The sequence below is a fragment of the Calypte anna genome, chromosome 4A (assembly GCF_003957555.1).
Source record: "Calypte anna isolate BGI_N300 chromosome 4A, bCalAnn1_v1.p, whole genome shotgun sequence".
Taxonomy (NCBI): domain Eukaryota; kingdom Metazoa; phylum Chordata; class Aves; order Apodiformes; family Trochilidae; genus Calypte; species Calypte anna.
The window spans coordinates 26770881-26842969 of record NC_044248.1 but is presented as its reverse complement, the minus strand read 5'-3'; the positions used below and the strand labels follow the sequence as shown (position 1 = coordinate 26842969).

Sequence of the window (72089 nt, the reverse complement as noted above, 5' to 3'; positions counted from 1 at the left end):
TATAATATCAACATTCCAGCTCAATCTGACAAAAATATTAGGAAACTGAAGTAGGAATATGACACTTCACACCTTTTTAACATTAAATAAGTTTTTGCCTGCAATTACAGAAGAGTACAATCCCTGAAAAAAAATATTCATTATTCTCTAAAGCCAAGCAAGCTATTTGATAGACTTGAGAGTGTCTTGTGGGTCACAGCAGAGCCCCTAGAGATGTCCTACAAATGATTCATTATTTAGGGCCCAAATAACTTTGCTCGATTCATTCCAGTTCATGCAGTTGTCCCATTACCTGAATCAGTAGAAAGTATTATTGCAACAAGAGAGTTAAACCTCCAAGTATTGCTTCGGTCGGTTCTAATTCTCTATAGCCAAACTGATATAAAACCAACAAATCTAAGTTGAAGTTGGAAAGCATAGTTTCTGCTATTAAATATATTACCATGAATCTGATATTTAAACATTGGAAAACTAAGAATTGGCAGTGCAGCCACTTTTGGTGAATTTGCCCTGTTGCTCTAGTTTTCCAGGATGTCAATTTTCCTTCTAGTGCCTAGGAGCTCCACATCCAGGATATCTGGCTTTAGCATGTATAGAACAATATTGCCATTTTATTCTTTAAAGTGTGAAATGAGTCTACTAACATCAGCAAATGAGTGATGAGACAGAGGACTGCATTACATAGAATGGAGTACTTCCATCTGCAGTTAAGTTGATAAAATAGTTTAATGTTTAAGAAAGGCAGTGATAATTATGTATAATGCATGGTCATCTACAGATCAGATGATCTTTATCCTAATAAATGTTGGTAATTTGTGTTAGTATGTCCCCTGGTGTGACACCCATATAATGGTTTCTGCATTATTGTTGAGTTATACATACTCTCTGAGCCAGGGAGATCTAACAGTAAAAGCAGTTATTGCACTGGGAAAGAGAGGACAATAATTTGATTTCCTGATATGTAAGGAGGAAAAGCTTGCCTTCATTTAGAATCAGTTTTCATGAGAAGTGATTAAGTGCAGCTCTCAGGGACTTCACATGTAATTAGACATATAGAAGTGTATTCTTATGGTCTTCTGCAGTATATTAACTAGATTTTAACTGCAGAGTCTGTAATTTGCCTAACAAAAAACAAAAAACCACCAGAGAACTGGGTTTTTTAATTGTTGTTTTTGTCTGTTTGTTTGAGGGATTTTGTTGTTGTTGTTGTTGGTTTTTAGTTAGGCATGTGAAGTACCTCCAATATTTTGTGCATGGATTTAAATTTCTGCCTGTCCTTAAAGTCTGAAAGATTCCAGTAATATGCTTCCTATCAAATACATTAAGAAGCATATGTATTTATATATATAGCATATGATGAATTCTGAAGTTTTTCAAACATGCCTGAGCTAAATTAATTTTAGAATTTCTTTGGGTTTTACTGAGTTTTGACAACAGTTTTTATTTTTGCGTAGTTTTCTTTGCAACACTTCACAGTAGCATTATGTACTTCTGATTCATGTTCAGCCCTGTTGGTGAGGTCCAGTTGATACTTGGTCTGCTGTCAGGATATGCCAGGTGGTGATTTTCTTGCAATGTTTTGCCATCAACACACTGAATTCTTCCAAAATATTTCTGTATATTCACCATCACTGGAAAAAAAAAACACCAAATGTCCCCAAAGCATGTGAAACTGGCTAATACCTCTTCACAAAGTCAGACATCCATTACTCTGTTTATGCATGTCTGTTGGTCCTGAGAACTAATATGAAAGGTTTGGCAAGAATATTAATTTTTTACATATATTATGTATATTATCTCTCTGTTATCACTACAGTAATAAGCAACATATGTGCACAGGCATATTTGACTCTGTTAAAGTAGTCACATCTTATAAAGAAAATTAATTCAAAGACTAAGTCACCTAGTACAAATAATTAAATGTAAATATTTCTGTTACCAGTTTAGTTTTATGGAGAATTGAGTTAATTCCCTTCCAGATTTATTAAAATTTATGCATTTTATGTTTAGCTTATTTGTCCTCAGATTTAACCTTAGAGAATCTTGGTTTTCTGAGCACTTTAATGTAGTAATTTCTCCCATGGTAGATACCTGTTCTTCTAAAAACTGGAACTGTGATAAAAATATTAGCATGATATTTCATAATTCTATCATAAATTTTTGGAGCAGCCTTAAAGTGTCATTTATTTTGTGATGACACAAGAAAGTAACACATATGACAACATACATTTACTTTATATCATAGAATTAAAATTAGCTCATGACAACATTTTGCCACCACCTGAAGTGTCCTTGTTTGTCCATACAGACATGATGTGCTTGCTAGAGATTTTAACAGGCAAGTATCTAATCTATGTTACATTTCACCCAGGTAACAGAAGTGCTTAGTTATTTGACAACTTTACTTATATTGTACCAAGTTCTGTATTTAACGGAGAAATTATTTTCTGCAGGTTTATTTATGTATACTGTTAGAGCATGTTATGTGTTGGTCAAGACAGATACAGGGATACCTGACATATTAAGGTACAGGGTGGATATGTGGTTTTAGACCTGACACTTTTAATCTCTGCATATACATTTTTGTGTATACATGTTTGAAAAGAATAAATGTTTCTGCTAAGTAGGTATTTTTATTTTTTGTTCACTGAAATTTAATAAACAGGTGTTTTCATGGTTTCTTATACTTTTACCTGGATATATTAATTTGAAACTCCCCTGAACTCTATTTCCCCTTTTTCCTGCCTTGCACCAAAACCCCCTGTGTAGGCTGTGAAAGAAATTAATGCACTGATGTTCCCTATCCAAATAGCCACGTGTAGTGGAATATCACCTGTTTTGGGGGAGGAGGTTGTTTTGGGTTTTTTCAATACATGATTGCAATAAAAAATAGCTGGATTTTGTGATTTCAAAATGAACCCCTCCCCAGGCTTGTGATTTTAGGTGTCATGAGAATGATAGCAACTGTAGTTAACATAAGTTAAACTCTGACTGTAAAAGCCTTCACATTTTGTGGTTCTAGTTCCAGTTAGAAAATTTGTTGTTGCTTGTCTGATTCTGAATTTTGTCACACTGGGCTGATATTTTATTAATATTTCAAGGGGGTTAGAAATATATTTTGGAAAATACTATATCATGGCAGCTAAGTTATGCTACTTACTTGAATTCTCAGATTGTCAACATCTAGTTTCTCCTTTTCTTTCAGTGATAACTGGTATTTATGTTCTTGAGCAGACATAGTGGTTGTCACTCTTTCTCTGTAGTTCTTCATATCTTAGGTGGTTCTTGTTTGTTGCAGTTTTCACTGAAGTAAAACATGTTGCATCTTACTGTTGGTGTCCCACTCCCCCTTTGCCCAGTAATCTCCTGTGGCCTGTACATAATGAGCTAAGGTTGAAGTTTTTGTGTTTTGGGGGCAAAGAATTCCCAACTGGCCTATTTTGTGGCATTCAGGATCTCAGAATTTAGTGTTCTTCCTGCTGGGGACAATAAAGAAATGCTATCTTTAAAAGATGCTGTGCAATCTTAATCTTAACTACTTCAAGAATGCTAAAGTATTTTCTCAAAGCTGTTTGAGGAATAGAGTGTACACCAAGATATATTTATACTTGCAATGGCCTCTGAAAGGGTGGTGGAGAGGGATCAGGGAGAGTAATTAGGGGGCTTAATGTGAAGATAGCCTAGGTCCAGGTCAAAATGTGGCAGATATCGTTAAATATATCAAACTGATAGCCTATAAAAGAGGTGTCAGAGCACATCTGCAAATCTCCAGACTTGATCCAGTGTTTTGCTGCAGCTGTAGTTAATGCTGTGAAGTTTTGTACTGGAGTTGGGGTATTTTGCTTTTTTAACTTTTATGATTTCTTCATTCAACATTATCACCCTCGATATAATGAAATTCTGATGAATAGAAAATTAGACAAATTCTTATAGTTTTGCTGAGTCTACCTGGTATAACACTAATTGTAAATGAAAAATGGTTTCTTACCAGCCCTGAGTGAAAAATGCATACACTGTGGGGAGCAAGTGTGTTTTAACCTGTACAGGGTGGTGGAGAGCTTCTTCTAAAACAGGTGCTTCCTTCATATGCATTGCAGAGGTGGTTCCAGTCTGGACATGAATTCTGCTCGGTGACAGATCTCCTGAAGGTGAGAAATGTTGTACAGGTGTTACTGGGGCCTTGTTGGAGGTGCTGAACATGTAAAAGTTAAATTGTAAGGGAGAGGATGTATTTGAAAGGGAGATTTTACAAAGCCTTTTCTCAAAAATGAGAACAATGAAGCTGGTCACTGAGATGCATTCAGTGTGATACCTTTTTTCCTCTCACTGGTTTTAGCTGAGTTGCACTTTAAACTTCAAGTTTGGTGCAGGAGCTATCTCATCCTTTTTATGTTACAGAGTAGGAAAATGAGTTCAGGTCAAATTGATAATGCCTATTACAAAAAGTTTGCATGTCTGATAGGTAGGAGTAGTGTAATAAAAGAAAAGGAAATTTCCTTTTGAAATAGTGTTTGATCCAGCGAAATCCAATCAATGAAAAATGGGTGCTTTCCACAAGATGGCAGTGTAGATGCATTTTTAATTTTCAAATTTCTTTTCTGAGCTAAAATAAATTGTTCTGCAAAAAAAACCAAAAAAATGTTGTGATAACCTAGCTATGTATAACTCTGCAATAGTTACCTAGTGTTTTATTTCAGTGAGTCAAATCTTGAGTGATAGAGAATTTCATTAAGTTCTATTAACAGTGGGTTTTGGTATCATTTATTTAAAACATATATAATTAATTTCTTGCCCCTTGCTTTGTGGTTAGAAGCCATAAGCAGTGTGAGCAATGAGGTGTCCGTTTTGATAATGTAAAGTGGAGGAACACCAAAGATAATGTGAAACTTCACAACTTTTGCTAAGGTTTGTCATAAAGTGTACAAAATAGCAAGTTTATACGAGGAAAAAATATTCTGGAGTGGTGTTAAGAAAGAAAAGGATCCGTACCCTAATATTATTGGCTTTTAATTGTCCTACATTTTTTCAAGATGAACCTGATCGTTTTTGGGGGTGGGTTCCCCCATTTAGAAGTCAACTGAAAGTTTTAACTAACAAAATCATTCTTTCTGACCTCTCAGGGAGTGGAATTTGATGTGGACATGCAAAACCAAGTTCTGATTTTTAGAACTCCTTAAGCATGGAGATATAATAAAAATCTCAGAAGGAAATACTAGAAAGCCCATTGTTCATATAATGTGTCTTGAAGAATACCAAAATGCATTTTGACAAAAACACTGCTTTTTGCATATGTTGTTTCAGAGTCTGCAGCAGGCGTCCCTTAAGAACTTCACATTTTATACTGGAGCAACTGCTGGATCTGCAAAGAACTAGAAAATGTAGGTAGGAGGCTTTCTGGAGATGATTCTTGACACTGCTTTCTAGAAGGAGCTGGACAGAATGTCTGCTAGATTCTTCAATCTAGGATTTCCCAAAAGGGGCTTTCACAATGCTGAGAGGCATCCAGAGTATTTATTTTTCATACCTATTTGCCTTTGTTGATATTATAAAATGTTAATATATGTTCTGCCAGAATGCTTTTTTGAGACTGCCCAGAGGAAATACTAGGAATAGCCCTTTAAAAAAAAAAAAAAAAAAAAAGCCTACAGTTTTTTTATTTAACACTGTATTCTTCTCTTACACTGAATCATCAGACTTTCAAAAATGTATATAAATAATGTAGAAATTATTATTTGCACCTTTGAATGTGGAAGAGTTTTATCTGCCTTTAATGCAACATGGAATTCAAATACAACTCTGTGAGGTTGTGAAACAAAAAAGCTATCTGAAGCTTTTAAGAGAAGAGAAGGCATTATGGAATTGAAAAAGTAAGTGAATTCAGCTATGAGAGAACTGGCCATATCAAAACAGATTCTGCATTAACTTTACTCCTCTCTTTTTTTCTTTTTTCTTTCTTCCCTGACTCTTGATTCTTTCCTAGGAGAGAAAATTTACAATATTCCCTTCTGAGCAAAACTCCTTGCCATTGCTCATTTCTTTTTTTCATTAGCTTGTTGAAGATGGATCAGTGATCAACCCATTTCTGCATGAGCATTTTAGATGTGCATTATGTTGAGGCAATAAGGATCAGTATATTGCTGTCCTTTATATGGGTATATGACTGCTCAACTGATAGATTTTTCTATTAAATAAGACATTTTTAGGTCAAGAAATAACCTTTGCATCCTTTCTGTTCTTTTGAGTCATTTTTGTGTGTGCGTGATTTCCTGTGGCCGAAGAAAAGTATTCTGTGTGCTTGTTACTTTAGGAGCTCTGAGTGTTTTCATCTGTATAAAACCGGTGCAAACATTGCAAAGAAAATCGAGGACTCTGAAACCACTTGTATTTAGAATATTTTGAAGTCTTAGAAATAACCAATTGAGATGTAGATCTCTAGCAATAGAATATTTTTGGCTGGAAAAGCCCCTTGTATGATGAAGTCCAACCATTAACACAGCACTGCCAAGTCCACGATGTCCCTAAGCACCACATCTGCACATCTTCTAAATACTTGCAAGGATGGTGACTCAAGCAGCTCTCTGGGCAGCTTTTCCAGTGTTTCAAATCCTTTCAGTGAAGAAAGCGACACCTCAATGTTCTTGTCTCAATGGGCCCAAAATTGAACACAGGGTTTGAGTACAAGGGGACAATCACTTCCCTAGTCCTGCTGGCCATACGATTTCTGATACAAGCCAGGATGTTGTTGGCCTTCATGGCCACCTAGACATGCTGCTGGCTTATGTTCAGTTGGCTTTTGAGCAATACCCTCAGGTCCTTTTTTTCCAGGCAGCTTTCCAGCCACTCTTCCCCAAGCCTCTAATCTGAGGAAGGATTATGCTCTTAAATAACAGAAACTAGGATTTACAACATTCCATGCATGTTGTTTGGTTTTTCTACTAGATTTCTGGAATCAACTTCTTGTGCCTATACTTATGGTGTAATTGTAAGAGAAATTCTCACAGCACTTTGAAACAAATGCAGAAATGCAAAGAGACAGGAGGTTACACATGTCAGGCAGTATATGTGACTATAGAGTGTGTTTTGGAAGTATAAAACTAAATGGTCTTCTTTACATGTCAGGAATCAACTTCAGGAAAAGTTTCCAAAGTTAAACTGGATTTGCTAATTTTACTCTTTCTCCCAAAAAGAAGGAAAAGGCTGCTGTAGTGGAACAAAACAATCAGATGCCTCTGATTACCGAGAAGTGGGTGTGAGCTGGTATCAAATCCACCTGTGCCCAATCAGGGCAGGCCCCCTATTGAGCATGTGCAAGACCAGGGGGCCAATAAAAGGTGAGGCTCACACCCACCGAGTAGCTCACTCTTGGGCTAGTCACAAGAGAGGCTGGTAGCTCATCGAGCCATGGTCTGATCTTGCTAGTTCCACTATGTGAGTGATAGACTTAGAGCACAACTCTCAAGTCTATACTGCTACACCTACTCAGACCTTGAGGCACTGATCCCTGAAGAAAGATTCGTCCTGCTACAGGCTGCTACCTTACAGCAATGATCTCTTCTGATAGCTAAGATCTTCTGCGTACTACATCCAGTGATATCTCTTTAATCAGTATAAATAACCTGGTCAGTGTAAGAAAAATTGTCTACTGATATAAGTTCTAGCTGGGTTTTGCATGCAATGCCTGAGAATTTTCAGTTAAGGTAAGAAATGTTTTTGTAAAATGTGAGTTATTTAATTTTCCTGCTATTGATTAAAATACACTCTCCCCCTTGTGTTCCCAAGTTCCTGATAAGGCAAACATACAGCTAGGAAAGAAGAAAGGTCAAACTCTGGTTAGTGAGCCTTGCCCAGCTAGGGCATTAAGAGCATATTGAATCTCTAGGGTGTTGTTTCTGTTGGTTTCAGTTTGTAGAATTATCGTAGAAGTAGAAATGATAGAAAGTTTCTTGATCTTTTGTATTTTTGTTTGTTTATTTTTTGAGGAGTTAGTAGGAAATAGATGATTGCTACAGAATGCAATGTAACAGAAACTCAACTGTGCTTTAAAATCCCACTTATTTTCCACAAGCTGTTTTCACCAAATTCAGTGTAGTGTAATGAAAAGCCAGAATGTGAAAACCTAGGCTTCCTGCAACTTGACTGCATTCATGGGAAAGTGGAAAAAAATGGAGGGGAAGCACCATCTGTCATCACCATGTAAAACCTAATGGTGCTCATCTGTAGTGAATACCTTGCCATGTTGTAGCAATGAAAAAAAACTGCTACAGTCCTGGAGGACTAACAAGTTTATCTTCATCCTTTTGGCCTGTGTCCTATCTGGTTGGCACAGCCAAATCTGTATGGGTTTCAGGGAAGTGTTGAGGCTTTTATTCCTTTACAAAGGTACATTACTGATTAGAGATACAGATGTTTTGTGTGTTGGTTGTCTCTATAAGCTATTGAGATATAATGGAAAGATCATCTTGCCAGTGTATGGAAGATAGCCAGCAAAGAATATATTTGGTTAATCCTAACAACCCATGATTTGGTGCAAATATGTTTACTGTTTTGGTGTCCAGCAGGATTTGTGTTGTGTTGTCTAGGCTATCGAACAGCTTCAGTATGCTGCTTAGTTATATCAGCTTCTGAAGCTGATACAATGTTCAGGAACTTCCCTCCTTGGCAGGCAAATACTGTAGTGAAAAGTGTTTGGCAATCAGTGAAGTCATGGAAATTTACTGTGCAGGTTAACTACTGATGTTTGTTTAGTAGATTTCAATACCTTGTTGAGGTCTTAGTCACTGCCCTGAGGAATTTACAATCAAAGATACATAAAGATAACAAACCCGCATTGAGTTTACTTGGCTGAAAATTGTTAGCCAAGCCAAGCATGACACATCAGGCATGACAGATATCATATGCCTTGCATTCCACTATTACTGAGCCAGTGAAAATAATTGAAGTATTTAAATTAAATACCTGAGGAATTAAATTGGAATTAGGAGTGGAGGAGTTTGGTGGATTATTAAGTAACTTTTATTGTCAAATGAAAGCTTTAAAAAGGTTGGATTTTTATGTTCAAATTTATATGGACGATAAAAATATGAGCTTTTGTGTGAGAAATTTTATCTGACTGTGTTGAGAATAAGTTCTTTTTTTCTTGAAATCAATTAGTCTCATTTGATCTGTTGGGTCAGTGGCAGCCCAGTCTTGAAGTTGAATCACAAAGTGTGTCAATGACTTGGCAAGCCCAGTGCCAGTCTGCTCTATTTGCAGTTCGCTCTATTTCAAAACACACCACTTCATCAAGGCTGTGTCAGTACTTCATGGAGCATTCAAGTGCAAGTCCCACATATTTGTGTGCTAAAATAGGCCACTGGGTTTTGATCAACCTAAAGCTGTCCTTTCTTATCTCATCTAACAGTGATAGTAATGTGTTTTATCACTTACAAGAGAATTGCTGTACGTGAATTAAATGTCTTGTCAGTAAAACCATAGTTATTTGCATAACACAGTTGTTACAGATGCGTTGTCAAGGTCATCACAGACTTATCTTGGCTTTGTGCAGTTAGATGGAAAAAGAAACAAAACATGAGAAGTAATTTGTTTCTTTAATTTCAAATTTCAAGATAGATGAGGTAGGTGGATTGAATAAACCCTGATTTGTTTTTTCATTCAGTTTCTGTGTTTTGCATGCTCACATCTTTTTTACATCAGTTTTGAGTCTCCTTACTTAATTTTTCTAAATTAACTGGATTCACATTTATGTGCTATGTTATTGCATGACTTAGATGACTTACCACTACAATTGCTGGTTTATTTCATTCAGCCTTTTCATTTTTATTCTACAGTGTTGTATATGTTCTCATTTCTTCACATGGCTTCATTAGAAGCTTCATCAGAAAATAAGAGTCTTGAAATAAGTAAAATTAAACTTGAAGGGGGAAGCCATATGCTGCAAGGAGAGAAACAATAATCTTCCCAGTCACCAGACCTTGTTAAAAGGAATATTTCAAGTAAAAAACACAGAAGAATGGTGTTATTGAGAGCTTTGAAGATGTGCCCACAAAAGGGCAAAACGAAACAACTTAAAAACTGTCTTATAGAAGAAAGACCCATCAAAATATCTAAGAAAAGAAGGTGCTGGAACAAAATGAAGAGAAGGAAGGTTTACAAAGCATTTTCTGAAAAAAGCAGCTATGGTGTATGGAGGTGGGGAAGGTGAAGATAAGAGGCATGTTAGAACTGTCAGAGAGGCAGAAACATTATGGAGAAATTTTGAGAACCAAAAAGGGTTTAAAAAGAATAGTGAAAAAAGTTCTGAGATTTTGTGAGTAACACTTCTTTGGATGATGCAAATATTCTCTGCTTTGAACAGGATTTTACCTTAGTTAATTATTGTGTAGATTACTAATTTACAAAGTAATTTAAATTTTCCTATATTTTAGTATCTTTTTGACATGCTCTCTAAAATGAAATTTTCTATGCAAAAAAGTTCTCCTGCATAAACAGTTCTCCTGTCTGGATTAACCTTTGACATACTATAAAACCCATTGAATTTAAATGACTGTTGAGTGATCCAGAGCATGGGAGAGCATGAATATGATCCTTGCATAGACTCAATGAAGGTTGTTTCTTACAATAAATTCAAATTAAGTCTTGGTCTGATTGTGTGAGAGAAGGTGGATGATTACTAATAATTACATTTGTCCTTTATGATAACTGTGCTTCTGAATAATGAGAGCAATAATGCAGTTTAACCATCCTGTCTAGTAACCCCACTTTGTTAAATTCAATAGCAAATTTTTGACATTTCATTTTCTTATGGGAGGTATGAGAAGCAGGGAAAAGTATCTTCTTGTAATTAAGAGTTAGAAGCTAATTCTTCCCTCTGTCTTATCCTTCCCCACTCCATGTAAAATAAAAATAGAATGAGGTTGTTTTGGCTTCTTTTGTTATTTTTAACATTTGGATAATTTCAATTAGACACTTCCAAAGATTCTGTGCATTACAGTCTAAGCAAGCTCAGGAGTATTTTTTATTCACGTGACCTGCACAGCTTGTGTATTGATGAACCTGTGGATTAATCTCCTTTTCAGTTTCCTAGTGCGAGGAACAGAAAACAGAAAAGTCACTTGAACTAAAAACAAAAAAACCAAACAAACCCAAAAAACAACTCCACAGGGAGGTTGCTTGAGAGTAGAGGCAGTAGACCACACAATCAATTTTCTGTAGAGTTGGGTAGGAGTTGTGGCTGTACTCTACCTGTGACCTGAATAGAATCTTTGTACTGAGGGAGTGTCAGCAGGATACTTGTCATCTGAAATAGTCCATTACGGGATCATGATAATGCTTTGTTGGTTCTACTGATAGGTTTAAGAAATACTGCCTTTTATTCTACCTGTTTCTCATAAGGTAGTTCTGGCATTGTTCTGGCATATCAGTGGAGCACTGATAATCCTGACTTACTCTGGATCTTCTTATAGGCACCTGTCATGTGGTAGCAGCATTCTTATACACGGTCACAATAGGTTCTTCAAGATTCTGGAAAAACCTGAATGATGAAAATGATCCCTAGGGGTCAGAGTGCATTTTTCCTTTTTATCTTGAGGCAAGAGAATGAATGAGGAAACTCCTCATTCCCTCCTTCCCTGCCTGCAAGTGAATTATTTCCTTCTCTTTTTCCTTAGGGCTTTGTACTTTTGTACTTTCTGATTCAATCTAATTCACTCAAACAGCAGTGTGTTGTTGAGAGCTGTCAAGTGCCTCATCCAGTTGCTAATCCTTTAACAAAAATATTTCAGATTTCTAATTTTATATTTCCATTGTCCCATATCTCCTGGGATCATACCGTGCTCACTGGCAAGGTGCTGGAATGAATCAGACGTATGTTATGGCACTAATACTATGGACAAGAGTGTCTCACTGGAGTCCCCATAATAACAATAGTGAGTATGAGTCAGTGCAGGAGTGGCTAAGATTAACTCAGAGTTTCAGGGAGCCAAGAGATGATTCATCCTTTGAAATAAAAAGAAGCTGCAAATAAACATTAATAGACATTCTCATTTTTGTTTCCAGCATTCCAGCACTTGCTGTAGATATTTGGGAAGCAAAACAAGGAACTGAGAATATCATACCAACAGGAGATTTGGAAGCAATGACTTAGTAGATACACGTTGATTTATTGTTGCTGGGGATGTTGGCACTCTCTAGTGCCAAGATAGAGCAACAAACTTCACTGGGTTTGCTACTGCAGCAGCTGACTTTTTTCCAGCCCTTAGCACTGTTGTTTTAAACTTGAGATTTTCTGGGCATTTCCTTGAGTTAATGTATGTTAAGTGAATTTTGTCAATGGCAAGTATTTTTTATTTATAACGTTTATAGTGGCAAGTGACAGATTATGGGAAAGACACTGTGAGGTAGATTCACTGGACAGGGGAAAGAATTTGCTCTCCATAGAGCACACGTGTTTGTAGACTGTAGACCTACAGTAGTTTTTGCATATCTGCCAAATGATATTTTAACTGGGACCTCATGGTATTCTGCCTGTCACTCTGAACCTTCTTTGCCCTAACAATCCAGTTCTGAACTGTACCCTGCTGTTTTCCCACATGCTTCCAGCTCCTGGAGAACTTGCTTCAGATGAACAACAGTTTAACACTTACTTTATTTAGCTGTAAGAGAGTGTCTTGGACTTCCTTGCTGCTGTGTCCACTGGCATGAGAGCTTTTATGCTTTCTAGTCACTGCAAATGTTTGGGTTTTTTTTTTAAATCTGGTCATAGGACTGAGAGGGCAGAACCAGACTTCAGAGTATCATGATAAACTCCTACTGCTGTCCAGTGGGATACAGAGCTTTCTGCCCTTGGAGATTTTATTCCTTCCTACACATTACTCAAAGTGGAAGCTAGCCTGCTGTGTCACAGACTGCCATTTTTTGTGGTACATTTAATGAACAGACAACTGCTGTTTTTGTTGCCTGTGTAGTACTCAGACCCTGGTGGCCACTGCTTATTCTTTGTCCAGCAAAAATAGTTTAATTATGTAAACTAATAACTTATCTTTCTTTTAGAAGCAGATATGGGAAAGAAAGCACCAAGGATACTGGATATGTCTGCGTCCTTGATTTTTTAAAAACTCTTTGGTAAATTTTTTCAGTATCTGGTGTTTAGATGGGCCATGACTAACCCTGTACATGTTGGAAGGAGACAGGACTGGGGACAGCCCTGAGGAGAAGGACTTGGGGGTGCTGGTGAACCAGAAGCTTAACATGAGCCCTCAGTGTGCACTTACAGCCCAGAAAGCCAACCAGGCCCTGGGCTGCATCAGAAGCAGCACAGAGAGCCCATTGAGGGAGGTGATTCTCCCCCCCTGCTCTGCTCTTGTGAGACCCCACCTAGAGTACTGTGTCCAGTTCTGGAGTCCCCAGGATAAGAAGGACACAGAACTCCTGGAACATGTCCAGAGGAGAGACATTAAAATGATCAGAGGGCTGGAGCACCTCCCCTATGAAGACAGGCTAAAGAAGTTGGGGTTGTTCAGCCTGGAGAAGAGAAGGCTCTGAGGTGACCTTACAGTTACTTTCCGATTTCTGAAGGGGGGAGGGGCTTTTTACACAAGTGTGTAGTGAGAGGAAAAGGGGCAATGGTTTAAAACTTGAAGAGGGGAGATTTAGGTTACACATTAGGAAAAAATAATTTCCTGTGGGGGTGGTGAGACACAGGAACAGGTTGCCCAAGGCTGTTGTGGCAGCCCCCTCCCAGGAAGTGTTCCAAGCCAGGCTGGATGGGGCCTTGAGCATCCTGGTCTGGTGAAAGGTGTCCCTGCCCATGCAGGGGGTTGGAACTAGATTTTTAAGGTCCCTTCCAACCCAAACCATCTACAATTCTATGATTCTATGACCCACTTCACAAACATTTCTAGAAAAAAGCTGCCAGGTGCTTTTCTTAACACATATACACTCCTCTCTTTGTCATCTTTGAAAATGAATGTTTCAATACATGCGCTTAATTTGTGTTTTTCATTCTCTTTCATTAAGAAGAAAAGATGCTGTAATTTTCATTAAAATTCATCTTCTGCATTATTGTTTTTTCACTTATCTTGTACTTTGAGGTCACTGTTCACAGAGATGCCCAGCAGTTTTCTCAGCTTTCCTATTTGTCATTTTGAACAGAATTATGCTGTACCATGGGGATACCCCTTTCTATCTGTGAACTCAGATACTTTGCAATTCATCATCTCTTTCAGTGCTCAGATATCTCAAATTCAACATGTGCACTGTTAAGTGTTTTCTATATTCCTCCTCTCAAAAAACTGATTTGTTTCACACCTTGAGAGAGCTGTTGGATTTGTATCTGTATATTTCTACTCTCACAGGAAAAATTAATTTCAAAAAAAGACTGTAAAGTACGCACCTGGCCTTAGTATTTGATCATGTTTTACTTTCCTCAAGTGGAAAATGCTGAGCAGATAGTGATTTCAGAAGGACTGCATCCATCCCTCCATTTTGAGCTTTTTCTCTTTTCATGACTTGTAACAACATGACTTGTTTATAAATTGGTCTGAGCTGAGTCTGATTGCACAGTTGACCTATATTTTGTTAAAGTATTTTGTTCTGACTACTTTTGTTTGTGTGTGAGTGTACTGGTTTGGCCTGGAATAGAGATCGTCTGCTTCATAGGGGCTTGTGTAGGGTTTATAACACAGGGATGTTATTGTTACTCTGAGCATTGCTTACACAGAGGCAAGGCCTTTTCTGCCTCTCACACCACCCCACAGCCAGCAGCCTGGCAGTGCCCAAGAATCTAGGAGGGGACAGAGCCGTGACAGCTGAACCCAACCAACCAAAGGCATGACCCATACTGTATGATACTGTATGATGTTCAAGCTCAGCAATAAAATCTGGGTGAAGAATGAGGAAGAGAGGACAGTCCGAGTTCCAGTGTTTATCTTCCCAAGTAACTGTTCCACGTGATGGATCCCTGCTGTCCTGGAGAGAGCTGAACACCTGTCTGCCCATGGGAAGAAAATGAATTTGGTTTTTTGCTTTGCTTGTGTGCATGGCTTTTGTTTTACCTCCTAAAGTGCCTTTATCTCAGTCCGTGAGTTTTCACACTTTTATCTGCTTGTTCTCTCCCCCATTCCACTGCTGCGAGGAGTGGGCCAGTGATTGGGGGAGATTTGGCTGCCTATGAGGGTTAAACCATGACAGTAAGTTGTTTTGCTTCAAACTTTTCTTTTTTTCCACTCTCTCCTAATAAACTCTGGAATACTGCAATGCATGTGAAGAGTTTCTTGATCTGTCCTTCTTACCTATTCAGAAGTAGATAATCCTTGGCTTCAAGTGAGTAATGTGCACATATGGAATACATTCAGATGACACCGTATGGATAGCTACATACAAAGTTAAGATAGCTAAATAGAATTATCTAAAAAAGAGGTGAAATTAAAAGCATATAAATACTATTTTGTTTAAAATAAACGTAGAACATAATTTTTGTGATCAGTGAAGAGATTACTATATTTTTTGTTGCAGTTTTTTTAAAATCAAAAATGCACCTGACTAATAATATTCCATCTAGCAATGCTTTTGAAAGGAGAGTTCTATTATTGTAAAAATGTGTGAAATATTAGTGAACTTCTATCAACTGCAGTTACCTAGGGTCTTTCTACCTTGGAAGCTAGATAACTTTTTGTGCAAATACTTTGGTTTTCTTTCACACTATCCATTTATTATGTGCTATGGCATCCAAACAGTTTTAATTTCCTTTTCTTTCGGATTTGAGTAAACACACGCGGTATCTGTCTCTTTCCCAGGTAGAACTCATAAGTGTTATTTAAATCAGATACTTCCTAAAACTGAATGTTACTCAAGAAAACTATACAAGTTTTCCCAAGTTGAGACGTCTTTCTCCATACCTTCTTACAAAAGTTGTGTTGACTCTAATTAGCATTGACGTGGTATCAACTGACGATTGTACAGGTTGTTCAGAGAGATCTGTGTTGCAATGCAGTGTTCTTTTTCATTGTGGGATGACTAGATTGCTCTGCAGTACTGGCCTCCATTATAAAACATTAAAATTTAACCCATTAATGTTCTGGAAGTAATGGGGTTAGCTAGGTTGTGTGTGGTAGCAGAAACTTCTTTTTTGCGGGAAGCTTGCAGCTTGGATAACATAAGGGGAAAATTGTAACCATTTTAGTATTCTTGGCTAAATATGGTTTTATAAAGTAGGTAACAGCATCTATATGTACAACAATGTTCATATTGTTGAACATAGAGTGAGAGGAGAAAGGAAAGAAGAACAGAACAGAGATGAGAATTTATGCTGAATATATTTCAGGTTTTTGATAAGGTAGAGAAATCATTGAAAAATTACAAGACAATCTACTATTGAGCCAAGGATCCTAAAAAGCACTGAGCTCTGAAGCAGATGGAGTCTACTGTGTCTTTCTTCTACCCTAAACAGCTGATTAATTCCTTCCAATTAAATGCACAGAGTCAGAGCATTCCTGTGGCCTTGTGAAAGCCAGCAAAACTTGAGGTGATTCATGGTAGGATTCTCCTTTATTTAATAACACACTTACAGGGAAAATAATGCAGACACCCAACATCAAAAAAGATAGAATAAAGACAGAATAGTTTTCTTCACATTCTTTTTATGCAGTCTGCTATTTTTATTCATCTAATTCTGGATGCACACAGTATATAGAATGATTTTACTATGCGAAAATAATGTAAACACTACACTTCCCCTCTTTCTGTTGTGTAATGCCTTCACATTGTTTTTAGTTTGGAAAAGTAAAGTAGATTAATCTGTTACTAATTATTTATTAAACAGAATAGTTGGCAGTGTAAGTTATGTTGGAAGCTTGCATCTCTGTGCTGGATCCCAGTGTATTTCATACTAACAGTTACTTTAAGAGCACTTTGTGGCCTCTCTTTGGTGTCCCTCTTCCTTCACACTCATTAGCTGCATGACCTTCATCTCTGTTCTGATACTAATTATATAATTCAGAAAAGCAATGGGAAAAGACAAAACCACCAAAACCCAACTTCTAGTTGCTTATGGTTTCACATTTACAGATGCAAAAAATAAACTGAATTATTTAGTATGATCAACTGAACCAGAAACCAGTAAAAAGTATGGAATCTGTAAAATAAAATGAAGATTTGACCACGCAAAAGCTTCCTGAGAGTGGAATCTATGAAGAAAGGGATATTTGATAGAAGTTGTGGAAATCCAAACATGGTGGATTCTTATAGAACAAACTACACCAAATCATGTCTGTAAAGAACAGCTGGCATTGAGCTATGCTGAATGATCTAATACAGCTGTCCAGGTTTTTTTTCAGTGGCATAGAACTGCTAGGTAAGGCAAAAAGTTAGCTTTCAAATCATATACTTACACTCTAACTACCTAATATAATAATACCCAGCAACAACAGGAACTTAAGCTTGTATTAAGGTGAAGTGCAAAATGAAGTCACTCTAAGGTTTCATCTTAATTCTTCCACTAGGTCATTTATTTCCCACTCAATACAAGAACACATTTTAATTGTAACTTTTCATTATCTTCTTTGAAAACTGCATTTTTCACAAGAATTTGGTTTAATATGACATTAGAGAATAACATTTTTAAGCTTTTGATGGACAAAGTTAAATGAGTTTACAAAGGATAATGTTATTATAGAACATATTAAACTTGTTTTGTGCTGAATTTTCTTTGTAGTTTGCCCAATGGGAATGTTCAACACTCACATTAAAAAGCCATTTTTTCAGTTATCTTTTTCAGTTCACTCTTGATATAACTCTGGAGAAGGCATGACTTCTTGCAGGTAAATAATGTACCAGAGCTGTGGGGAAAAAAATGAAATAATTCTTCTGATTGGTTTCATATCATGCCTTAAAAAATTAAAGGCATTTTAGGTAGGTCAGAATGAGTTTTCCAGATTACTTTGTCTGTTGGTGAGAAGTAGCACTAGGTTCTCTAATGCCCTGTAGGTAGTCACTGATAAAGTAGAAAATATAGGAGAAACTACTTTGATGTTACTAGTACATTTCTGTAGAGACTTGCTTAATTTGTAATTTTATTGATGACCAAACACACCGTGTATTTTGAACCTCATGGATGTATCTTGAGGACAGCTATACAGCTGAAACGTTGCAGTTTGTTTCTGCTTGCTGCCACGGGCAGTCGAGCACTAGGAGTGTGTCTCAGCTGGGAAAAAGAACGGTCTTCTATCATTAGGCAATAGAATTGAGCAAGAGATGGGATCTTGTGCTTTGATGAAGAAATGAGATTATTTTTTTATTTTTTCTTTTGGAAATACTCCAGAAGGTCAGGGATTTTAAAGTAACATTAAAGCCAAAGGACTGAAAAATGGGCTGGTGCTTTATGAAGGTAGCAAGATTATTCATTTTTTTTACAGTAATTTTGAGGGTAAATATCTATTAGGCATGAATCAATCTCTGATAGTGGGAACAACTTTCCATGTCAGTAGGGATATCTTTTTACTGTCTCCTGCTTTCAACTGACAGTGACTTGTCAAAGACAGAATATGGAAGTTTGCCAATGTCTGTGTACTCTCTGATAAATTCACTATTTGTATAAAGCAGAAAGAGATGCTTTCACTCTACATTGCTTTTATTTTTAATGGAAAAAACATACCCAAGGGTTAAAAGAAAAGTCTGTTTGCCAGAGGAGTACTTCATAAAACATGCAGGAGAAGCTGGATGCATTTCAGACATGTATCTCTTACTAATTTTTCTTTCCCTGTCCTGTAAGTAGAAGGAATAGAAAAGATAATCCTGTACTACTTTTTGGGCTGTCATAACAATTTTTATCCCCTTTTTTCTCTATAAAAACAAAGGCCATAAACCAACTTCTGGACGTTCTCACTTATGCATCTGCCTGACTATAGTTAGTTATGAGAAGTGATATAGTCAGTTCTGGGATTCAGGATGTGTGCTATTTACAGTGGCTGAAATCACTACATTTTCCTAGTTTATCTAATTTATTTCTAACAGCGTCGGTTGTTTCTCCTGCATTGCAATACAGTTGGTTTTGTGGTTTTTTTTTTGTTTTTTTTTTTTTTTCCTTTTTTTTTTTTTTCCATGTGGAAGTGTTTGGAAGTGTGGAAAAAGAACAAGATTAGGGTAATTACCAGTAATACAGCAGTATCTGTGATGGAATTACGCAACTTTTTAACAGCACTTACTTTCCTAGGAACTGTCAAATAATTTAGTAGGATGTCCCTGTTCTTATGTCCTGAACAATATGTCCAAAGAATTACTTGGAAAAACCCTTCACACTGGTTTCTGTTATGCCAGCTACAAGAAGTACATGCAAAAGCTTTAGGAATTCAAATAATTATCTGGAGATCTGTCTAGTTTGTTTAAAAACCTCAGACAAACACCATGTACATGACAAAAATTAACCCTGCTGAGATAATAAATCAATATGATTGGATCTCCAGAATGTTACCTTCTTCTTTAGTACAGAACAAATAGTGTAAATGTTTATCTCTACCTGTTCAGTGCATATGATTTTCTCTAGTGTGTTATTTTTTATGATAGAGCAGCTTTTATGTATAGTTCAACCAACAGTGCTTCCACTGCTTTCTCAGAAGACTTTATTAACATTTATATTTGTATGTTGTACACATGCTCTTTAATCCAACAATAGATTTATTCATTATAAGGGCATTTTTAGTGGTAAAGTTTATCTAAGTATCTGGCTATTGGGTTTTTGACTCAACCATATGGTTTTTATGTTATATTTCACAGTTAATGCCTGCAAATTCAAACTGGCATCATGTTCAGAAAAAAAAAAAATCATTTATTGCTCATCTGGCTATCTCATGTCCCATCTGCATATTTCCTGCAGTTCATTGATTTTTTCTGAATGTTTGAAATGTGAAATTTTATCTCCTTTAGTACTTATTCTGCATTTAAATCAATTTTCCCCCAAATCTTTTGTACTAAACCCTGAGGGCAAACAAATTGCTTTAATGTAAATTCAGCCAAGCAGTTTCCAGAACAAACAAAAAGTTTTGGTAAGATAAAGAGAGTTTGCAAATTGCTGACTCTTTCATTAAAATTGGATCTGCAAATCAAAGTTATTGGAATATGAAACTATAACACTTGCAGTGAAAAAGCCTTCTATAGAGTTGTTGGGAATAGGGTTGGCATTGGTTGTTATCTTGCAGATTGTTTCATTTCTTAGTGTTTCTAATAGACAGTGTTGTTTTGCTTTTCTCCACAAATCAGATACTTGCTGGATGCAAAGGGCAAAACTGGTTTGTATAAAAAGAACAGGTCAAGTGGTTAAAGGTCTATCCAGAAATTTGTTGTAATGCTCCTGAGCCATCAAAATTAATTTTGCCACCCAAAATGTTATCTCCACTAAAGGAAATTTTAAAAGCCTATTTCATCTTGTAATGTCTCCCTGTCTCAGGGCCCTACCTGTACATCATAATCATTCTTTACTATATGACCAAGCATACAAAATAAAGAGTATGCATTATTAAGGTGAGAATGGGAATTGTAGTAAAGCATAAGACAGCAATGCAGAATGGAACTGCAAGGCTAGGCCTTCTATTATTTATTTAATTTTGCTTGAATATTTGTCTGGATTCTCAGCTGGGTTATGGAGAGTGAAGAGAAAAATTGTAAAGTAACTTAAACAGAAGTTAACAGTTGACAATTTTCATCTCAAGAGAAACAAAATACTTAATTTTAAGTTGAAGCACTTAAATTTAAAAAACTATCTTTCTTGGATGGAAAAGTTTTAAAACATTTGTAACATTAAATAGTTTTTTTTGTTTTTGGTGTTTTGTTTTTTTTTTTTTTTTGTAATTTATAAATATATTTTGGGAGGAAAAGATCTGACAGAATTTATGCACATTTTCCAAGCATTTTAGGGGCAGTATACTGGCATTTTGCCCTATCAAGTTATACAGGGAAAATTTAATTTAGCTCTTGATGGCAAAAGGAAATAAAATAGTTTACAACATAGTCTTAAGTCCAGATAGGACTCTTTCTAGCTGGAAGAATCTAAGTTTAAGGTTGAAATACTCAAGGTCTTGTGAAAGCCATGAAGAGGCTTCTAAAAACTAGCCCAATGCACTGCCTCTTTGGGAAAGTTGCCCCAGGACTGTAAAATAATCACTGCAAGTTTCATAATGAAAAGTGTCCTTTTTTTCTCTAGGCTGCTTTCCTAGAAGCTCACCTATATAACCTGTATTCAGCCAAAATCACATTTATGAGAGAGAGATTCTTGGTAAGTTCTTTGAGAAAAATTTTTATTTTTTGTTGTGGTATTAGTTATGTAAATGTTTAGGTATTATGTCAAAACAAAATCTGGGTAAGAGATGAAAACCAAAAACATTGTATGATGTTTTTGTTGTATCATTCTCTGTCATTTGGAATGTTGGTTTTATTTGCTATTGTCTTCATTGGTCAGTCTTTGTGTTCTGGTTTGATTTTTAAATTCCTTTGCCAGTCATGCCAGAAGCTGCTTGTACTGTTAATATTGAAAGTTTCTCTTCAATATGAAGAGAATAATTGAGAAAGTTCTTTAAGATTAAGGTCAGTGGGTTGGTAAACTCAGAATAAGAGGGTCCAAAAACCTCCTGGCATGAAAGAGGCACTTGAGCATGGTCCAGCAAAAACACAAGGATGAATGATGTTCAGGATTATCTGCTGCTATGAACAGACCATTTTTTATGTTCTTCTTGTGCCTTTTATTTAGAAGTTCTTGTTGGGATAAGACAAACTGCTTATCAAATACGCAGTATTCATCTGTTTACCCTGTTTTTCCCCTCCACACACTATTAAGTCTGCAAACCTTGTAGCAGGAAATCAGGTTTTACTGGTGACTGCAGCAAACTTTTAAACTTGAATTAGGGCTACCAATTCAGCACTGTACTATTTCTATGGACAATAAATTGTATGTGGGAATGTCCCAGAAAGTAGGAATTTCACAAGACATTTTACTTGCACTGTTTTTCTCCCATCTTCTCTTGGTATTTGATTCATAGACCTTTCATATTCCAATGAAGTATTGAATGGTGCTAGGTTTCTCGGGAGAGAGAGGACATAATTATTAAACAATGGTTTCATAGCATACCAGAAACCATAAAAATATTTGGAAACCAAGGATACATGAAACATTGTGATTCAAATCATACAAATGCAGAGAAATGAATGAAGTTTTTTTTAATAACAAACTAACAGCAGACATCTGAAAGGCAGAGAAAAAACATGAAGTCAAAAGATACAATGGTAAACGTACAAATAGTTTCAGCATCTCTACATTAGCACGTGCCCTCTGCAGTTTTGAAATCAAATATTATTAAAGTTACTGCAGTAGGCTTTCCTCCTCAGGCCAAGTGTAACAAAGAAAAGCAGAACATACGAGCCTGGTCATGTACTTATAAACATCTTCCTGCATGGTCAGGATGTGGCCTTGTAGTCATCCTCGTGCCTTCACAGTCCCATACCAGTTCTGATGCCGGTGCTCCCTACTGGTGTGAACTGGCTCAACCTGGTGAAAGCTGACTCACTCACATGCTGTGAAGTACAAAAGACCGTGGAGAAGCTCTGGGTTTCCTTGTACCTCTTTACCAGCAGCTGGCTTCTGTACAGGAACAGCTCGTTGAGTAAGGCTGTAACCTGATCAAGTGGGGTGAATGTCTGGCAGTGAAGGAAAAGGGACAGCATGGATATAAACTGGTCCTTGATTCTACTTTCTTTTCCCTTTTAGCCTGTTGTCTTAAGTTCCAGCCCTATCTGTGTATGTATCTGTGTATACCTCCAAAACTGTAGCTTTTCTATAACCATACTTCTGCTACCCTTCTTTTACATGGGAAACTGTGGCATACATTCAATTCAGATTGTCTCACAGAGGCTGTGTGGTAAAAGGGATTATGTGAAAGTTGGCAAAAAAACTCAAACCAGCAAGCACACATATTGAGCTATCTAAGGTATAGCTTCATAAAAATTGTAGGGTCCATGGTATGGGTCACAGTCTTGTTACAACAGACTGCCATAGAAATATTGCAATTAAGCCTTTTTCTGGAGCTTCACCCATAACCATGCAATGTGACCTTCAAAAACCTGCCTGGCTACTTTAAGTGTTTACAAGAGAGTAAGAAAGTTCTGATGTGCTCTGTTATGTAGGTGTTTTTAAATATTAATAAAAATAAATGATCTTTCAACTCTTTCCCCAGTCAGTTTCTGCCCTTCCGAAATATGCTGTCTATGTAAACTTAATCCGTTTGCAATGTAGTATGATAAATTTATGACAACTACTGTTCATGAGAAAATAGAACTTATATTTGGATAATCAGTTACTTGTTAAAAAATAAAATTACTATCCATACACAATAGGGTAGACACAGCATTTATGGAAGGAAGAGGAATTTATTAGAGGCATTTATTTAGGAAGAGGAGCCTAGATGGGATTATCTGGATGATCTAGAAAATCATGAAGTTCTCTGTCTCCAAGGAGATGACTCTAACAAGTCTTTCCTACAGCTTGGGTGAATTCTTGTCTGTGTAATTGTCTTCACTGGAACTGGTTCATGTTAATTCAATTTAGGAATTTTTACACTTCATCTTTCAGGCTCTGGACTGATCTCCAGCCAGTAGGTGACAAATTTGTCTTCAGTTTTTTTCTCTACTTAGTCATCTGGTGAATATGTTTCACCAGAATCCGAGTGAAACTAACTCAACACCAGTCTGATTCTAAAGAGAGAGGGAAACACTCTGATTTTGTGTCCACTAAGGTGACCTCAAGCTCTAAAGATTCACCCTCTTAATTCACCTTTATTTCACCTTCTCAACCCTGACCATAACATACTCTACCTCAAATGAAATTGTAGGTGTGGAAAGGTCAATTATGAAAAATAATGTTCTTCACTTCAGTTTGGCACAAAGAGAACATGAAGTTAAAAACAATGTTTTGCTGGATAAGGAAGAACTGATTGCACATAGAGAGGCCCCAGTCCCCAGCTATCAAATGTCCTATCTGACTCTAAATCATATCATTTAGAACGGGAAACCCAGAAAAATATGTTTCCTCCAGATGGTGTTGATGTAATGGTATACAAGGTAATTAATATTCTGGATTTCAACTTGGCCCACTGGAATCCTCAAAGGCAAAGTAAGACAAGAGTTGCAAACAAAACATTTCCTTTCTTTTCCAGAGAAAGATAAATAGGAACAGCAAAGCAAGCTCTGACAAGCTTTAATTTCTGATATGAGATCTGATTGTATTATGCCACCTAAATAGGATGCTGAAGTCATCAAACTGATAAGAGTTTGTTGTCTACTAAATAAACTTCTGTTTTAGGAGGAAAAAGATAACTGTTCATGACTAGAAACTCTTTTTATACAGAACTGAAATGCTGTCTATGAGCCTAAAATTTGATGCTTTAGAAAGCCTGACCATTTGCTAGAAATTAGAGGAAGCAAAGCAAATAATCTCTCAAAACATTATTTTTTTGTTCTGGAGCCATTTTGTTAGGAAACAACTCCTGGGGCTATGAAAACTACATTAAAATAGTGGAACAGGAATGCTAGAGACCAATTATCTCCGTATTACATTCAGCTTTAGCTTAAAAAGCAAACGAATGTGCTTGAGGTTTGCTAAATTTTCTCCTGTCTTTAAGTTTATTAAAGGGGTGGAGAGAGAGAGACAAACAGAATGTGCTTTTCTCTCCCCATAGAGGTGGCTATTGGTACGGAGCAGACTAAAGTTGACAGTACTTACGATGAATTGATTGAGCTTGCTTTTTTTGGTATATCTGCCTGCTGTAAGAGAAGATGCAGCATCTTGGTGGATTTTAAAACTGTTCTTTTGTATGGCAAAGAGATTTACCAGCTTGAAGTTTTAATCCTTTCTCTGGCCACCAGGTAAAAGCGTAGTTCAGGATGTGAAAAATATACTAATCTCCACTGGATTTAATGACTACAGATTTGAAGCTAATTTCATAAAAATTTATCACTTAATTCCATTTTTTTGATAGGTGAGTAGAGTAATGTATCTGACAACAGGTATGCAGCCCTCAAATGCTGCCAAAGAATACAAGTTATACAAGCGGGCATGTCACAGGCTGACTTAGTGACTCAGGTCTTGGCAGCTGCCCTGTAAACAAAGCTACTGAATTGGTTTGAATCTGTCTAATCATAAAACTTCTTATGCAGCTCACTTTCAAAGATACACTTTAAAGAGTTACTAGAGAGTGAATAATTTGATCAGAATGCACAAATTACTAATGAGTGTAAAGATTAGAGCAGGCTTTGGAAATCCAATTATAAGAGTTGTATTCAGTCTCAGAGTTTTAATCATACATGAATACATGCTAGATCTAAAGGAAAGAATTGCAAATCAAACTGCATTTTTTTCTGTATTAGTGCAATCTGCATTTCTGCTTTGGGACTCAGACTCCAGCTCCTGTGCCAAACATGACTGTCAGAACTGGTTACCGACAAAACCTGACTGAGTATCAGGCAAATATTGAGGATCCAGCAGCACAAACTGCTTTGCAGATGATTAGAGGCCTGTCCATATGTTCTGAGTGTTTTAAATACACAAAAAATAACAACATGCCAGGGGAAAAAAGGATGAAGTAAGTAACTAGAAACTAATAACTATGATTCTGCTGGGCAGACCTTTCCTTAGGCTGTAATATTATCTTGGTAACTGAACTGCAAGAGAGGGTAGTCCTGCTGCTTATGAATTGTTAGTTGCCTGTTTATAAAAGTGTAAGATGTATTTATACTACAGAGTACAATAGCAATGACTGTTAAGTATTAATTTTTGCTAGGGATACCTTTGCTAGTGTAAAATTGCCTGCTTAATAATTAGCAAGGGCCCTTAAGAAGATCCCTGTAAATATTGAAAATTCAAAAGGATTACTATCCTTTAATGATAGAGTATCTATAGATAGATTTGTGCTTATCTGCACCTGTGAAGGTTAAGTCTTATGACAGCTCTTTCTTTCTCTTTTAATTTCTTTCACAATTTTGTTTGTTGACTTCAAGAACTGAATACTCCCACCACCTCTGTCCTTCCCTGGAAAGAAGGGTGACAGTATTTGTGGTCAGTTTGGTTTGACACTGGCAGTTCCATTAGCAGATCTTGAGAGTTTGCCATATGCTCTGGAGTAGAATTAGCCATTAGTTAGTGCCCAAATCCATGTACATTAACATTTTCTTCTGCCTTTTGTCTAGAATTGTGCAGGCCAGAAGCTGTAATCCAATACATTTGGAGATGAACTTTAGTTTTCTAGGATAGGACAAAAATGGCTTTTAATTGAATGTTTCACTAAATATCCAGAAACAAAGGCAAGCTGGAGGCAAAGAGCTAACTGAGACACCTATCAAACCCACTTTTCTCCAGAAGGCAGAGAGCAATGTCATGCAGGAGGAGTGGAGTGAGGCAGAAAAATCCAACTCATTTCTTTGTGGGATTCTTGCATAGTTCTCAACCTCCACTGGCTGCAGGTGCTGTCCAAAATGCTTAGTCTTCACAAGAAGGTTTGGCAAAATGGGAAAGGTCCATGCCTACAGAACCTGTGTGCATTGGTGACTCGGTACTATATGCTGTCTCATGGCTTTCTGGCTGTAGCATAAGGCTCAACTCGCATTCATTTGACTCGTGCTGGTTTCAGTCTCAGTGACATGGATGGGATCTAAACACTTCCATGAAGCTGCACATGCTCTTTTATGGATTGCTTTAAATACAGATGTTTCTGCAAAATGGCTAATGTTTTAATGCTGAAGTTCCATTTGATTTGAGAATAAAAATATTTTGTTCTAAATGCAGCACCAAGGCTTGAAATTTACAGAAATTAAGCACTTTAGTTTACTTAAATAACTATGATTGTTTTTCAAGCTATCACTAATTGAAAATGCCATTAACAAAGTTTAATATATTTTTAGTCTCTATATCTCTAAACAGACCCAACAGATCTTTGATGACACCTTGTAGTATTTTAATTTATGCTACCAACATGTTTTCATGGTTAGCTGGTCTAAGAAACTCTCCTTGGAAATGAAGTCTGAATTTCATTCCAGCATGTAGATTGATTGCTGAACGAATTTTTTTCCTTAAGCTATATTAATGGGGTTTTTTCCAGCAGTTTATGGTATAATCAGAACATGAGAAAAAAATAGTGGCCAAAAGCAACATTATTATTCATACCAATATGGATACAGACTCTTTGTTGCTCATACAAATTAATATTCTTTTAGCCACAGAGTTTGCAGCATTTATGTGTCATAGAAAAATATCTATACTGGAAGAGCTAACAGCTTATCTTCTGTTCTGCTTAGTAGTACAAATTTTGTAATTTGTGGAAACATTATTATTTTTTTAATGGGTTACATATTAGACATAATGAGGAAATACAAGGAATAATTAGACAACTCAGTTTATGTATTTGATGATTTTTCAAAGAGCACAGTCTCATAGATAAGCCTTCTGAAAGCATTTTTTTTTTTGTTGGCAGAACTCATTTTGGTTTTAGGCACAGTTTTTTAGGCAGAACTCATAGCTGCACTCAGTGGAGAGTTCTGCTCAGTAAATGCAATGGTAAAGTATGCTCTCTTCTGCTTTTTTAACTTTCCATTATTCTTTGGATAGGTATCTTTCAAAGGGAAGTTGTTGGGTTTTTGGGGTTTTTTTGTTTTTGTTTTTTGGGTTTTTTGGTGTGTGTCTCTAGTTTTTTGTTTGCTTTGTTTTCCACTTCTACAAGTAAAAGTAATGCTAGCAGCTTATACATGAAGAGGAGAAAAAAGAATAAATTCCTTTGCCATAAAGATTCTGTCATGAAATATTTGGGAAATGCCCAGTGCATAGAATCAGTGATTGAAATGAATTCTTCCAGGATAGTATCCAAAATAATATATAGAATATTTTAACAGGTAAGGCAAAAAAATTTGCCTCAGCGGGTGGTATTTTAGAGACACAAAATATGTCAATGATTACACATCAGTTAATATGTGAGAATTTAATTTAAAGAGCAAATCTAATTTTGATATAATTCAGGAACTGAGAAGAAAAATGAAATTGCATATTGGGCTCAGACTAGGTAAACCCTTCCCATTGAAATGTAGTTTATATAGGTTTAAGCATATTTCATGAATGTCACAGAACAGATTTGGCAGATGAATGTTACTGAAAAGCAATGCTTTACAACTTCTAGAAAAGTTGCTAGTTTCAGATACAATCATAAATACTGCATGATGCTCTAGAACAGAAAATAATTTCTATTGAATATGTATTCTGTGTGTAGATACACAGATCCAAATACAGAGATATGTATCTGCATGTAGATATTTATAAAAATAAAACAGTCATGTGCAGAGAGTGTAAAAATGAAAGTATAATATTCCTTTTACGAAGTCAATATGTAGAGTTCTTCCTCTAGGAAAATGTGATTAAAGATGAAGTGCTGGTGCAGCATTTGGCATGTATAAATACCTCACTGCACTTTCTCTAGCCTACAAGGAAAGTAACTTTTTAAACAACAGCAGTTGTTTTGATATGAGCTAATTTGTAAGCATTGATGAGGGCAGTAGATTTAAACATCCTTACAAATGCAGAGAAGAAAAAAAGTTCCATGAAGAAACACGATTCTGTTTGAAATTAAATTGCCAGAACAATTTAATGCAAGGATATATGATTCACTTTTGTAACAGCTGTTCCAAAAGAAGTGGCAGAGATTTCAGTATTCTCAGTATTCTCTGCCCAAGTGTGGGTCTTTCTTGAGAACTGCAGCATTTTTGTGTGTCCGCAAAGTTAACCACTTGTGGTGTTGGTTGCAGCAGTACATCTTCAAGGTCAAATGCAGAACAGGATTATGAAGTGTTAGTCATTTATGTAAATAGGAATGGCTAGATGAGCTAACATGCAACCATTTTTCTGAAGAGTTTTACATTCCTGTGTTCTGAAAATATCTTTATTTCCTCGTCTTTTCTGTGGCTTCTGTTTGCAGCTGTGGGAAAGTGCACTCAGAATTGTCTGTGTGTTCTTTTCTGAAAACAGGCAAAAGTGTGCTTGTTCTCATGTCATATACTCAAGAGTTTAAAGCCTGAGATATTATTTGCTTTTCTTCCTCAGTTTCTCAAGATTGTGGCTGCTGAGAGAAGCTTGCATTGCAAAGCAAAAAATGCTGCTGAGATACCTTGGGCCATTTCCGTGGAGCAGATCATTACGTGAGCTAATAAACTGCCCTTACAGTTTGTCTGAAATCAGTGAAATGAGTGATGCCTTAAGGGAATCACTTCTTGGTGACTGCTGAGCAGGTGCAGTTGTGTTTTGCTGTAGCTGGAATGCTGCTCACAGCTGAAATGCTTGTTTCAAGGAAGGCCAATGGATAGGTGCAGGGAAGGAGGTGACAAGGTCCTGATAGGTAAGGGGTTAGGCAGATTTTTGCATTCTTCTTGTACATCATTGCAGTGAAAATCTGCTTTATGAGGCTAAATCTAGAGCCTTACACCATCCGGAAATGCTGAACCAGATGTCAGACCTGTCAGCAGATGATCATCATGTCCTGTGTAGCCTCTTCTGGGTGAGAGCAGGAGGGCTACAAAGCCCCTAATGAAAGTAAAAGCTGAAAAAGAGCAATTCAGTAGCAATAAATTAACTCCACCCTGCAGTAGTAATACTCTCTGTAAGGTTTGCCCAGCAGATGCCAGCAGTGAATTAGCAAAGAACTTGTGGAAAAATAGAAGCAGATGAAAATTTAAGGGTTGCAAATGCTTCACTGCTTAAAGCATAATTGCTTGACATTAATTTCCTTTATACCTAGGTTATTTTTTACTGTGAAGATCCTATTTTTATTTTCTGAATCCCTGAGAATAGTGTCTCTGTATACAAATCAGAAAACATTCAGGTTTAGATTTGATCCACAGTTCATAAAAACGGCCTTTCATATAAACAATGGGACTGGGTAACTTATTTCAGAGATGTTTTAGGTTCCCCCTTTTTGCATCACATAAATTTTTTACCTGACCTGTTCTCTTCCTGTTCACTGATCTCCAGGATAAGAGCATAACTCTTCTTGTTTACTCTCCCTCTCAGTTTGAGTTACAAATTTGACCTGACATTAAACTGTTCTTTTTTGTACTGAAGGAAATAAATTTAAGTAATTTTATATTATCCATCACTTTCCTTAAGCCATCTGGACTCCGTGGCTGAAAACCGTCAACATGTCTTGATGCAAACAAAGAGACTTAGCTAAAAGGGAAGTTCAAGCTGAAGAATCATCCTGGAAAAATTTAGAGCAGTTCAACACTGGAGGAAGGAAATCACTATCTCTCAGAAGAGCCCCATCCTGCCCAAAGCCAAGGTATTAGAGATCCAGTCCTGTTCCTTTAAAAATTAAACACATCTTCAAGATTTGGGTGCAATCCAGATTTTGGTTTTACTAGAGTTTATTTTGGGTTTGTTGTTTTCAAAACTTTTGTTTCAATCAAGAGGAAGAGGTCTAGTCTCTCATATCAGGACTTCATTAATTTAAGAAAACTATAAGGAGGACTTGTTACTGCATGGATCACCCCTTCAGTAATAAAACTGATACACATATGGCTTTATGATAGACATAATATAAGTCACTTGCAAGTCCTTCTGAACTGTACAGAATATAATGTTATCCACATAGTTATGTTGATGACTGTGGTTATGAAGCTTTTCAAAAAGATTTCTTTGAAATGAAATGTTAAATAACACAAGTTAACATTGTCATGTCAAAATGTGGTTGAAATGCCTTATGATTTGGGCTTTCATGTAGGATCATGAACACTGAAAAAATGGAGTTCACGAGTAGTGTTTTTTCTTTACCTTTAAATGATTCCTATTTGAAACTGTAAAGACCCACTGAAAAGTAAACCCATGTCACATGAACAATTGAATGTTCATTAGAAATAATGATCATTATGAGTTTTGATTATTTCTTGTCATTTGATGTTCTTGCAATTAATATCTAGCTTTCATTTAAAATATTTATTTTTCTTCTTGGCTGAGTTTCCCTAGAAAACTGGAACAGTCATCTTAAAAAGTATGATTTCCCAGGCAAAATAAATTGAGTCTTGGAATCATGTCAAGATTTTTAACTGAAGATGAAGTTTCAAAACAATCTTTCTGCAGAAATGAAATTCACTTTCTCCCTTTAACTCAGCATTCTACCTACTTCTTCTCTGGGTGTTTCTGTCTGTAAATCAAACATATGCTCTTTTTCTTGCTCTCTGGAAGACTTCCAAAGGCTGGGGGGAAGTCTTACAGGAAACCTTTCCAAAACACATTTAGTATTTGTTCTTCCTGTGCAGATAAAAGCCTCAGATGTGTTTTAACACAGACTAACTGAAACTGGAAAACTGTGATATTTGGTTTGGGACATGTTTTTTGGTTTGGACTTTTTGTTTGTTTGTTTTTTGGTTTTAATTAAAAGAAATGTGATGGCTATTTCACTTATTTCATCAAGAGTTTTACTTCAGTGTTACTTCCTTGTTTCTTTCAGTGAGATCCAGATGTGCTAAATATTTGAGATCTTAGTATAAATGTTTATTTGATCAAATGAGCATGTATTGCATTCTAAGACTTCCTTATCAGATCATCAGGTGGAAGTCAATGCAGCCTTTGCCTTTCATGAAATTTTCTGTATGGCTTTGATTTGAAAATGTCTGTCTTTGAGTTACAAAAATAATCCAGAAGACCTATACATACAAAGAAGTTATAGCTTTAATTCTTTTCCAGATATAATCTCAGATTTTCCAGGTGTCCTGGAGCCTAATTGCATATTTTATCAATCAATTTTTTTCTTGTGTGACTATTTGTATACCACATAAATGGAATTCCCCTCACTGGAATTTTTCAAGGCCAGCTTGAATCTTGAATGGGGCTTTGAGAAATCTGATCTAGTGGGAGGTGTCCCTGCCCATGCCAAAGTGTTGGAATTAGATGATCTTTAAAGTCCCTTCCAACAAAAACCTTCCCTTGTTTATAAGCTAAATTGTAATAATGCTAAACAAGGAGTGAAACAGAGGTAGATAATTATCAGTTAGGACCTAAGTAAAGAAACTAAGTTTACATCACATCTTTTGCAGTAATCCGCCCCATTTTAAGCAATGCTCTAATTTGGGGGAGACAAAAGTAGAAATTAGTACAATCAAATTAGAGAGTAGCTGTTAGTCCAGATGGATAGGCAGATGTTTTCAGGGATGCTGATGATGTGGCTAGCACCATGTGTGCATTCAAAATAGGCTTCAAAAATAGTCTTAACATAGCCAAAAATGGAGGTGGAGGGAGACTTATGAGTAATACAAGGTATGTGTGTCTGCTTCTTTTCTTCTTCCCAGTCTTATTACTTTCCAACATCTACAGAAGGTAAATATTAGTGTTTCCACTATTTCAATTTTAGCATAGTAATTGAAGAGCTGAAGAAAACTCTCTTATGCATCTGTCTTATGAGGGAAGGTTGAGAGAGATGGGACTGGAGAAGAGAAAGTCAAGGGGAGACCTTGGCTACCTTAAAGTAACTAAAGGGTGGGTGCAAGGAAGGGAGCCAGACTCTTCTCAGTAGTCCCCAATGGCAGGACAAGGGGCAATGGGCACAAGCTAGAACATAGGAAGTTCTATTTAAATATAAGAAAAAACTTCTTTACTATGAGGTTGACAAGGCACTGGAACAGGCTGGCTGCCCAGGGAGGTTGTGGAGTCCCCTTCTCTGGAGGTACTCAAAACCCACTGGGATACAGTCCTGTGCTCTAGGTGATTCTGCTTTAGTGGGAGAGTGGGACTAGATGATCTCTAGAGGTCCCTTCCAACTCTGACAGTTCTGTGATTCTATGAAAACAATAAAGTTTATTTTGGTCAGGCATGTAACCTAGGGAATACCAAGGTTTGTTTTACAGATGTAGCTGGAGGTTTATTTGAATTCAAAAGGTCCAGTGATGTGCAGGAGGTAGGAAAATCATCTTTTTATTATTATTGCCACAATACAACATGCTCCAGCTAAGAAAATATATCATGATACCAAAATGGACATGTAAAAAATACAAAAAATCCTGATTGTTCAGAATTTAATTGAGGTTTTAATCAATCAAGGAAAGAAATGAGATTTAAATGTTTAGAAAATGAGATTTAGTAAGTAGACATTTAAATCAATGCCAAAGCATTCATCCGTGAATGTACATAAAGAAAATTCATACATATATACCTAGAAAACAAAAATATTTTTAAACTATTTTATAAATAGCAAAAATCCAAGAAGACAAAAACCTGTATTTTCTTGTGTCATATGCAGCATATTCAGTAGCATAGATAATGAAGAAAGAGAATTTTTTCTCGTTTTCTTTTACATTTCCAAAGAGAAAAGTAAATTCTTGACTCCTTATGGGCACCTTTGTGTTCCAGACTCCTGAACTGAATTCCTGGTCTGAAGAATTCAATATGTAAATAAGTAGACACCCATGACAGTTAAGAGAATTATATGAAGTAACTCAGGGCCACAAAAATATACTTGAAGTATGTAGATCAGAACTAACACAAAGAAAAAACTGGCCTCTATTACTACATAATAAAAAATCTTCAGAACAGTATGTTTATTCCACTGAATAAATACTATTGTCCTTGTAGAATCAAAATGGGATTGTAACTTCTTCTCACAGCAGATTTTCCAGTCCATCTCTTTGTTATTAGGATACAAATGTTTGAACACTGTTACTGCTCTAGATAAAACACCAACCTTTTTCTCCAAAAATTACTGTTTTCAACTTTGTTTGTATTTAAGTAAAGCCAAAATAACTAACATGGAACCATTATTTATCTCTTTGATGATGTAAAAGGCGTTTGGCTGTACTGTTGAAAGTGAATCCCTTGGGATGCTGTAATCTTCATAACTTCTCCATTTAGAGAATCATCTTCAATTATTGTTATCAGTCCCTCAGCAATTATTGATGGGCTAAAAAAAAAAAAAAGAAGTTTAGAATAACTATGTAATAGAACATGTGAAAAGAGCAAGTGAAGAAACTCAATGTAAAGCTATATATTTTGCAAACTATACGGTCTGGTATTTGAACAAACCTAATTTCAAGAAAAGCAGAGGTGATGTGAGTTTTTCAGAAAAGAAATTCCATCTCCTCAATCTGGACATATAGGATAAAGCAGCAATTTTACAAATCCCCATTTGCTCACTCTCATTACTGCTCAATCCTTGTGGACATCCTGCTGCAACTGAGCTTCCTATCCAAGTTTTCTTTGTTAGGACAATGGACAAAACCAACCCTCACACAGTCATCTGCAGATCTTTGCTGTTGGTTTATCCCCTTTCTGTAGCAGGACTGGCATGCAAATTTGTGTAAGGAGAATTTTGTCCCATGGCGTTTGCTGTGAGGTGCAATATATTTTAGAAATTAAAGTTTGGGCAAAACAACACAGTCACAAAACTTCATTTGCTCAGAGCATCGGAGCAGCTAACTGACAGAAACAGAGGAAGTGTTAAAAAAATATTGCTTCATGCTTGTCTTGTTCTCAGACTCTTTCTGGGAGTCTGCTTTTGGCCTTTGTTGGCAATCCTGTAACAGGCTCGGTAGCTTTGGTCTGATCCAGGTCATTGCTCCTGGGTTCTTATGAACTCAGAACAGTTCTGTGGGGTCTTGGTCTGGTGTTTATCTTGCTTCACTTGCAAATTTTGTGGGAATTCAATACAAGTGATATCCCCTGTACCTCACAAGTGGTTAAACAAATTTATGGAAGAACATAAAAAGTTAGTTATTAATATTTAACTACTAATATTTCATTACTTAACACCTAGTTTCATTATTTATTTTTCCAATTTAACTAAATATTTAATATTTAATTACTGATTACTAATAAATGATTATTAAAAATGAGTACACCATCTTTAACTTGGGAATATTAATTACACTTCACTGGGAAGTGGGAATGCATAAAGAGAAATGCCACTAGGTGGGTGATACTCTTAAAATAACCTCAGATATCTGACATTTATTTCTTGTACATTATGATAACATTTGATAGACTTTTATCTGAGGCAGCATTTATCTTTTATTTTTGCTGAGAGTACTATTGTGTGTGTTGTTCTTTAACAAACTGGAAAAAACCCACATTGTCTGACTGTACTTACTCCATCACACCATAGAACTGCATCATATTTTTTATCTCATCCTTATATGAATAATATTGTCCCATATTCTCTTCTTTATCTATTGACTGAAGAATTGGTGTGTTGACAAATCCTGGACAAATTGTGTTGAGTCTCACTCCATAGTTTTCCATATTAGCAGCTAACTAGAAAAGAGAGAGTTAGGCATTGGTCAGCATCATTTTAAAACAGTACTGTGTAAGTAATTTCTCAAAGAATGAGATTTGTCACTAAGTACTTTGCAGCATTGCCTAGTGAGCAAATATTTTTTTACTGCTGATTGTTTTTTTTCAACAACTAAGTTTGAAGCACATTTTTTTTAGTACTTGTACTAGATTACTAGAAAAAAACATCTGTTTTGCTGGGAGAACAATTCTAGAAGAAATCAACACTCTTCTTTCCATGCAGCTGTTTTTTTCTATTTTTTTTTATTAGTGCATGTGGCATGCCATTGACAGTATTCCAGGGTGATGACATAACTCTCATAAGCAAAACTTAGTAAAAAAATCTTCCCTAAATCTATGCTTCCAGTCTTATAAGATCGTTCTTATAAAAAGAAACTTTCTCAAATAAAATCAGGTTTTAACTCTAAGACTGTATTTTTCTCCCTCACATCAACAGAATTTGGTCTCTGCTCCTGGAACTGTAATGCTAAACCTTTCCAGCTGCTCCACTGAGAAAGTCCCAGTGAACTTCAGGAAAGAGGCAGGAGTTTCTCAGGAAGCAGTTCAAGGACATGATGCAAGTGAGCAGCACAGATTGTTCTGGGAACAGCAGGGCCCTTCAGTTGTGGAGCTACCAATGCATGCATGTAGCAAAAAAACCTGCTGAGCAGCCCTGTGTATGTTGAATGCAGGATGGACATCTTAATGATGGCACACAGCTTAGGAACTCTACGTGATACATCCAAGAATAACCATAATTGTTCAACACTGACATATTTATTTTAATATTTAACAGGAATAATTTCTGGTATTATATAAATCACATATCCTTTTCATGATGTGGTAGTCTGCCCTTTTGTATCAGAAGAAGAGAAACTGAAGTCCTGATTAGGCTGTACTACCTTTCCTGGTAAATAGAGTGATACTCTATGTTTATTCTCCTTCTCCTTGGCATTGGTGAAAATGTTAAATGACTGGGATGGAGTTATGAAAAATCTTTTTAAAGCTTGGTAAGAATATGACTTTGGGACTTCTCCCACTGTCCTAAACTTATTTTGCAACATCTTTCTTCCATGCTCCCCAAAACCCAAATCGGTCACAAAAAGACACATGCCTTACTTATTCTATCTTCGGATTCCCTTTGTGACATTTCTTTCCTCCACTGATTCAGACACTTTGCTTTCCTCAACTGAGTAAGTTCCAGTTGTGTTACAATAGAGAGGGAACATGAGAAACTTAGCATGTTCTCAAGGAGCTGCTGATACTGTTTTCAAGAACACATACTTACTGCTATTGATCGTGTGAATCCAATTACACCATGCTTTGTGGCACAGTACACAGGCTGGAATGCAGCAGGCATGAGTCCTTTAAAATAAAAAGGTAGGTGGATAAAGTTGTAAGCTACATCTGCTTACATATATAGCTATGATGTAAAAAAAATTATGGATTTATAGAGATTCAACAAAATAGATGAGTAAAAATTTGTAAATTACATTTTTTAATTTGAAGTATGTGTGAAAAAGATATGAGATTGATAAAACCGAAGAAGAGTAATGAAAAAGTAAAACTTTTAAGAAGAAAAATTGTATCTGTGAAGTATGATTTAAAATGAAGGACAGGATCTGGAAGAAAATTCTCAAGGGTGAAATTTTTGACCACCAACTGTGAATCTGTAAAGTATATAAGGTATGCAAAATATTTTAGATAAACTTGGATTGCAGATACCCTAACTGCTGAGATGTAAACTGCACAACTGCAGTCAGAGTGATTTCAGGGAGGAAGGGTGGGAAAAGGTAGGGGAAACAGTGAAATCCATTCTGACTACTGTAACTGATCTAATATTACAAAGATAATGTATCAAAACATAATGTCTGACTGAAATCCCCTCTCTATGTTGCTTCTGTGAATAGTAACAAAGCTCAGCTTCAGATAAAACCTTTCCCCTAGTCCTAAGAATGAATGCGTTGCACTGATGCCCAAAGCACTGTCAGCCACTGCATCTGCCTGGCCAGTAATTGTCACTGCTTAATTTGACACTGTGGTTAGTACTATAGCAAATACATTCTCCTTTGCATAGTGTTTTTGCTTAAAGGAACATCTACAAGCAGTCATTCAGACTTGATGCCCCATCTGAGGCACTGAAAAACTTATTTTACTTACAATGCTACTCTAGCAGTATTTCATAGGTGATAGTTTTTTAAAAGATATTTAAATTAAATAGGGAAGCCATTCTGCAATGGATAAATGGTAGAAGCACTAAGAAGTGAATTCCAAACAGTGCAGAGAGAGTATAGAGATACGTGAGTAAACACTGTGAATGGATTTGTAAGATGAAGACTTCAGATAGTAAGCAGAAAACAGTGAAAGCAGAAATGTGGATAGGAAATCTTTTTGAAGCATTTTCTAGATTGAAGTAGATTGGTTGAAAAGGATTTCATTGTATGGTACCTCCTGCGGTGGGCCCTGTTCTGGAATGAAAAGCCAGGATGATGATTTTTATAAGGGAAAAGAAAAGAGGTAACAATCCTGGGTAATGTCATTAATATCTTCTGCAAGGAAGAGAAGAAACAAAATGAAAAATGTCTACTAGCATTGTGAACCTTTAAGGTGAGTATGGGAGTGGGAGAGCATAAGATCATTACGGTAGAGAAAGAAGAGAGAACAGAAGTTTTGGAGGAAAATTAAAAACTTAATTCCAGTAGGAATAAACCTGATGGCAAAAAGCTTGTCAAGAAATGTTGATAGATCATGTGTGTCTATACATTTCTGCCCATTATGCCAATAATTTCCACTATACAATGACAGCTGAACTGGTCCACATTGATGCTTCAGTTCCACCTGCAAGCTAGGTTCTTATAAATAGCAAACTAAAGCCCATCCTGAAGTTGGAGGGTGAAATTTGTCTGTATTCCTGGCTGTGGTATTGTAAAATGGGATAGTACTTATGAAGTCTGAAAGTTTGCTTCTAATAGAAGTCATCCCAGATAATAGTCCAGATACATTTCTTTGCATTCTTTGAATGGCATTCTCTTTATTTGTGTACATTTAAGTGATGCAATCAAGAAAGAGTAACACTTATCTCAGTGGAGGTGTGGAACCTGCTACCCAGCTTTACATATGTATTTGGCAGAAAAATTATGTATGTCTGAGACTCACATGGGCTCTTTGCTCTGGAATCCATTTTGTCTGAAGGAAAAATGCTGTGAAGCAGCACAAAGCTCTGATTACAACCCTGACAGCTTTGAAGGTTTACCTTTGTTTTAGTGCTACCTTGGTGATCCAGTGAAAGCAAAACTGTTATTCACACTGTTCAGTGATGGGAAAATAAGAACTTAAAATAGTGGCTGGTCGTTCTCTTAAGCTTGTATTTATCTGTTTATCTTTTGTAAAGCGAAATGGCAGTGAAGCAGACTGGAGAACATTGTGCACAAAATAAGGGAGAGATGAAGGGGAGGGTGTTAAAATGGAGGATGTTGGTGCAGTGTAGCCCTGGAAGGTGATGCATGTTGTTTTCAGTGTCTCTCAGCAAAGAGAGGCAATTATGCCTAGATTTTTCCTCTCTCTGGATGTTGCTGCATCATTGAGCTGCTACATGAAAGAGGACAAGAAACTTCCATCTCCCCTCGAATGATCTTCATTGAGAACTGTTTGGTGAATTGCAAATGATTTCATGAAGACTGAAGGTACCCCTTTGGCTTACCAAAACCAATTCAAGTAAACCTGAATGCCAATGTTAACAGTGTTCTTTTTGGGTTTTCTCAGTTCCTGGCAGGCTGGCAGGGATAGCTGTTACCCTTCGTTATATGCTGGTCCTCTTGTTGTGTCAAGACCACTGGTACCATTTGAGACCTGGTGTCAGAGCTCTCATTACAACTGCTTGCTTACCATGGGTAACAGCCTCAATATCCACATCTTACAAAATTAATACAGGAGATGGAGCTGCATCAGTAAGCATTAATTTTATCACAAAACTTTATTGAATCCAGTTTTCCCCTTCAGTCCAGTGAAAGGCTTTGAATATGAGAATTAGCATTAATCCCCAGCTTTTACATGACCTTTCTGCCCCCTATTTGCTCCGTGGGTGCACTTTTAAGGAGCTTGAGACAAATATAATTTCTGTTTGATACTCTCTTCAAGTTTCAGGGAATAGCATACTTCATGTTTGGACAATTGTGGCACAGAGACTACAAGGTGCAAAGTCTGTTTTCTAACATGGCCATTGATCTCACTAAGGCTTTGATCAGAAAGCACCATTTCTACACTATGATTACAAGTGCTTATTCCCAGTTATACTTTAGTACTTTTAAAAGTTTTAACTATTCCATTACATCTTCTCTCTCTAATGTGACAATCACAGTAGTGGGAGGCATCCTAAACCTCTAAATTTTCATTCTTTATGAAAAAAACACGTGAAAACACTGGGATGCAAGTTAGTGGAATGAATTTAAAAGCAAACCAAAAGTTTGCTTTCCACTTCTCTATAGCTTGGAAAATATTGCCAAAGTAATTTGCTTTCTTTTCTATAATAGTTTTTTTAATAAAATATACTTGTGAAAGCCTACTGCAACAGATAGAATATTAACAAATAAATGACATCACAAGATTTAGACATATTTATTTGAATTAAATGTCTTTCCAAAGCATATCACAGGAATCTTGCTTGTTGCCCTTAGGCAAAAATCTGGATAAACAGTATGGAATATGGTTACAGTGTTCTTTGAAGGCCAAAGCCTCTTTTGAAGAAGTTGATATGTAACTAGGAAAACAAGCTAGGGGAGTGATGGTCCTACAGAGTGACGAGAGAATTGGTTCTCTCATTCTTAAGGATAGAGAGGAGGTCCAAGGTCACCTTCATTATGTCAGTCATACTGCTGTGGTCTGTGTCAAAACAACGGAGACACAGAAATCCTGGCAAAAGTTTTAGGCCATACCATTTCTAAGAAATTTTTTAACAGTGAACTGAAGTCTCAAAGCAATAGTTTCTGAATTTTCTTACTTCATTCCTGCGGATTCTGCTCAGCATCCTCCTTTTTACAAAGGGGAGGGAACAGAAGTTCTTTTCTGCTGCTGAACAGCAGGTTCCATTTGTACAGCCATTTACACGTTTGCTCCACTTTATCACTGTGATAATGTTTTGCCTTCTCTTAGAGATGTTAACCATATGCTTAATTTTGTTCTTGTACTATCTATGGGAAAAGATCACATAGAGGCCTGTTTACTCTGAGTGATACTTAAAATACCTCATTTGGCTGAAGCTTTCTGTAGGAAGGGGACAAGCTGGCTACTTGGGAAGCCAGAGCTCAGTTTGAAGCTGAGTATAATTAAAGCATTAATATGGCTGTACAACAGAAAGGCATCCAGATACACTACAGATTGTAGTGTAAACTACAAATACACTACAATTTTTAAGATTAATACTTTTGATTTTTTTTTAATCTGCTAGAATCCAGACAGATACAAATTCAGTTTTATGTAACAATTTCTTGACTATATGAAGGCTTTTAGAACAAAAGTCTATGCAAGCAAAGTCATTCCCTTTCTCCCTTTCCTTAATAAGAGTGTATAGGTACCAGCCACCAAAAGGTAATAGGCAATGTTCAGTCTCAGGAGTTAAATTTAGTTTTGTATACTTTTTCTGTTTCATGTGACTATTCTGTTAAACAAAATTAAAATTAATGTATGGAGCTTCCTAGAGTAGAAAATTTACAACATTTTACTCTTTAAATTTGAAATTAAGTTTATGACATTGCAAAAACCTGCAGACATTGGCATTATCTTTTATGGGGGCAAGTTGGCAGCAAAATACATTTCCTATTATCTCAATTGTTTAGTGGCATTACTTCCTCTTGCAATGAATACACAAATCCCATAAAATTAAGGAAGTTTTATAGCTTTGAGATGCAGTGGGTTAGGAGCTGGGTGCTTGCTGCATGTCCTTACATATTTCTCTCTCTGTATTTATTCCAGTCTTCTGGAGACACAAGGAAGATTCAATACTGGAAAGAGGGAGGGACGGTCTGGCTTTCATCCAACTGAATGAACACTTTAAGCATCCACTTCATAGGAAGTCTTTAAGTAGTTCTGTGGGTGTTTGGAAATATAAAAGAGTAAAACTTGATTCTGTCCCTAGCTCGAATCATTGGCAAAATTCCCATGGTGAAGAGCTTGGAAACTAATTAGTGCTTAAAGCAAGTATTATTGAATGTTACGTAAGCACTAAATGTAACTCTTCTTGCTGCCGAGCAAGACACAAGATGATTTGCTGTCTGCAGAGCGTATCTCATAAAATCTTAAAACTTGAACAGGAGGGATGAAAACCACTCAAAGGTTTAATGATCAACAGAAGCTTCCTCATAGAAAAGAAAACACTACAAGGGAATGCTAAACTAGCCAGTGACAGTTTGCCTTTCACATGTGGAATAAACTGCAATACTTAGATTTCCAGACCAGAAAGGAGAGTCATAAAGCATACATAATAGTAAATAAATAAATAATAAGTGTATGTCAGCTTTCCAAATGTGTTTTCCCTGAAGGGCCTTGGAAGCAATTGCTACATACAAGCTGTGTAAAAGCAAACAGATCAAAGAACGCTTTGCTGTTGACGGGTTCCTGCAATCATTATGGCGCAATGTTGATATTGAGAAAGTAAATAAATGAAATTTTCAATCAAATAATTAAAATGGCACTTACAAGCTCTTACCAAACTGAGAAAAGCTAAGCTCTTAAGTCTTAAAGTCAAAATAATTTTGTCTTCATTTGAGTCTAGTTAAAAATGGAATCAAACTTCTTGCTACCTCTGCCCTTTCTTAAGCACTGCATGGGCATCAGCACTTCTGCGAAAATGTTTAATCTTTTACTTGTGTTGATGAACTCTTGTACTGCAATAGCAGTTTCCTCCAGACTAATTTGGTCCCATTATAATGTCGCGTTGAATCAATGGAGATAAACCTACTGGTATGAGTTGGCAATGCATTAGGCAGCATTGCAAGTGCTGCCTTAAATGCGGAGACTACTCACATGTGAGGGGAGTTGGAGCATGGGCAGGAGTGTGACAGTCTTCATAAAGCAGCCTGATCTTAAGCATTCCTGCAGCTCTGCTACAATGGATTTGAATGGAGCACCTACTACTGTTTGCTCATTTTGTGGAAAAAAAAAATATCTGGTCTTCCATATTTGATGGCCAATAAATACTCCGTAATACAAACAATAATCTGTTACCTGGAATTAAAATTAGGTCTATACATTTGACTTTGTTTCGTACAGCCTGGTGTCAATGTTTCAATTCAGCAGCATTATCAAATAGTGTTGAACAAGCAGAATGAATTGAGGCTAGCTAGGTTTTGCTCAATGTGTGGCAGTAGTGATAACTGTAAAAAGCTATTTACATCAAGATTATGAAATATGAGGCTGGTAAATTAGGAAAATTACTGATTTTTTCATTGAACTGAGTTTAAAAGAAGCAAATGAAAGTTGTGGTAATTTGGTATTACTTTGCTTGTTATGATAATAAACAGGTCAAAATGGGAATAAATAGGAAAGAGCCATAAGAAAGAAGAAGTGTGCCAGATCAGTATGATTAATTTATTTAAGGGACAAACCAATGGACAGAAAGTGTTCATAAAATATATTCTTACCTGCCAAAGATGAGATATTAATGATTACTCCTCCATCACCTCCATTTCCTTTTCTCATGTATTCCAGGCCAAGGTATGTTCCTCTAATAACAGATGTCTGATATGGAGAAATGGATAATTATATTTGAAATATGTTTCTTTTTTGTGCTCCTAAAAACTGAACCTTGCTTTTATCATGATACCTAGAACCTGTATTTCTTTACTAGTGATTTTATTAATACTTGGAAGTTTATAAACAGAGTAGATATTACACAGTCATGCAACTCAGTGACTTCAGAAGCACAACTGCAATGTATAGACATAATAGCAGCTTACTTATTTTTCTCACTAGTATATCAATAATAACAGTAAAATGAATTAAATAATCCAGAATAAGTAAATCATTTATAGATTAAAAACATGCTTTATCTGAGGATTTCTGTGGTGGATGAACTGATCCAATTCCTGGCATTTTTATCAAGAAGAATTGCTAGATGTGTCTTTGGCCAAACCACAATTATAAGACAAGGAAAAAGTGGGTAGCTTAACTCTCCTATAAAAATCACTCTACTGTGCCTTTTTCTCTTTTTCATTTTTCAAGTGGCTGGGGAAGCCTTTGCCTTACGTTGTTATTGTGAGATGCTGCCTTCAAAATTAATGCATGCTTTAATTCAGATATTTTCCTTATACCTGTTGGCATCCTTGCAAAATATTTTTCATCAAATGTGGCTCATGTCAGGTGTCGAGGCAATATCTGACACTTGGGCTGGTAACACAAAGAATTTGTACTGGAGATAAACTCTGAACCAAACGTACAGGGTGAGAAGAACCAATCTGCCTGCACAGTCAGCAGACATCACTTCAGATAAAAGGTGTTGTGTGATAGATATCCCATTCTCTTGCCAGAATTACCTTCTCTCCAGGAAGAAAATCCTCTCCATAGTTCTCCAAGGAAGAGCAGCACTGGCTCAATCAGCACTACTGATTGTAGTAGGAAAGTCATACAATGTGTGCCTAGAAGTGCCACTTCCCTGCTGATCCAGCTGAGCCAGTGAAAGAAAGCTGGCTCTCATATCTGGGTGCCAAACACTGGAATGGCAAAGAGGTTTTCCAAAGAAAAATAGACTGTGGACTATTGTTTCCCAAAGAACAATAGCATGTTGGTTTTTGGCTTTGTTGTGAAATCCATCTTTACAAGGGCATAAATTGCAGCCTCAGGACTCCTATCAAAGGAAATACTACTTTGGATTCCTATTTGTTGACAACAGAGTACTTCATCTGAATTCTAGAAGAAAGCCATTACTTCACAATGCCTTAAAATACACAACAGAAAGTAAATCAGGCAAAGAATGATGTGTTTTGTGCAGCCCATTTTCCTAGTTTTGAGATAAGATGAAAAATGTCTGCAATTTGCCTTGCAATAAAGTAGAAGAAAATAAAACTATCTTCAGATTGTAAAGTTCTCCGTGTATACTTTTAAGAATAATAATTTAATTATAAATATATATAAATATATAATAGTTTAATTATGAGTACTGTACTTGCAATTAGGTGCAAGTACAGCAAAAGCTGGGACTCACCTAGTTGTTTTTGCACCTGGCTACTGAAAACTAGTATCATTAAAATCAGAAAATAATCTAAATTATCATCCTCCTAGGTGTTGAAAACAAAGCTTATCTTAGTGATACTACTGTTTTCCTCCCAAAATACAGTGTTGTACTATAGCATATAATGAAGATAGAACATCAAGGTGCACTGCAGGTCTGAGTGTGTTCCCAAGAAAGGCAGTTTTACTCTTCAACTGCCAGTAGAAAATCTAGTATTTTTTCCAATTAAGTTATAATGGTGAGTGTAGGAATACTTCCTAGGTTCTTGTATTTATTTAATAAGGTTTCCATTGCCACCTCTTGTCTGATAGTTTTGATGTCTCCTTATGCATGGCAATATTTTATGCTGAGAAACTGTATCTGCATTCCTTCACTGCTGAAGATGACTTCTCTGTTGTTATCAAGGTGATAAGGCAATATGAATTATTTTGAGAGAACAAGCTGTTAATCAGTACTCATTCCTAACATTATGTGTATGTTTCTGAGCTAATCTAGTTCAGTGCTAAGGATAGTGAAAGAAAACAAATGAAAGAGCCATTGACTTGTGGTTTCATAAAGCAGGTTAGCACAGAGCTGGAATCTGACCTAAGATCGTTTGACTTTCATACTGTGATGTTGTAAATTGATGGCTATCTATGAGGAAACATTTCAAAGTACTTCATAAACTACGTAAGAATAACTTCAGAAGTCTGAAACTAAGTGCTACAAGTAATATCTATGGAAAATTTTAGCATTTTTCTGCTGGACAGGGAGGTGGGACTGACTTTTTCATGTAGATTTTCTAGGAAGCAGACAGGTTGCAGCAAGAGTGCAAGTCCCTTGGCATTCCTACGTAAGTTACTCTACTTGCTATATGAAATGAGGTTGCAGGAGCTCAAGTTTGAACTTCCAGCTCAAAGTCTGGAAAACAAGAAGCCTAGAGGCAGAGGTAGGAAGGTGAAAGGAATGTGAAGTAGGATTTGATCATCTGCTGGAAATGTACAAGTGTGGTGGTGAAATACTGTGGTTTAGTTTTTTTACTGTGTGGTTTGCTTCCCATCACAAACACACCTACACACCCATTCCTGAAGGACTGTGCTGGTTTTGGTTGAGATAGAGTTAATGTTCTTCATAGCAGTTGGTATGTGGCTGTGTTTTGGATTTGTGCTGAAAACAGTGTTGATAGTGCAGAGATGTTTTCATTACTGCTAAGCAGTGCTCACACAGAGCCAAAGCCTTCTCTGTTTCCCACCCCCTCAGGTGAGTAGGCTGGGGGTGCACAAGAAATTGGGAGGGGACACAGTCAGGACAGCTGACCCCTGATGACCAAATAGATATCCCATACCATGTGATGTCATGCTCAGCATACAAAGCTGGAGAAAGAAGAAGGAAGTGTGGTGGTGTGATGCTGTCAGTCTTCCTAAGTAGCTGTTAAGAATGATGAAGCTGTCCTAGAGATGGCTGAACACTTGCCTGCCAGTGGGAAGTAGTGAACAAATGCCTTGTTTTACTTTGCTTGTGCACATGACTTTTGCTTTACCTACTAAACTGTCTTTAGCTCAGCCCAAGGGTTTTCTCACTTTTTTATTTCTGATTCTCTTTGTTATTCCAGGGAGAGAGAGTGATCAAGCAGCTGTATGGGGCTTAGTTGTAGGCTCGGGTTAAACCTTGACATAAGAATAGAATTGCATTTTTAATATCCAGGCTTAAGTAGTTTTTAGTTCAGATAAATTTGCTTTTGTTATACCTTAACATTGGTCACTGTAAATATACATCAAAACTGTAAGCTAAGAGGATAGTTGATTTACTGTGCAATTAAGGTAAGGCTGTGTCTTTCCTACTGCAATATTAACATTATATTTAGAGACTTCTCTATACACTTTATGTGTAAGGGTAGATCCTCATGCAACTAATTTCAAGGTAAATGGTACACGTCACTTTTTGGTGGCTACATCTCTCCCTAGGCACTTCATCCTCTTTTTGACATCAAATTATGCTGAAGAATAAGCAACTAACCATTGAACAGCAGTTAGTTTATTTCTGTTTTTCTTAGAATGCAAGCTTTGCAAACTAGATACCTCTGTCATTTTATCTTCTACAGATGGCACTATTTTGTTCTGTTTTTCTGTGTTGATAATGTTAAGAAACAGTGCTTCCTTCTGTCTGGACTGTGGGACCTGCTGGTGATTCCCAGCTGCTGAATCCAGCTATCTGTTCTGAGCAAATTATTTGGGGGTGAAAGCTCAGTCCTTGTTATTTCTCCTGGGAAAGGAGAGCAAGGTGTATGGAGCAGAAGAAGGATGGAGCATACTTCCATGAGATCCCTTTTATCATTTGCACAACAGAACAGCCTTGTGATGATCATGAAGTCTTTGTCTCAAATAAATAAATAAAATTAATCACTTCTGAAGTTTGCCTGGTTACTCTTCTAGTTTCTTCTGACACATTAACAAGTTTTTTGAGGAATCGTTCCTTACTGATGAGCAAATGAATTGATTTTAAAAGGCTTGCTCATTGCTGGAACTTTTATTTCACCGTGAGCTATACTGTGTAGAACCACACACATATATACAGTTTTGCATTCTCTTCTCTGTAGTACCAGTTTTACGTATTTTGCAAACCATGAGTTAAGTGGGCTTATTTTTAGAAAAAGAGTTTTCTAAGTTCACAGAAACTTGTTACCTTTGTAATTTATGGAAATAAATTACGCAAACCCATGAAAAATGTAAAAGGTTGGAATCATTTGGTACTGCCACATTTTGGCAAGTAATGAAGGATAAGACTGTAATGCACCTGGACAATTTTTACATACGTGTTTGAATTCTGCTCCTTTAGGCAACATTTAAATAATAGGATCTGTTTTTTTCAGAATGCCAAAGGTACAGCCTTCAATTTAAAGTTTTGCCTGGATGATGTATTAAAATGTGCACTTCCATCACATAAACAGAAGATAATTATGTCTTTGCTGTTAAATCCTCCGGTGAGTCTAATTATATTTGAGGAATCAAAAATATCTATAAAATTATTAATTTGTTGGCAGAAGAAAATAAGAGTCAAAATGTTATATAGTGCTTCCGTACTTTTGATTTAGGTAATATTATAATGTAAGGATGTGTGATACCAGCATTGCTACATTCACCTGTATACTGCAATCTTTGTAAGTTTTCAGAAGCATCTGGTATAAGCATGAAGAAGTATGTTTCCAAGTAAATTTGGGGATTGTCTTAATATAAAACATGCTAAGTACATTTGTAAAGAGAAAAGATACTGTAATTATAGCGGCTACCATAATTACAGTTGTTCTAGAAAGCCTACATCAACACAAGATAAAATTAGGGAAGCTTCTTAGAACACCATATTGGTTTTAACTAACATATATGTTCACAGCTCATAAAGATGTGGGCACTCTTCTTTAAGTTCTTGAAGAGAAAAAAGTAAGATTATAAAACGTCAGGGTTCTTACGAAGCTGAATGCCAGAAACACTGTTATTGTCATGCTGGAGGCAGGACTCTTGGTAAGATTGTGTCCTTGCACTATTCTGTATGTGTGTGTATGATGGATGGACTGTTGAAACTACTCTGGTAATATCAATTTAAAATGGAATTCCTGTATGGTTGCAAAGATTTTTTTTTTATATGCCATACTAACAAGAGTCCACATTTGTATGGGCATGAGTTGATGAAGTTGCCACTGATCAGCTGATACCTATCAAGTCAACATTGTAAGCTTTGGAGTTTTGAGGTGAGAAACAGAGGGCATTGCTGGAATACTTAAGATATTTATAGGAATATTAATAGAGTAACAAAAAGATGGATGTTAAGCACAAAATACAGCCAAATGGTGGAAAGCACTGCAACAGAAATCTCTTCTATAGCAGCTGACAGTCTTTTTCTCCTTATCTTTATCAAGCTGCCTTTTCTTGCTTTCAGGAAACTGTTATCGCTACAAGTAAGAATTGTGTTTTATTCCCTGTTTTTCCTCTAAATTAAGTTCCACTTTTTGAACCTGCTTCTTCACTTCCGATCTTTATGCTTTCTTAAGCAGTACTGACTTATGCTCCTTTAAAAACATTCCTGAGGGCCAACCGGTTCTGTGAACTGTTTTAGCCATAAAGAACACACCCCATATGTATTTGTTCTGATTTATCTTGCTCTGTACTGCTCTACTTTTGTACTTTGTACTTTAATCTGAGGCAGGGAATATTTGTTGTATCAATACATAAATGATACCTCTGAGATGAAGACTGAGATGTAGAGGGATTTTTTCCCCTTTTTTTTAAAGAAGAAAATATGTGCATAATGTGTATCAAAATGTGTGGTCATAGAACTTCTTGTTCTTCAGGATATTACAAAGGATACTTAAATTTTCTGACACTGGAGAAACAGAGGCATTTTAAATTCATGCATTTCCTGCACATTTCATTCCTTTCTTGACAATAAGCAAAAATATATTTAATGGAACCAACCAACACAATAGACTACATGCAGCAGCTGTTATTTTTCCACTGTTATAGTTAAAAGCAAAAAGTAAAGAAATCTTGCTTTATAGAAATTATAGTAACTACATAGAAATGCCCCATGGAAATAAGATAGCTGCTTGACTCAGGGTTAGACAGAGAACTAATATAAAAATTATAAAGTAAATGAGGAGAAAGAAAAATAAACTTAGAGGCAGTAGCTTAAGCTAAAAATATTGATCTGTAAGAGTTGGATGCCAGTTTTTCTAATACTTGAGATGGTTCAAACCTGCCTGTGATCTGCTTCAGTTCAATCGTTTGCAATAAGACAAAAAGAAAAGCAGAAGGAGGTTCTCAATGCCTTTTGTTTGAAGCTCTTGACATTGAAAAACTGTTTGGACATCACTCTAAGTTAGGATGTATACCTGGTCATTAAATATCTTCAAGATTTGCTGCTTAGAAATGTCTTCATTTTTTTGAGCTAAATTTAAAGGTGAATCACAGGCAAACGTTTCTCATATGGACTTCAGTTTTTCTGGTGATGACTAAATACCTGTGCTTGCAAATTTGACAGCTGTCTGGCTGCATACAATAACTTGTATTCTGTGTTAAACCAGGCACGAAACTAAAGATAAGTCAGTGACCTAGGACATGGTTTTGAATTCAAGGGATCTGTACTAACAGATATTGCTGTTGAATGGCAATTATGATGTCACACTCCTGGTGCTTCACAATATAATATTTCCTGGTGTTTTATGTCAGACTATCTTAGAAATGCAAGAGGAAGGAAGAAATATATGTAGTTAAATCTTAAAGAAAACACAAAGAAAATGTAGAAGAAATTGAACAAATGTATTTGTCTTATTGTGAAAATTTTAATCTGTGGTGTTAGTTCAGAATAAACTGATTTGATCTTGGATAGATTTGAAAGAACAAGAAAAAGTATTATGACATCTAACTTGTAAAAAAAAACTATGAAAAACAAAAAACAACAAAACCACACATTTCCCCTGAATTTTTTCTGTAACTTGTCTCATACAAGGCTTGTGTTACTTGTCCTGTGGCTTTTTTTGTTAGTTTGTTTTCAGGGAGGCATTAAGGTTCAAAGATTCAGGTACCTTTGTCTTTAAACCTTTTGACAAAACCAAACCTGTAATTTACTTTTCCTGAGCTTTCTTGTTGCATTGAAAAATTTCAAACAACTAGTTGGACAAATCACCACATTGCACTCTTCCAGGTTTCCTTTTGCTACCTTCTTTGCAGATCTAGATTACAGTACTCTGTAAGCATGGCCACAGGGGTGACTTGCTCAATCACCATTGAATTAGAACTTCACAGGAGGCAGAATACAAACTGCTCAGAATTTTATTAGCCTAGAAAGCTGGTCTTTCCTTTGGAGCTTAGACTTCGTAGCAATGTAGTCTAAATAAAAAAAATTTTAATGAGAAACAGTTCTTTGTGGTCCCACCTGATGAGGTAGCAGATGATATCAAAGCACTGGTAATCACCTGCTTGAAAGTAAATTTTACAGGCTTATTGGATGTACTGGTTTTTAGCAAATCCATGCTGTCAAGTGGTGTGTTTTTATGAGTGATAGTGGTGAAATGGATAATATAAAAAGCTCAGACTGTATGCTTGCTTCATTGGTGAAAAAAATGTGGAGCTCTTGGTTGAGTGAGTTTTCTTGTAGTATCAAAATGGCAACTTCTCTAATGCAGGGCAGCAGAGTCTCTCGAGTATCAGAAATGTTCTAAAACTTACATGTAGACAGTCTGGGCCTCCTGTCTATGCAGGTCTACTGATCTGGGCAGCAAATTGTTACACCTACCTGGGATTTCACTGAATTTTATAGAATTTTGCCAGGTATTGCCTGAGTGCTTCTACATAGTGCTGCACCTCTTAGATAGACAACTTAAAGGCCCCACCACACACACATTTATTGTCTTGTACAAATGCAGTTACTGTTTCAATAACTGTGTTTACTAATCCTGTAATTCGTGTTCTGTCATATGGCACAATCTGTACAAGGACTGTTAAGTGTATTCCAGCAGTCAAGTAAGTATGAACAAGAAAAAGGAGAGAATGCTTACCAAGTTAATTTGTATGGTGCTTTCCCAGTCCTTCTCATTGTTCACTCCAGCATTATTAACCACAATATCCAGCCTTCCAAAATGTTCAATTACTTTTTTGAAAGCACCTACAGTAAGATCCAAGGATGAAATTTCTTAGCATATGGAAAGTAAGATAGAAAATGCAATGCATGCATACAAGCCAATGTATTATTAGTCTAGCAAAATATCGTCAGTTTTATTAACCACTAATGAACAACATACAGTTAAATTCTTTATCTAACCATTCACCAATATTAAACATATTCAAGAAAACTGAAAGGATTAAGATGCTTCAGTTGCCTTTTCACTCAGTTTTATAATGCCTGATAATGGGAGCTAGTGAAAGTTCTTAGCAGCCATACATTTTGTATTAGATAGCAGGTTTAGCACTCTAATTTTATAAATTAAGCATTGATTTGTAATAAGCATTGATTAAGTGTGATTTGCAGTATGACATAGCTACTGATCTCAAGATTTGGCACTTTTAAAAGAAAAATAAATTCTTCATGTGTTCAAGAACAACTTTATTGGTTGAGATTGAATTTACACTAAGAACACTTGTCTTAGTGATATTAGAATTCTTTCAACTACAAATAATTAATGATAATTCTTGTTTAAATTTACCCATTTATGAATAAATTCTTATAGATCTTATTTACCAGCTTACTTTCATAATGTGATTCTGAAATTCAAATTCTTCCTTCTGTAGATTAAAGTAGGGACCTGTCTTCCAAAGAATTTCAAAACAAAGAACTGGGAAACTTTCCCAATGACATGGTGTTCTGTCAGGTGACAGTGTTTGAACTAGGATGAAATATGTGAGAAACATGATGATGTCATAGTGATAAGCAAAGTCATCTAGGCTGGAGCTGCTTTGACAATGTAGCTGGATGAGATGACTTCCAGATGTCACCTGGATGATTTTCCATGGCTACAGATGTTATCTGATATGTACATATAGCTTGTTTGGTTTTCCCTCCAAATGTTGTTCCTTATCACTAAATATTTATAGTAGTGTAAAGCAAGACACCACCTCCCCAGTATTGTTTTAAAAAACATCATTTGGTGACAGCCTAAAAACCTAGAGTATTTCCTGTATACTGAAATTACGTTTTACAGGCCTTAATGAAACCACTTCACTAGAAGGTGATCTCAGGACCATCCTAATTCTGATTTTTATTTAATCTTTTGTTATGAGCATCAGTCAGGAGCAGAGCAGCAGCATTGAGACATCTACCTCCTTTATAGCAGTTGCAGGCATTTACAAATTTTTTGTCTTGCATCAGACGGCTGGTACTTTCATAGTCTTTTTTTTGCTTGTATACTGCAAGTCCATCACAGTCATCATCTTGTCATCAGAACAAGAGCTGTGCAGCTGATGGAAAGGGGTTTATTTGTTCAACTGCCTGTATTGTACAGATTTTTAAAATTTTCTTATTCTTTACTAGAACATTTTAATATTACTAAAGCTTCTATTTTTGGCTGTTTGCCTTTTTGGCTTGTGTTTTGTTTGTTCTCCAGTTTCTCAGTTTAACTCTTCAATCACTTCTCATCTTTCCAATGCTGTGTCAGCATGAGCAAATGAAAAGCTTTGACTTCATTAGGAGCAGAACTAATTATTTAACTTAGATTCAATAAGTAGAATAGATACAATTTGGGTCCTCAATTAGCTTCCAGATTTTGGAAACGCTCTCCAGTTCCCCTTTAAGCCTTCTCTAAATAGCATCTTCCATCAATCTCATTCTTAATAGAATCTTTTACCTTCCAAAAACACCATGGATAATACTACTTTAGGCAATTATTTGTTTATAAAATTCACACAGTCTTGACTAATTGGAGTTTTCTAGTTTGCACATCGAGAAAAGAGCTAAAGGTTTTTCACCCGTTTTCATATCTATGCTAAAATAAAGAATGATTAGCAAATTCAGAATATCCCATAAAAGCTTACCTGCCAACAGTAAACTCATTAATTATCTATCCTGAAAAAAATAATCCTTACTGAAAATTCTTACTAAAGTTATCACCCAAACACCAGTGTAAATTGAATTGGTCTCTTCCCTTTTTGAATGCAGACTAATTTGGTGTCTACATTGCACATTAGTTAGTGCTTATGGAATCATAAAAGTAAAAGCAGATGATCGCATGAAATACTGAAGAAAAACAAAAAGAAGGATCCATTTTAAAGGAGATGTAAGAAAACCGGTGGAAAGTACAAACACCAGTTTTATGTGTAACTGCCTGAATACTCATGGAAAGCAAAAGTAAATTTATAGTAGGACAAAAGTGAGACAAGATAAAAGATTTTTGTGAGGGACCATGTGGAAGAGCCACCAGAGAAAGGATTTGCCATGGTTTGTAAGATTAGTAACTTGTAAGATTAGTAACTTGTAAGCAGATGATTTCCTACCCGTAAGTGTTGTGTACCTACAGATACTATTTCTAGTGCTGTGACTTGTTTCATATGGAAAGGACTTAACTTAAAATAAGAGGAACTTTATTCACACACATGACCTTTCACATAAAAAGCAAACACAGGACTTGATGCATACCGTAAGAACTCTAAACACTAGGAGTGAAATTAATCTGAATTTGTTAAATGGTGGCTTTCAACTGCAAGTGAAAGAAAAAAACAAACCAAAAACCCCGAAAAACCCCCCAAAACACACACAAAAAACCCACCAAACAAACAAAAAAAACCCAAACAGAAAATAAAACAGTAAAAAATACTGTAATCAGCAATGCCACTAAAAAAATACCTCAGGAACTGCAAAGGAGTGTAAGATGTGATTGCAAATTTAACCTAAGAAGCCTGCAGCAGTAGTAGTGCAGTATCAGAGGAGTATAAGCAGCAGCTGCCTGGTTTTGCTCTCACCCCTTGCAAGAACACATGCCAATTCTACTCTGATTGCTCTTTTTCTTCTTACTTGGTTCCAAAACCTCCATCACTGAGCCATGCTGCTCACTCCCACTCCTGGTGCACACTGCTCTCCACTGGACCGGCACTGAAGGGAGGAGGATTCCTGGGAGAGAAAACACTACTGGGGGGGGAAACACCTGTGCTGCAGGACATACTATTCCTACCCTGAGGAGGCTTTTTCTTGCTCCTAGGTTACTCCTCCCACGTGGAGAAAAAGTCAATAATCATCCAACTGATAAAAACTTTGTTTGCTGAGCAGGTCTCAAATTTAATGTCCAGCATTTCTCTTGCAGATAGACAAAGTAAATCTTTGAAATTTGTCATAATGACACTAGCTTGGAACAGTGAACAGTATTGCTGATTTCTGGACTAGTTGCAATGTTTTGTGAAAGAAGAATGGATATGCTCAATCACAGCTGTTGAGAAAACAGCCAGTGAAGTGTAATGAATAAAAGCAGAACTAAGAATGTTCACATCTAGCCTGACACATGACCTTAGGGGGAGGGTACTGACAAAAATGCCAAAATCTGAATCACTACCTACAAATGCATCTCTTTAATAAGGTAACTTTGATGAAGCGATGTGTCTGTTATGAAATACTGTGAAGAGCTTATCAACATTATACAATATTCTGATATCTCAGTAGGGAACATAAATACAAATCATACATGAGGGGAACTCCTTGCCATTCCCTGCATATGCAAAATGTGGCTGAAATGTTATCAACCCATGTTTAACACTGTGAGAAAGCAGTGTGCCGGATTTTGCTAATTCAGCTTAGAGCTACAGCAGCACATGTTGAAAGTAAGTGTGCTGTATAGAAAGAGCACTGCAACCAAGAACACAATTTATTACTCCTGTGATGAGAGAGTGCAGCTTGGAGTCTGTACTCATAAAAAGCAAGTCTGTGACTTAAACTTTATATATATTACTCATAAAATAACAAGTATCTTCTGCAGAGGCTTTCGTATAAAAATACCACACACAGCTCTCAATGGAAATTATTTCTTTGGCTTTTCTTTACAATGTGCCAACTAACACAATGAAATACACACATGCTGATAGTGATATTTCCCATCTGCAGGTTCAGAAACAAATCCATTTCGAGGCCCTGTCAGGAACAATTGGGAGCAGGCTGCCCCCAGGAACCTTAACTGCACACTTATTGGTGCAGCAGCCCAGGCTCTGTCAGGTTGCTGCACGTCCAGCAGCCGGAGCATAGTGCTGGCACTTTCCTCCTTACCTTTCAGTTGCTCCTGATCCGTAACATCGCACTGGATGAACACCGTCCTCTGCGCTTCGAATTGCTCGTCCAGGGCCGCCTTGCTCTCCTGCCCGGCCTCGGAGTTGCGGTCCAGCAGAGCTACCTGGGCGGGGAGGGAGGGAGAGAGGGAGAAAGGGAAAAGTTGAGGGGCGGAAAGACGGACAGACAGAGGACTCCCCGCCGAGCCGAGCCGAGTCCGGGGGCTGCCGCCCTCCGGCGCCGGAGGGTACCGGCCGGAGGCCGAGGGGCGGGCAGACTTGAGGGGCTTACCTTGGCGCCCTTGCCCAGCAACGCCTGGACGAAAGCCCTGCCGATGCCCTGCGCCCCGCCGGTGACCAGGGCCACCTTGCCATTGACGTGCATGGTCTCCGCGCTGCTGCCGCCGGACCCGCGCCCGCCGAGCCAGAGCAACCTAGCGCAGTGTCACCTGCCCGGTTTCCTCCCTCCCTCCTTCGCTCCCTCCCTCCTTCGCTCCCTCCCCCCTTCCTGCCCTCCCTCCCTCCTTCCCTCCCCCTCCTCCTCCTGCCGCTGCCGCTGCTGCTGCTGCTCATTCCCCCTCGCCCTCCGCTCGTGTGACCGAGAGCTGCCCGGGGCGGGGGGAGCGGGGGTGGAGGAGATGATTGAATCCTTCTACCCAGTGCCTGGATGATCTTGAGACCAGGGGCCAGAGAGAAGAGCCCAGCTTCATCCTTCTCAGCCCTCCGGACTTTTCCGGCGGGAACCCCCCGCCACCCCGCCTGGCGGCCCCAGGGAAAAGGGTTCTGGGGAAGCCGGAGCTCCCATCAGGAGTGGAACCTTCATAAATCGCGTGAGAAGAGTTTACTGGCTTTGATAAGGGCTCTTGGCAGCTCCTAAAGTTGTATGCGTTTTGGTTGGCCCGAGCTGTGCGAGCAGCAAGTGAAAGAAAGCAATTGAAAGTTCAGTCTTGAAAACAAACAAGCGTGCAGCCTTTTTTCACACTTCAAAACACCTCACCAGCTTTCTCCTTCTCCTCATTCTGCTAGTAAGTAAAACCTGTTTGTATAAAAAAGCAGCTATTAAATGTTACGGCTGTTATACATACCAACGTAACTGCTTTCTAGATATTTTCAGGTCTGTAGATAAGATAGCTTGTACCTTAAAAACGTTTAGCATCTCCTACAGCTTATAAACCAAATTCTGCTCCATAATGTGAATCATATAAAACTCAAAATTATCTAATTACTAAGATGCATCACAATACAACAGAAATAAGAGCAGCTTTAACTGCTGAATTAAACAGCTGAAATAAATTTTCTTGTTCATTAGCCTATTATGATATTCACAAATGTTATTCCTTAGAAAATATAATGCTAGAGAGTGTTGAATAGACAGCAAAAATCCATTGTTCCAGTCCTAAGCTCTATAAACATATGTACATCATGTGTGTGTCTGTATTAAGACACACTCATTTGGGGGGGGGGTTCTCCATTTTCTTTTGGCTGGTTTATCAGGTTTAAACTTTTTGCTTCTGTTTTCAAGGCCCTAAGTACTCTGACTCAGGCTTCATCTCTATCATTAATGTCTTGTCATGTTTCCTTGCCCCATCTTTTATCCCAGCTGCCTGCTCTCTACTAGGCTGCCATCATGTATTAAATACCCTTCTTTGGTATTACCTAGAAAAAACAAATTATATCGCTCCTATCACCAGCAAACTGTTACAGAACCATTAAGCTAACTATGTTACCTAATTGAATAAATTGAGTAAGGCAAGATCTTGTTATTATAACCTTTGTCCTTAAAAATGTGAACTAATATAATCCAGCTGCTAAATTGGATAGCAGCCATTTAGTTTTCCTAAAGATTATGATTCATAGTACTTCATAAAAGCAGTCAGAGCTGGTCTCTGGGATTAGTGATTTGTTTTAGTACAATACCTGTATTTCTGGGAGGACTCCAGATTGGTTTGGAGCTGTGAAATTTGTGCCACCTAAACTGCCATGCCTAATGAGCTCTTTCCCAACCAGCTGAGCCAGCTTCCTTAATTTGTTGAGAGACAAGAACAGTGCCAGGTCAAAGGCACATCATGAGAACAGTATTACTACACAGGGACCTCACAATAGCATTACAGTGGAGTCTTTCACCCTCCGTCCAACTCTGATAAAGTCACTTCAGCTCTCCCTACTCGCCCCCCAACCTTTGACCAAATCATAATCAAGAGCTGTCGTGGTCTATTTCCTTGACATATTAATATATTTTTGTAAAGTGCTATGCAAAAGAAAAGATCAATAAACCCCTCCATGTTTCCAAACAGCTGTAGTTGGAATGACCTTTGGCAACTGTTTTCTAAATTGTTGATAACTTGGCATGAATACTAAGAACAATCTGGACTCTTCAGAGATGCTTGGAATGCTTTAAGATCTGAGTGCAAACACTGTTTCTGTAAAACAAATATTAGAAGTCTGTGTCTCAAAGATTAGCTTGGTTGAATATAATCCTGGGTATCATAGGCTGAAATTGTTTAAAAGTATTGTGATAAACTAACCCAGGGTTTCTAACTGTGTTCTGGTTGGCTAAATTAACTCTTTAAATTTTTTATTCAAGAATCTACATGAAATGCCTTGTAAAACAGCAAAAAAAGGTTCTACGTTGATACCTATAACGTTGGCAAAATATATTTGAAATTGAGACAGCGTTCTTAGCTAGAACAGGATGTGCCAGTCCTCAAATCCAGGAGGAAGTAATAGAAGGATGCCTCTGTGATTTAGCCCTGGAGTCAGCCAGGATTGCCTGGCTCTAAGGGACATGTGTGCTCTGCTCCTAACCACACTGGATTACTACCAGCTCACTATAGTTCTTAAGAACTTTTTTACAACACATTTCTGTACCATACCCAGTTTGTAGTATGACCACATTCATAAGGGATAAGATGCTGCCCATAGGAAAAGGCTTTTTGTAGACTTTCACCTTGCTAGAAATCCAGAGCTAACATCTCGGTCTTCTTGCTGAAACTTGAGAGGTATGGGGGAGGGGTAATTATGAAATATTTTTTCTCTGTGATTCATAAACTGACTTTTTTTGAGGCTTGCCCTCAATTTTCATGAAATCTTTCACAGAAAAGTGAGAGCTTCCACTTCTTAACATTTTAGTGGTTCACTTTTTCAGATAACCTATCCTTAAAAAAAAACAGTACGCGACCTCATGTTAAAAGTTGGAAAATCTGTCACGACAGGCAGTGATGTACTAGAAAGGATCCATCTTTCCAAGTGGCCATCTTTCAGAGGACAGAATTGGGTACCTTGTTCTGTGTGTGAAAGAGGCTGATTTGCTCATTTCAGAAAATGTGAGATAGCTAAAAAGATGTTACATTATAATATGGTAGAGTCAAGGTAAAAATATTGCAGTTATGATTTGTTCACTGAAAGGTGTGCTAATACTTGCCCCAGGGGGTTATTATCCAATATGTTAGCTACAGTCGAAAATTTCACAGCCATTATCTGAAATCACAGACATAAAAAACATACTAAATGGCTCCATGAATGTTTGATTTGGGTGCTTTGAGAGACAAGTAGTTCCATATAGGTAATCTGCTTTTTCTGTTCCAAGTTCAGAAACATCAATGATACTAATATCTTAGATGCTGAAGCTGTTCAGATTAAGTCTTTTACACATGCTGACTGCATACTAACATTTTCATGTTATTTGTGTGCAGAATGTGATTTCATTTAGTGTTTTCTAGCAGACATTTTGGCTAGCAATACAATGTCTTTTTGCTTTCCTTTTACTGCTGTGGTGCTTCCTCTTCTATTTCCCTCCATTTTCTTACATTTATTCTTTTCCACAGCCCACAGCTCATCTTGGTCCCACTGTTCTGCACTGAGCCGTAGTATCCAAGCATGAAGAGACTCCCAGCTGCTTTTAATTCATTTTTAAAAAGGGGACAGGAATATGATCTCTTTCAGACATACATCATAGTGTTCATTCAAAAATAATGCTTCAAAATTCAACCCATGGCTCCATTCTGGTACCATCTCTTCATACTCTACATGGTGCTAATCCAGTTGCTTTGTAAGTGATCTCACAACTATGAATGGATTATGAGGCAATGGATTTAGTAGAGCATTCAAACACATTTATGGAGCACATGCACTTTGGTGTGTAGTTTAGTGCATTTTCATCATGAATACTGAGAACAATGAATGGAAAACAAAGCTATGAAGTGCCCCAAATGTCTACCCTTGCATGGGTTAATTAAAAGATAGGCTTCGAGTCACATGCTGTGGTGTGACCAGACCTTCTTTAACGAGAAACTTAAGTGTTCAGCAAGTATAAGACAGTTTAACAGAATTGTCATGGTTGGAAAGGACCTAAGGTCACTGCATCTAACTTAACATCCTCCCCCTAATAAAATAAAAATTAGATATATATCAATATCTGTATCACCCTGCCCACTAGAGCATGTCCTGAAGTACCTCATCTACATGGTTTTTAAGTACTTCCAGGGAAGTTTGCCATGTTCAAGGTTTTTTTCCATAATACTGTATGATCTCTCTGTATGCACAAAGTTAGAAAGGCAGCAATTACTGCTTAAGAAGATGAGGTTATGCAGCTATGCTTTATGTCAGATGTTATACCTAGCTGCGTATACAAAATAATTCAAGACAGATAGACTGTGTGCCAGAAATGTCAAACTAACTTAGAGGGCAAGAAACTGAATGAACAACAGGCTCAGTTATTTGCCAAAATGCATTTTTACAACACAACATCATATCAGCCCATGCTAGGTCAATGGCTAGATTGTATTGTTTATACAGGACAACAGCAGTACATGCACAAAAATGTCATGTACTTAGGGAATATTAAAGAGCACAGGATACATCAGAGAGTAAGGAAATAGTTATGTAAAATCTATTACTAGAGCTTGTACTATGTGAGTTGTTTGAGATGCCAAGACTTCCATGATGGGACTTGGAGGATGACACTAAAGCAAACAGCCTGTGGTTTTCTGTCTTCAAAAATAGTGAGCAGGAGATGAGAAAGCATAATGTGCTTTTTAAAAATAAAAGAAATAGCAATTGAAGTTAGTAGTATTGATAGAATAGGAAGCCAATGTCATAGCAGTATATAAGAATAAAAAGGCTTGGCATAGTAGCAAAAGGAGGCTCAGAAAGTAGACTTGATCACTTTGCTTCATAAAGGGGAAAAAGGGACGTCACTGGAATTCTCACAGGGAATGAGAAACTTGTACTGTGCAATTTTCTTATTTGTGAGAATGCCTAGAAAGCATGAAATTTTAATGACAATATTTGCCAGAGCATGTGGGAGGTTGTTACAGTAAATAAGATGTAAGAGTTGATGACTGGTGCATTTAATTGACTTTAGAGAAAAATGAATGCAAAGAATTAAGAGACCTTCCTGTCACTATGACTGAAAGAAAGGTTTTGGAGTAGAGAAAATTTAGTGGAAAATATCTAGTGGAGAGGGGTTAGGAAATAGCTACCTAGGAAGTACAAGAGGATTTAGAAATACAGTCTTGGATACCTATTCAAAGAGGCTTTCTAGCTCTCCAGTACACATTTCCTTCATCAAAATCCTACTATCTTGTTCAACATTACCACAACCTATATCTTAGGCATCACAGTGGCAATTTTTTAAATCCATTGTCCTGCATATTGGCAAAATAAGTAGGGTACAATAGGCTGCTAGTGTTTCACCTTAGATATGTAATGCTTTTAACAAAACAAAACAAATGTTGCAAACACCTCAAAGCAATAAAGGTAAGAGTGCTCAGCGAGGATACGAATATTATTATTTAAATCACTTTTAAAAAGTCAATAAATAACTTAGGGATTATGGGGTTAATTTCATGCCTGAATACCAATAACTTTTTTCTCTTTTCTTTTCTTTTCTTTTCTTTTCTTTTCTTTTCTTTTCTTTTCTTCTCTTCTCTTTTCTTCTCTTTTCTTCTCTTCTCTTTTCTCTTCTTTTCTTTTCTTTTCTTTTCTTTTCTTTTCTTTTCTTTTCTTTTCTTTCTTTTCTTTTCTTTTCTTTTCTTTTCTTTTCTTTTCTTTTCTTTTCTTTTCTTTCTTTTCTTTTCTTTTCTTTTCTTTTCTTTTCTTTTCTTTTCTTTTTTTCTTTCTTTTATTAATGTAGTGGAAGAGAAGAGAGGAGTGTATGGTTTGGGCAGTGCAGGCCTTGCTAGGAAGGCAGTTCAGCAAGGTGTTAAACTTCCCAAGGTTCGAGCCAGGCTCTACATGAATAAGGAAGGATTCAGTGTCAAAGTATGCCCTGCCCTTTCTCTATCTGATATAATTATAGGAGAACCTTTAAAACCCTGTATTTGGCGCTGCCTTTAAACACCACAGCAGTATAGCAGCTGGCAGTAAAAACAAAACAAAAATATGTGAACCCCTCCCATGCCTCTTGCAACTTTGGCAACACAATGTATGAAGAACTGTCTGCCCTATTCATTTGATTATCAGCTCATCAAGCAATGCAAATATCTGTACATTGGTAAAGAACTTATTGTAGGTTTACACTCAAACTATAAGAGGCTTAAATAGCCAGTGATCGATTAAAATCAAATTCAGTAACTTGTGTTTTTCATAATTCCAGTGTAACTAAATTGTTTTCTCCTTTCTTAAAAGATGATAATCACATAGAAAAAAAGCTCATGTTTTTTTACATTTGCTGAAATGCCGGAGTCTTAGTATCTTATCTGATAGTACCACTTTCTTTGCCTTCTTTACTTTCTTCACTTTCTTCAACCAATACCCAACTGAAGAGAGAAGGAATACGTTTTTTATTATGCCTTAACTTTTTAAAGGTAAGAACCAGAAAAATCCCAGAAAACCGTCATTCCAACTTTGAAAAATAATGATCTAGCAGGGAGCCATAAATCCAGTGAATGTTTCTAATTCTGCTCTCTAATTTCTGTGGAGTCTGAGAAGGACACTTGCCTTTCAAGCTCATGTTTCGGATCCCTTCTCGTTTCTTTCTACAGTCACTCACTAGCTACATCACTTTCTGTGTGATCTGTTATAGGAAAAAAAATATTGCAGAGCTTTTTTGAGGTGAAGCAGAACATTTTGTACTGTAGAGTGATTGTTGTGTGTATGTTTTAGACAAGTCAGAGAACTTCCACAATTGTATTGTGTACAAAAACCTGGAAGTGTTTCCTCAGACCACGAGGAGAGATGCGGCGGCAGCAGTGAGTGCTGTGCCTTTAAAAACTGCGATAGAGAGGGGAGCGGGGGCTCCCGGAGCCAGGGAAGCCCGAGGGAGAGCAGCGAGACCCGAAGCGAGTCTGGAATCGGCAGCTCTCGGGAGGTCTGGGGCCCTGCCGGGGAACCGCGGGGAATTCAAACGCGGCTTTGTCAGAGCAGCAGCGGGGCGGCTGAGCGGGAGGGCGCGTCACGTCACGTTACGTCACGCTACGTCACAAGGGCGTGACGCAGCAGTTTGTGGGGCAGTTGGGGCGGGCAGGCTGGAGGGATTATCTGGGTCCTCACTCTCCCAGGAAAGCATCCAGAGATGGTGGCCACTCGGTCCAAAGCCCCAGTAATAAGAGCTGTGGCGGCCCTGAGGCTGCCCTGCTGCAGAGACCTGCAGCCGTCCAGGTGAGCGGCTGCCTGGGATATCTGAGCTCTCGCAGGAGACACCACCTGTGACCAGGTAATGATCTGCTCAGCAGGGTGGCTGAGTTTAAGAAGGAAGTGGAGAGATTAAGGACCATATGGGAAGGTTAAAGGGAAGTAGATTGGTGAAGCCACACCCTGCCATTCTTAGCCAAAAGGCAGCAGGTGGAGGCTCCACGAGAAGGAGAGGATCCCCTGCCTGCTTGTCGCCGGGCAGAAGCGGGGGAACCAGGAGAGGCCGGGGGAAGGGAGAGTGGAAGCAGATCCCTGCCCGGGGCAGCAGTGGGGTCCTCTCCAGACCTTCCCCGTCTTCCCTTCCTCTCATAAGTTTCATATCTTCTATTCAAACGTGCAGAAATAAACATCCATTTTCAGAATTAAAAACATCTGAAAATCGTTCTTGCCACTGGAAAAGTTGTATTTTTGCCTAGATTATGAAACTTGAAGCCTCCCGATGTAGTTTTGCAGGGATGGTAAACCTATAATGCATTAGAATTTATTTTTTTTATGTGAAGCTATATAAGTAAGTCTTCCAAGACATTTCAGAAATCACAGAGAGACAGAATTCAAAGCCACATCAAATATGGTAACATGCTAAGGTACTCAATAAGGTCACCAGCATGTAATTTTAAATGACAGTGCAGCAAAACCTAATAAAAAATTATTGAGAAATAAATGAGGACCTGGAGTTTTAGAATGTCGTATGCAAAGGGAGATGCATAATACACCCATGAAGACTGTATTTATTTATTTAAGTTTATTTAAGATCTAAGAACAAATTCAAACTAGCATAAAGTGTCATTGCAGTTGACTGAGAAGGTTTTTTCCATAATGATTTTAATAATGGTGGACAAAGAGCTGAGTATGTGTCAGCACTGTGCCCTTGCAGCAAAGGCAAACAGCCTTCTGGGCTACATTAGGCAGAGCATCCCCAGCAGATTGAAGGGAGGTGATCCTTCCCCTCTGGTTAGCCCTAGTGAGACACATCTGGTGTGCTAGGTCCTGTTCTGGGTTCCTGGGTGCAAGAGAGACATGGATGTGCTGCAGTCGATACAGCAAAGAGCCACAAAGATGATTAAGGGACTGAACCATTTAATGTATGAGAAGAGGCTGCAAGAGCTGAGACTGATTGCTCGGTGGTTAAATACAGAGTTAGCAGCCCAGTCTCAGAATTTGTCTCGTGTTTCTCAGGATTAGTTCACTTAAAAGAACTAATTCTTCCAAGTCAAAAATAAGATAATTTCATGTCAAATGTTTCCTTCGAATTGGAAAACTGCAGGTAAAGATAAGTAAAGAATGGAGATTAGTAAGATTTGTTTGGTTAAGTCGGAAATTTGAGTTAGCTCTGGTCTCCCACAAGACAGGAAGGGAAGCATCAGCAGTTTCATAGTCCACGTTGTTCAATTGTTTAGGAGCAACTAATGTGTCGTTACCTTTTTCTTCAAAGTAGAGATTTCACTTGCCCACTTGTTTCTTCCTCTGAGCCCCAATACTACCTTTGTTCTTCCATGGTTAAGCTCCTATGAGAAAAGGCTCTACAGTGACTATAAATAACATCTTCCAAAAGCTATTTTCTCTGTGATACCAACATGTGTTTTATGATAATTAACTAAAAAAAATTCTTATTAAATCTGATAAAAATTGCTAAATTTTATAATACAGAATTGATAGTTATATTAATTTTTTCCCAGTTCTGTTTTGTTTTGGTTATTTCACTGTAGCATTGAGAAATATGGATGAGTCTGAGCATGTAAATCAGGAAACTCTGTTTTGATGATAAAATGCATGATCTAATAGTATTCCATTTTCTAAACCTTTCCTGTAATTTAATATTTTGAAGATTAAGTGTAGTGCTAAAAATGGATATATAGGAATGTGTTAGAAGGTTGAGGATTAAAATAAAAGTAAAGGCATAGATAAGGTGAAGATGGAAGTAAAGTACATACAGGTATTTGAATGGATATTAGTTTAACACATTAGTTTAACACATATTCCATTTAAAGCCAACAACATTTGTTTTGATAGTGGGATTAAGTAAGGAATATTATCAGTGCTGAGATTATGAGGTAGTGGTTGCCTTGGAGAAGATAAACATACTTGAACAGGTAGGGACATTGCTAGTCCTGTTTGCATGGATTAAATGTTAACTGATTCAGTCAAACTTTCAGTGCTTTATAGGACACATGATTAAAAAGAATTCTGTGACCTTTCACAGATTTAAACACAGATACATACCATATTTCTCACTCAGCTGCATGCTTTTTGGGTACTTTGGCCATGTCACTCAGAGCTACATCTGCAAAAGGTCTTCAGTAGTTTTCAAACATATGCTCAGCCACTGCACTCCTTGAATGCTTTTGTTTTTACCAGGAAAACTCTCTCACTGACAGTGTTAAGGTGTAACGTGTACTAATCTGTGTCAAGTACATGCATAAACACATTTGTGTGAATCTCCCAGTCTCCTGACCAGTCCTGTGTGCTGCAATGTGAGCGCTTGGGCACAGATACTCATCTGGGCTTTGTATATGGCAAAGCCTCTCTCAATAGATTGTGGTTTTATGCAACCCCTACTTTTCAAAATAATTTCATGGCAAACTATTTGCCTAGTCTGTGGTTCTCTGCTTTTTCATATCAGGGCAAGGGGAAGGTTCAAATATGCCTCTGTCTTTTGAGAGTTGCTGTTTACCCACTTAAATCTAAGATGCCTTTTTGCTTAAGTACTTCTAGTGTTCTTGTGATACAGGGCAACCATGAAATTTCATTAAGCCATATGCAAAGTGAAATATAGGGGTCAGAGACACAGCAAATACTTTCTTCTTATTGTTTCCTAATTACTGCCTTTGAACAGTCAGAAATGGGTAGATGAGCTGAACAATCTTGTATTAATGTAGGAAGACTGTTCACTGGGATGCCTAATTACCCTCCTGTGTTTTATGATGCACTGCTGTTAGTGAGAGTTGTGTTGATGGTCTATATAATGATGAACATAAGAAACATATATATATAACTACGGATACACAGGCACTTTTGTGGATCTAGACCTTCATCCTTATGTGACTGAATTTCATATCTGGAATGGTGACTTAAAAAAGTTCCGAAAACTGAGAAGTTAAAAATCTAAAATAAAACTATGAGAATAAACATAGGGAAAATATGTGACCCATATAAGACCAAAATGAGTCCCACTGAGAACCTGAATATTTTTTTAAATGTGAAGTAAATCAGACTGGATTGTTCCATCTTTCTAGTTCCCTGTACTACATGATGTTTCAGGTTACTCTTCTCAGTAAGTGAAACACTGTTCAGTGTTTCAGTATTAGGAAACTCCACATTAATTTTGACAAGTTTCAACAAAAAAGTCATTAGAACAAGACTGATCTCATTTTATAAGTAATGCTAAGCTTTCTTCTGGTGAAGTGAATGTGTTTTATTCAAATTTGGTTTTTAATTGTTTATTTAGACTTTTATATTCTATTAGTTGTGCTATGCCATACTGTACTCTGTTGTATATAGTATTTCTTGACATGTTTCAATTTCATAGCAGTTTTTTCCCAGAATTTCCAATTTCATATTCCATGAATAACTGTGAAATTTCCTGACTACAAATTACTTTGTAGTGATGTAAGTACTTATAAATTGTGAGATTTCCCATAAAATTCAAAGTCTACTTCTAGCCAGAATTTTAAAGCTTTTTTAGACAAATGCATTAGGTGGATTGACTGGAGAACAAATAAAGAGAGTATTACTAGGCTGCATTTCCAAGAATGAAGTGTTCTATAATTTCTAATGTCTTTCAATTATTGCATTATTTTGCTTTAAATTATGAAGCTCCCACAAGATGTGTTGTGTTGTACAAACCTTTATTAGATATATCAGGACGCAACAAAAAACATAATCCTCCCAGGTTTGAGGGGAAATTTTGTGTTGGCTTCTGAATCACAGCCTAGGAGTAAAGAACCACGTAATCCATTTCTAAGCTGCTGAGACAGCAAAATCTATAAGGCAATTCACAGTCTTACAGCAGAAGTCTTCAACAGAGTTTAATTAAAGTGTTCTGGTGATCTGAAGATACTCATAATCCAGCACTGAAATTAAAGAGGTCCACAGCAACAGAATGTTTTCTCAGGCTTATGATGCCAGTTGGCAGTGTTATGCATAAATATATATCACATGTATAAATCTATAGTTAATGACCCAAATGCAGAATGGTTATTCAACCACCTCCAAGTTCGTAATGCAGTACCAAAGCAGGAGTCACCTAGTCCCAGCTGGGTGATTTTGATCACTTAAGCAGGGCATTCTATACATAACCTTTCTATACAGTCTGTGTGGGCAATGGCTTGTGTGATCGAACAGAGAAACTTTTTTCTGCTGAGCTGCTTAGAACTTATGAGAAAGAATGCTAAGCATTGCATGGGGCTGAGCCCTGTGCTTTGAGTGTCTGTTTACTTGGGTCCAGCACCCGTTCTCAGCACCAGTGAATATTTAGCTATTTAAGGAATAAGGAATGTTTAGCTATATAAGGAATATTTAGCTATTTAAAAAGCAGATGTTAATGGGGTGAAAGCATTACAACATGTATGGTGTGGTTATACTGTGGAACTCATTACCATAGGATGCTCCAAAAATGATGAAGGAAATTTAGCTTAATTAGCCATCAGATTACTTTCACTGGAGGTGAAATAGCAAAAAATGCAAGTATTACAATAAATCTGTTCTGTTTATGGTCAAAGACAGGATTTTAGAAAATGTGGACCGTTGTCCAGAACAAGTCCATTCATTGTTACCGGCAGCATGGCAGTACTATAATGTCTCCTAAGTTAACTAAATCTATTTCATACATTTTTCAAGAAAAAAAGATTAATTTTGAAGAAAGTTTGAATTTCTTTAACCTAATTTAGATCTATTCCATTCTGTCCTTCTCTTTATATCAGTACGCACTCAGTAATCAGAACATATTTCTTTTGTGCGTACATAGATACTGCATACTTTTCTATATGTAGGAAACAGTATAGTTCTCCATGTCACTAATTTCTATTTGAAAGATAAATTAGTCCATTACAAACTCCCCAAACTGGTCCAACCTGGCAAAAGGGCAGCAGTATTTACAGAGTGAGTTTGTGTTTTTCTTAATGGCTTAGGTGACTTTAGGTGGGGCTGATTGAGCTCAGTGCCAAGACAAGCATATATATGTATCTCAAATTGCTTTTTAATGAACTTATCTGATTCAATGCCTTAAAAAAATATTATGGTTTAAATGAGAAGAAAGAATTCTGATACGTGATATTTTTAGTACTTTTTCAATAAGAGTTTTTGTTCTTTCTCCTACTGGATTTTGTGAGGTTAGTATCAAGCTTATAAATCCTGTTTCTGTGTAATTCTAAATTAGTTTTAGGCAAACTGGGGGTGTTTAGTGGCTCTTATGCTTTTAAGAACTGAGAATCTGGTGTGCTTGTTACCCCATATACTAAAAGCAGTTCAACCGCAGAATTTGTGGTATGGTTTAGAACAACAGACAATAAATATTTTATAGGAGATGAAGGAAGAGAATAGCACTGGTTGGAACGGATTTTCATAAATGTGTTATTTTCATAAGATGAGGGGTTAAAATACATTTAAAATAGTCTAAATAGTCCATTACACCCACTGACCTACTTGAATTATGTAAAAGAATTAGAATTATTAAGGAGAATAGCACAGTGCCTCTTATTATCATTGGATGGTCTATTCCTGAATATATTTACTTTATTTTTTACTTTTCTGCTTTTACAAGTAAACTTGGCAATCTCTTCTTATTTCAGTACTTTATATCTTCTGTGGGGTAGAAATATGATCTCTTGAAATCAGTTATGGGGACTTCCCAGGTATAAGTCATCCCTGCACATGTTGAATCAGAGGTGGCCAGTAAGGGCACACTGAACCGTTAGGCAGGAGCTCTCGGGTTTCCTTTTGGCATTTTTTCTGAGGTTGTTTTTTTGCTGCATTGAGCCTGTGGTTGGAGCATTTATTTTGGTCAAAAATTTTCAGAGTAACATTTCTACACATGGAAAGTGAGAGTGGATCTTGGCACCACTGTAGGTTCTTTTTCCATATCTGTTTTGGACTTTTTTTTAGTTTCTGGGCTCTTGCTTGAAGTTACTAACCACATCTGGCATGTGAAGCAGAGCAAGTTCAAGGCAGGATGTCTTAGCAGCCAGCAAAATGTCCAAAATTTAGAGAGTAACTATGTGCAAACTCATAATCATAAAGTAAAGAATCTAGGAATCAAGACAAATCAAATATTGCATGACTAAATGTAATCCCATGAAGTTAAGAAACACATGAATTATTTCATGCTGATTCACTGGGCCATATGAGTAATCAGGCAGAGCTAACACAGTGGCAAACTCAAAAAGGGAGAAGCTGGAGGAATCAGCAACAATGGAGAAAAACATCTGTGGCTGGGAAAACACCTTCCTTAACAGTTTTAATTTCTTACACAGATGCATTTCATAGCTTCCCTCTATTGCTCTGAGTAAAAATAATCAGCCTAAGCAATGAGACATGGATCTATACTAGCCTTTTGTCCTGCATCTTTCAACCATTATTAGTAAGTAATCAGTCCTCATAGTAGCTAATTCAGTGCTACTAGCACTAGTAATGCTTGGCATGCCTGACTGCAGATAATTGGGAGGTCAAAGGTAGCAGTAACTTTCCCATAGTAGACCTCTGCAATTTCTTGTAGTACTAGAATTATTCTAGGTTAAATGAAGGAACAAGGAGTTTCAGGCTGAGAACTACACAAATATTAAATGACCAGAAGTGGATCTGTCGATGGTTTAAACATTTAAATCCAAGGCTTTGATCCCAGAAGCCCTGCTGAACAGTATTAGGGACTATGTTATTGGCAGTAGAACTCTAATGCAGAGTATTATTCCACTCTTCAGTGACTGCCATTTTATTAGGATTAATACTTGTTGTTGTATGAAACTTAAATCTAATCAATAGCCTGGAAATTGGCATTTATCTGCACAAATACTTGCCTCTCCTGCTTCACATTAACTTCAAACAAAATATGGCTGGGTTTGGCCGCTTTATTTAAATTTACAGGGCAGATAGGAGAGATGAGCTATCCTCTGGTTTATCCTCTAGACTTGAATGGGGTATTCCCATAGTTTATGAGGCCAAGGGGTTCAAGACTTCCCACAAAATGAATGAACTGAAACCCACATCTCCCTGGAAAGTGTCTTAATCACAAGGCCATGAGGCTGTATGGTATGTTTTGGCATGGAGGACTGACCCTCTTTTGAACTAAGGTATTTTAAGTAGAGCTTCCTGAAGTATGTGTGTGTATTTTAAACTGAGTTATCATTTTATATAGCTTCAGGAATGGACAGGCATATGTGAGGTACCTTTGTTGTTTATTTGTTTTTAAGCTTTTAAGTTAAAATATATACCAACATTATTCATTAAACTCTAAACTACGTAATTACTTGCCAAGGCTGCTTTCTCACCCTGTGGGGAATAAAACAAATCCTGAAATTATAAACTGCAATAACAAAATCCATCTAGTTATAGCTGGGGATTAATTAGTGCATCTAGATACTCATATAGTAGTCTTCAGAAAGAGCTCAAAATGACATAGAGGGATAGATGAGGATGTAAATAACAAGATCTGTGTGTTTATTGAACTCTTGAGCTTCTTGTTCATTTATGCTGAAAGTTGTATCAGCAGGAGATGTCAGTTATCATGACAAGTAGTTGTTACTAGTGTTTAAGAAAGGGTTTTTTTTGGGGAAAAAATGAGTTAAATAAATACAATCAAGTATCGGTCTACTCTGAGACAACTGTTACCTCGTTTTTTTGGACTGAGATTTCACTTTTTTGCTCATAAAATTCAGCTGAATTTTCAATGCTGCAATTGAAAGGCACATGGAGCCACAAATTAACGTAGAACAAGAAAAACAGAATTAGAAAGAGACAGAAAATAAGAAAAAGACATAAACAGTATGTGGTAAACACTATTTTGTAAATTATAAATGTGAAATATATAGATGGTGCATCCTTTGATGCAGATTGCAACTAAACCATTTTCTTCTAAGTTTCCAAAGAAAAATAGATTGGTGTCATGTGTCCACGTGCTTAAGAAACTAGTCTATCCAAATGTGTCAGAAATTACTATTTTTCCTTTATTCAGATACAAAAATAAAGAATGTCATGGGTTTTGTCTACATGTACTAATGAAGAGGGTGAATATCCTGACTTTTGAATAGTGGCTGTTCTGGTATGATCTTCTGTTCCCTGAGAATTCTTCACAGAAAACATCAAAATAGGTATTGCTCAAATGTCAAATAATGGAATCTTTGACCAGCACACTGCTCTGTAATATACCATTATGGTGGGTTGATCTTGGCTGGATGTTAGGTGCCCAACAAATTTCTCTATCATTCCTCTGCTTAGCTGGACAGAGGAGAGCAAATGTAACAGAAGTCTCATGAATTGAGATAAGGACAAAGAGAGATTATTCAGCAACTGCTGTTATGGGCAAAGCAGATTCTATTTGGGGAAAAACTAATTTAATTTATTACCAATCAGACTAGGATAATGAGAAATAAAAACTTAATCTTAAAACACCCATCCCTTTTTCCCAGGCTCACATTCACTCCCAGTTTTCTCTGTTTCCTTCCCTGCAACAGTGCAGCTGCTCCTTTGACCACAGGGATAGGACTCCTCACACTCTTCCCTTGCTTCATCGTGGGGTCTGTCCTACAGATGACAGTTCTACATGGACATCTTCAGAGTCATTGCACTGGGCTCCAATTCTTCATTAACTTGTCCGGCATGAGTTCCTTCCAGAGGGTCAGTCCTTCAGGAATAGACTGCTCCAGTGTGGGTCCCCTACAGGGTTGCATGTCAGCAAACCTGTTCCAGCATGGGGTCCTCTCTCCATGGATTGCCAGGTCCTGCTGGAAGCCTTCTCCAGGGTGGGCTTCCCACAGGTCCACTGCCTACTTCAGACATCCACCTGCTCTGGCTTGGGGTCCTCTGTGGGCTGCAGGTAGATATTTGCTCCAACATGGACCATGCAACGGGACAGCTTGCCTCCCTGTGGTCTTCTTCCCTGCTAGGTGCAGGGGAATGTTTGCTTTAGAGCGCCTCCTCCCTCTACTTCTTCACTGACCTGGTGTCTAGAGAGTTGCTTCTCTCAAGTATTCTTGCTCCTCTCTCCTACTGAAGTTGCCATTGCATT

The 72089-nt window shown here is 37.1% G+C and overlaps 1 protein-coding gene across 4 annotated transcripts; it reads right to left on the bottom strand.

Moving 5' to 3' along the window:
- Window positions 1-33342: 33342 nt before the first annotated feature.
- HPGD (15-hydroxyprostaglandin dehydrogenase) lies at window positions 33343-55749 on the bottom strand. Of its 4 annotated transcripts, XM_030449740.1 has the most exons (7): window positions 55536-55749; window positions 55245-55368; window positions 51064-51170; window positions 42952-43048; window positions 36606-36682; window positions 35136-35299; window positions 33343-33950 (listed from the first exon to the last, which is right to left on the bottom strand). In XM_030449740.1, the coding sequence occupies exons 1-7, from the start codon at window positions 55626-55628 to the stop codon at window positions 33812-33814; spliced, it is 801 nt and encodes a 266-aa protein (XP_030305600.1). In that variant the 5' UTR covers window positions 55629-55749; the 3' UTR covers window positions 33343-33811. The 4 variants fall into 4 exon arrangements, with proteins under 4 accessions (XP_030305600.1, XP_030305601.1, XP_030305602.1 ...); XM_030449741.1 differs by lacking the exons at window positions 55245-55368; window positions 55536-55749 and adding an exon at window positions 54009-54099; XM_030449742.1 differs by lacking the exon at window positions 35136-35299 and having other exon boundaries at window positions 33845-33950; window positions 55536-55694.
- Between the last annotated feature and the right edge of the window lie 16340 nt (window positions 55750-72089).

Bases quoted from the DNA above. Each gene is read 5' to 3' on its own strand.
- HPGD (XM_030449740.1), bottom strand. From the start codon at position 55,628: ATGCACGTCAATGGCAAGGTGGCCCTGGTCACCGGCGGGGCGCAGGGC. The intron at 43,049-51,063 runs GTAAGCATTCTC...TCTCCATATCAG, and splicing joins GCACCATACAAATTAACTTG to ACATCTGTTATTAGAGGAAC. The intron at 35,300-36,605 runs GTAAGTATGTGT...TCTCTTTTCTAG, and splicing joins GATTCACACGATCAATAGCA to TTAGCTGCTAATATGGAAAA.